General features: G+C 38.1%; 1 protein-coding gene across 1 annotated transcript; it reads right to left on the bottom strand.

The window, feature by feature from the left end:
• Nucleotides 1–21,950: 21,950 nt before the first annotated feature.
• On the bottom strand, nucleotides 21,951–70,222 carry LOC113171818 (cadherin-12-like). The gene is made up of 12 exons (XM_026374545.1): nucleotides 69,917–70,222; nucleotides 53,952–54,076; nucleotides 51,991–52,160; nucleotides 49,567–49,686; nucleotides 47,492–47,659; nucleotides 47,145–47,332; nucleotides 39,240–39,493; nucleotides 38,592–38,728; nucleotides 35,352–35,473; nucleotides 34,939–35,053; nucleotides 31,175–31,420; nucleotides 21,951–22,566 (listed from the first exon to the last, which is right to left on the bottom strand). Exons 1-12 carry the CDS (start codon nucleotides 70,220–70,222, stop codon nucleotides 21,953–21,955), a joined length of 2,565 nt encoding a protein of 854 aa, XP_026230330.1. The 3' UTR covers nucleotides 21,951–21,952.
• Nucleotides 70,223–72,089: the final 1,867 nt, after the last annotated feature.

The raw sequence follows: 72,089 nt of genomic DNA, 5'->3' as shown, positions 1-72,089 counted from the left end.
CTGCTCATTTAAAAATCAAGCTTTCAATTTTTAGCACAGAATTAAGCTGAGTTTTTGTGTGATGGATGGAAAAATAAACAAAATAGTGTGATCGCAGGCTTTGTCTATAAAGTCCATGAAACAAAATTACATTTTACAGCAGAAAAAAAAAATGTCACCACCTTAATTTAACTATGCAAACGGATAAGAGTCTCCCATTGGATAATTACTACATTGGATAATTTTTTTCAGCTGGCAACAAGTTAATTAATCCTAACTGATGCAGTTAGTAGCTTCTCATTTCTTAAACAATGTCTGAACTCACATCCTGTGGTCATGGAAAAGATGTTTCAAAAGGGTGAAGTTATTGGCATCTAGCTAGTATCTATCTGGACTCCACATTAACTTAAAGACATTAACTGTTATACTGGACTGCTGCCTACATAGCATGTAATCACCCATATGAGGATGGGTTCCCTGTTGAGTCTGGTTCCTCGCAAGGTTTCTTCCTGTTGCCTTCTCAGGGAGTTTTTCCTTGCCACTGTCGCCCTCGGCTTGCTCAACAGGGACAATCTCATTTCATGATTCATACACATTCACTGTTCATGTACTGTTCTTTGGTTGTGTAAAGCTGCTTTGTGACAATGTCAATTGTAAATTGAATTGAATTGAATTGAATCTAGTAAAGAAAACATCTATGAACATTGCTGAACTAAAACTGGGTTAAGAACTGTCCAATGGAAGAAGAAGTGGAGAGGCGGGTGAAGTGATGCACCCATCATGCCTAGTGCCTACTGTACAAGCCAATGGGGGCAGTGCTTTGATCTTAGGTTGCTATAGTTGGTCAGGTCAAGGTTTAAAAGGCGGTCCAACAAAATATTCGAGTGTGTGTTACTTTTTATTGGACAGGCAGTGTATGTTTAATAGACCACACTAACTTTGTCATTACTCCTTTGGTCATTGGTCAGAACATTTTTCTGGATGTTCAATGTGTGTACAAGACTTCTACATTACACATTGATCTAGCTTTTTACACAAACTTGCATCTTCCCTACATTTCATTTTATGTCACTTATTTTCTGTGATAATAGCTGCAAATGTAGGGAAAAATAAAGAAAAGTCTGAATGACGTGTTGTATACATGATATATATATATATATATATATATATATATATATATATATATATATATATTTTATTTTTTTTTTTTATATATAATCATGAACATGTCAGCCTGTATGCATAATTTATTGTAAGAATAAACATGAGTGGCATGAATATGTTTAGAAGGAGAGAAGGCCCCAGGTGCATAGGTTCACAATGTATTCTTTCCACAGAGAATTGACTGACAGCTCTCCGAGGGTGGCAACACAGTGGAAATATGACAGCCTTCCTCTCAGTGCTCTGGTTTCACTTTCATCCCCATATTATGATGACAGATGCATTAGGGAATGATGGATGGAACCTTCCATGGACCTGATAGTCACCCTATTCTATTCCCATTCTCTGACTTTGTATCCTTGTCATTCCAAATCCAGCATTGTTGCAGTCATGATCAGATATTCTGGGACAATACTGACATTTGTTATAGCTTCTTCAAAATCATCAACACATATTTACAGTCACAAACTTTACATAACTTGTACTTCTTTGCTTATTACCGGCTTGGTTATTTAATTTATTTAGTATTTTTAGTAATTTATATTTTTATCAAAAAACACTCCCATCTTATGAGGCATGAGGCCTAAGGCAATAATGTGTTCTTTCTCTGTATCTTTCAATATTTCCTTTACCTTATCTCTTTTCATATCTTCTCATTGTCTTTAGTACTCAATCCCCATTGGCTCCAACTCATACATTCAAGAAGCAAATCTTGATATCAGGAAAGAAAGTGGGGTTCTAAAAGACTGAGAACAATGTATGTAGAACATTAGAAGATTTAGATGTGCAAGAAGGTATAATATGCAAAAAGCAAAGGAATAAGACTCTACACTGTTTTGATACCTAAATGAAATCTGTCAGAATGTAAAGGCAACCCTGTAGCATTAAGCCACCTGCTAGTGCAGTCTTGCCAATGGTACAATATTTATCATATTTGTTTAAATAAGGTCAACACTTATATAGTGCTTTTCTACCTTGCAGTTTCTGAAAATGCTTCACACTACTTCTCATTCATGGACACTGACAGGAGGAGCCAGGAATCAAACCACCAATCCTATAAAGTGCAGGCAACCACTCTCCTCTGAGCCATATATCTGCACTAAATTGGAATAATGTGCTTTACCTAGATAGGACCAATGCCCATATGGTTATAATAGTATAACAATTATGGTTGTTTGGTGTGTAATTAACTAATTAATTTAATTGTCTTGTAATTTATTTTAAATTAAAAAAAATAACAATACAGTACATTCAAACCAACAAAAAATTGTAAGCACCCCAGTCAAATGCTTTAGAAAAGGCAATGCCTGCTTTATGTATTGGCAATAATCACAAAGCTTAACAACTGAACCTGAAAGCAAAGAGTTACCCTGCAGAAAAATTAATAACCGCTTCTCCATAAAAGTGGGAGGTGGAAGGCAACACCTGACATTGACATGACGAGAATTCAACTTGGGGAAAAACAGGTCTGCAGTTGATACATCAGTGAAGTCCAGTGGTGTCTCTCCAGGGCTCCAGGGTGAGAAAAAAACACTCATTAAAAATGTTTATGTTGTTGCTAAGCTCAGGAAGCTTAGAAAGGATTTTTATGGTTTTAATAATTAGCTTTCTAATTTGTCGTCACAGCAAACCCTGATCCCAGATGACTCACCTAAACATCATCAGAGTTTATCAAAGTGCAGGTTGGCATCTTTCTAAGTTTAAGCAGAATAACAGTATAACACTTTTACATTATGATGATGTGACAATAATGTGCTTTGGTCATGCAGGTTCCCTGTCTGTGTGGACTCTGAAATAAAATCAGTTGGATACCACTGGGTAGCACATCTCAGATGGGAGAGTTTGCCTTCATAAATTCTAATCTTATCCACAATCTATTATGCCTTAAAGTTACATTAAAACTGGACTTTTAATAAATTAATTAGACAAGAACAAAAAAATTACCACACTATAGTTACCCTGTCATACCTTACAAATACATTGTTGTATTTAATCTTCTTTGAGTAAAGTCACACTTTACTTTTGTGTTTTTATCTTCAACAATGTAGTCGTAAGGTACATGTGACTCTACTTGCCTTTTTTTTGTTTTTACATCGGGCAAACGTTTCAGATCATACCTTGAGCCTGGTACTTTTCTTTTGGTATCACCTCTGTTTAGGTTCAAAGTGAGCTCAAAAGATATGAAAAGGTGACGCACAAATATTGCAGACTGCAATTAGTTTTGGAGCTTCTTCAGTCAGACAAACTTAAATTTTCTAAGACCTTGATGAATATCTATCTAATCTCAACTGCCACTTACTTTAGACCACTAATGGGTCAAACAGTGTTACTACAGCAACCACTCATCTCATCATCTGGATTATTTCCCAATTTCTCCTGCGGCCATATTCACAAAAGATTCTTAGAGACCTCCTAAGTTAGCCTTAAACGTCCTAGTTGGGAGTCCTAGCCTAAGAGATATTTAGCAAACTACTTAGAGGGACTTTGAGCTAGGAAAGGACAAAATCTTTTATATGAGGAGTTGTGGTTGACCCCATTGCTAGATATGACTACTGTTAGACACTGACACTGTTGTGAAGATTGGGGAAGTTGTTTTGCAAGGTTTGAATAACCAGTGGAAATATATGAGATACATAATAGACACAATATGAAGCTATGGAAGTGCTGTAATAGTTTTTTTTGTGATCCCTCTGCTGACTGAAGGTTGTAAGAGAAACATCATAATTCTAAGAATTTTCTTGGAACTTTTTCTTTCAACTTTTAGATTTAGGAAGCTTTGTGAATACAGCCCCTGATTTTTTACTACTACCTTCGAAGCAAAGGTTGTCTCCTTGCTGCTACATACTGGTTGATATTCTCCATTAGTGTTTGTAGAAACTGCTAAGGATAATTTTCTGTTCATTGTTTCAAGTGATCCATAGGGACGCTTCACGCTTCTTTTGCCAGAAAGAAGGTGGTGCTAATTTATGTACCATAGCAAAAAAAAAAACATAAAGCCCATCAACAAAAATGCTGTTTGTTGTTGACTGTAGTGCTTTCCAGAGCTACCATGACATCAACTCTGATGAATCAAATGATGGGAATGCACTTTGTTTTATCACAAAGAATGATGACAGTAATGATTGATAGGAAATTATATTGGGTTGCTGATGCTAATGGAACCAAAAGTAGCATGTATTTTATAAGTAATGACTTCTGCAATCTACTTACAAAATTAAAGACCTTAACACCAAAAAGATACAAAGTTGACTATATTTTAAGAATTTCTTTACCAAAAGCTTAAAACTCCTATCATTCTGCTGTTGCTTGAGACATCCTGAGTAATTGTTTCAGTGAATTCAGTGCCTACACTCCAGGAAGCTATAGTGAGATGTCAAGCTGCAGACTTAGGATGTAGAATGTGGTGGCTGTGTATAAGCATATTTCTCCTATTCTTGTTGTGTTTGTGCAAATAACGAGAACTTAAAATTGATTCAATGTACCAATTAAATGCACTGCAAATTGTCCTTTACTCTGTGTATTCAATTCAATTCAATTTTATTTGTATAGCGTCAATTCACAACAGAAGTTATCTCAAGGCACTTTACAGTGTAAGGTTTAAGACCTTACAGAAAATATTTATACAAAAAATTATAGAGAAAACCCAACAATCCCATTTGAGCAAGCTTTAGGCAACAGTGGAGAGGAAAAACTCCCTTTAGAGGAAAAAACCTCCAGCACAACCAGGCTCAAAGTGGGCGGCCATCTGCGTCGACCGGTTGGGGTGAGTGGAAAGAGAAGAGAGAAAAGAACAGCAGGCAATAAAGACAACAACAAGCATCAAGAACATTGGGCAGATGAACTGGATTCTGGAGATGTACAGCTCCAGGCCAAGGATAGCTGCAGAAAAGTACAGAGAGAGGGAGACAGAGAGGAGGAAACACAACTAAAAGAGAGAGAAGACACAAAGTTAATGACATGCAATGGTGGCATTTGCATTGATACAGGAGAGGAGCTCAGTTTATCAGTAGAGGTGTTACAATCTGGACTGACAGGACTGACTGGGACCAAACAGGTAAGAACAAAAGGATATTTATTAACAACAGGGTCAGGGGACACAGGGAACCAACACAAACTAACAAAGTATCAAATTAAAGAGACCCAAAAACTCTGTGGCAAAAACTACTAACAAACCATAACCCGACATACAAAGTAACAACTGAAATCACTGCGGATGGCAGGCAAACAGGAACAAACATACAAAGCTAACTAGACAAAGTAACAACGAAAAACTAATTACTAACTGTGGGCAAAACGGACAAAATAGATGAACAAAGTAAAAAATAAAAATCACTGCAGAAGGCAGGCAACTCACAAACAAACTCACAATAGAAACCAGGGTCAAACAAACGAAGTGCAGTCCAGGTTGAAACAAACAGAGAGTCCAGGGTTATCCAAAATGACTAAATGACTGAATGACTAACTTGATAAACTGACGAACCAACAAACTAACGAAACAGTGGCGTGGATTCCATGAACAGGGTGCAGCATGAACGACATGAGTGAGCATGAAAGACATCAATGACAAACCAGCGACGAACTGAGGACTGACGGGTGCTTTTAAAACAGAGGGATGACCAGGTAAACTGAATGAGTCAATTAGTATGGTGAGTGAGAGTGGAGAGTAGAGGAAGTCCATATATGGGCGTGTGGCAGGAGAGTGAGACAGAACAAAAACAAAACAAAACCCACAGACAAGGGCAGAGGGAGGAACTGGAACAAGAGGTCCCCCAGTAGACTAACCTATAGCAGCAGAACTAAGAGATGGTTCAGAGTCCCCTGATCCATCTCTAACTATAAGCTTTATAAAAAAGGAAAGTTTTAAGTCTAGTCTTAAATGTAGAGACGGTGTCTGCCTCCCGAACCTGAACTGGGAGCTGGTTCCACAGGAGAGGGGCTTGGTAGCTAAAGGCTCTGCCTCCCATTCTACATTTGGAAACTCTCACAAGTAAACCTGCAGTCTGAGAACGGAGAGTTCTGCTTGGAAGATAAGGAACTATGAGGTCTTTAAGATAAGATGGAGCCTGATTATTATATATAATAATATATATTATATATAATAATATATATTATATTATAAGTGAGGAGAAGAATTTTAAATTCAATTCTGGATTTTACAGGGAGCCAATGGAGAGAAGCTAACGTAGGAGAAATATGATCTCTCTTGCTAATTCCAGTCAGAACTCTGGCTGCAAACTATCTTTCCAGGCTAGGCAATATTCATCTAAATTGGTGGAACGCCACCTCCTTTCCAACTTACGTGATTTCTGCTTTAAGCTACGGATTTGTGAATTGTACCATGGAGCTAACTTCGTCTGACTCAATAGCTTCTTTTTCAGAGGAGCAACAGTATCAAGTATTGTTCCAAGTGAAGCACCAGCACTATTAACAAGATAGTCCACTTGTGCTGGAGTAACATTGAAATAACTGCCTTCCTCTGTGTCGGTACATGGCTCTGAAATAAAAGATGGAATCAGTTCCTTAAATTTGTCAACAGCATTTTCACATAAACATCTACTGTAGTGAATCTTATCTCTAGGTTTAGTAAAGTCTGGTACTGTAAATTCAAATGTAATTAAGAAATGGTCAGATAAAAGAGGGTTTTTGTGAAAAACTATTAACTGATCAACTTCCACACTGTATGTTAGAATAAGATCAAGGGTGTGATTAAAACAGTGAGTGGGTTTATTTACATTTTGGGTAAAACCAATGGAGTCTAATAGTGAATTAAAGTCAGTGTTATCATCAACATCTACATGGATATTAAAGTCACCCACTATAATGACTTTATCTGCACTAAGAACTAAATCAGATAGAAAGTCTGAGAATTCAGTTAAAAACTCAGAGTAAGCTGGCTCCACACCGGCTACCGGGACCTGACTAGCTGGCTTGTTTTCCACGGTGCGGAGCCGAGTATCCAAATCAGTCAGCCTCGCCTCCAATGCTGCAAATAAACTGCATTTATTACAAATTCCCTTCTCACTAAAGGAGGCAGAGGAAAAACTATACATGTGACAAACCGAGCAAGAGAGAGCAGGAGGAGAAGAAGAGGGAGAAGCAGCCATGGCTAACAGAGTTTAGCTAGCAGACCTCACAACACAAGAAAACAAGAGTATTAAGTGTTATGAATGGTCCTTAAGCAACACAGGTGTATGTTATAACTCTTACGCCAGTAGTGCTTTTCACTAACACTTATGAATTTAGCTTAAAGTTTGTTAAATTTAGCAAAACAAACAGAGCAACTGAAAAGCGAGTCAGCGTCCACAACAGGAAGAGATACGATACGCCTACCGTAGGAGGAGCAGCCAATCAGGAGCCTTGGTGTATGTCCTTGGTTGATTGTCTTCATTAGGCAGACGCCCTTCAGTTCAATTTCAATTCAATTGAAATCACAACAAAAGTCATGGAAGGTTTTTAAAAAATATAACCATGCACAGAATATTATAGAACACACAACAATCTCACTTAAGCAAGTGCTAGGTGACACTGGAGAGGAAAAACTCCCTTTAATTAAAGAAATCCTTCACCATCAGCCATGACCATTTGGTGTAAGAGGAAAGAGAACAGAAGAGCAGGCAACAAAAAACAACAAGTAGCAAAAACACTGGACAGGTCAGGAGGGCCAGTAAGTGCATTCAGAAAAGTACAGAGAGAGGGCGACAGAGAGGAGGAAACACAACAAAAGAAGACACAAAGTAAACAGCATGCAATGGTGGCATATAAGTAGAGAGAGGAGAGAAGAGGAGTGGAGCGATAAGGTGAGCTCAGTTTATCAGTAGAGGTTCCCCAGCAAACTAGTCTATGCTGTAGCAGCATAACTAAGTGACGGTTCAGAGTCACATATAAAATTTATCAAAAAGGAAAGTTTTAAGTCTAGTCTTAAATGTAAAGAGGGTGTCTGCCTCCCAAACTGGAACTTGGAAATGATTACACAGGAGAGAAGCTTGATGGCTAAAGGCTCTGAAGTAGGAGGTAATGTAGGAGAAATATGAACTCTCTTGCTTCCTATTAATAGTGAATTACAATAATCCGGCCTATGAGTAACAACTGCATGGACGAGTTTGTCAGCATCACTTTGAGACAGGATGCTCCTAATTTTAGTAATATTCCTCAGGTGGAAGAAGGCAATATTGTGCACTTGTGCACAGACTCTCCACCATTAGTATCAAATTAGAAGAGTGCTGAGGATCAATTACCTTCCATACTGCAGTTACCATCAACCTGAATATTTTTCTAATATTATGCCATGTTTCTGAAGTAGCAAGACAGTGTATGTGTGCACAAAATTCACTCTGTGGATACACTGCTCTGTGGATTCAAATTTTATGCTGAGTGCACTGTCACAGTAATTGGCTGAGAGGCTCTTGAGACGGAAAGAAAAAAATTATAAATAAATAAACAAACCAATAAATAAATAAATGCCAACAGCAGTGCCAAGGCATGCTCTGAGGGCAGAGACAGTGCTGCAAAGGACAGAAGCAGCTCTGAATACACACCACAGTATCATAGCATTGTTTCCATTGTCTAAAGACACAGATTACAATGTGTGGACACTGTGTAAATACTGCATTTACTCAGTGTATAACTGGTCAGTTTCACAACACTATACACTTCAATTACACCTGTATTTGTTTGTTTTGCTGCATCTCTATATACTGCACTTTATTTGTTGGGTGACTGAAATCAGTTTTAGACCCAGCCCTGCCTGAGCTGCATGTCTCCACCTGCATGCCCTTGTCTCCTACTGTATCTGCTGAACACACCACCTACTTCTTTGTTGAACTTAGCCTTGTGGCTCTCAGTGGTCTTCTTCTGACTGCCTATTTAATACGCGCTTGTTTGTTTTAGACATGGACTTTGTCTGCCCTTTTTCTTTGAACTTGTTAAGAACTCTTGTGCATGAAATGTGGATCACTAGACCTGTCCTTGGTCTCAGCTTGTCTGCCTCCCTGGTAACAAACTCTTTTAGGAACCTAGGCTATGTAAACACTGTGGCTAGAAATAACTTAAATAGAAGCTGTCTGACAAAGACATTCAAGACATTCAAGAACAGATGAGAAACTAGACTACAAGGAAGACTAGGGAGGAGATCATAAATTAACCCAGAACAACATCTAAAGAACTGCAGACCTCACTTACATTTAGTAGATGCTATCCCAAGCAGCTTACAAAGTACCATGCAAAAGCAGGACAAGACTAGCCAAAAGTGGCACCCATGGAAGAGTTCCAAGACAAAAGCCATAGCTAATCAAAAGAACACAAAGACTCTAAAAATGCTTCATAGGAGTTGTTGCTGCCAAGGTGGAACCACCAGTTATTATGTTTACTTTTTTACATAAAACCAGACATCTCTGGACAGCTGCTGGGAGACACAGCAGAGCTTCTGGCAATGGCATGTATTGATGTGCCATCTTAGAGGAGTTGGACTGCGTGTGCAACGTTATGTAATGCTAGAACCACATATTATTCCTCAGTAATAGTGGCAAATAAGAACAACCCTAGGATGTCCTCTAATTTTCTACTCCTAAATTCAGAAAAAGTTTTGGTCCTAAAAACTTCCGAGACATGATATTTATCTTTGACCATGATATCTCCTTTACTTCATACATTAAAGAAATTTCTAGACCTGTTTTTTTTCCACCTGAGGAATATTGCAAAAATTAGGAGCATCTGTCTCAAAGTAATGGTGAAAAACTAGTCCATGCATTCATTACTTACAGACTGGACTATTGCAATTCACTATTAAGTAAAACTATAAAAATTATATTCATAAAGTGAACTTAGGATGTGAAAATTTAAAATTTCTGCAGAGACTATATTTATGAGGCACATGTGAAATATATCTGAACTAGACTTGTACATTCAAGTTATAGTTATCATAGTATAGTCAAGTTTTGTTCTGTTTACAGTTATATTTTCTAAGGTCTTAAAGCTTACACTGTAAAGTGCTTTGAGATGACTTCTCTTGTGATTTCGCATTTGAGTAAGCATTAGGCAACAGTGGAGAGGAGAAAGCACAACTATGGGAGAGAAAAGGGTTATCAAAGATAACTTTGAGATTTCTCACAGTGTTACTTGAGGCCAATGCTAAGTCATCTAGGGTAAGAATGTGATTAGACATAGTGTAGTGTTTCTCTGTCTTAAGCATATTCAAATTTTGAATAATTGATTAGTTTATTCTGCTTTCAAAGATAAATACAGCTGAGTATCATCTGCATAGCAATACAAGTTTATAGTGTTTCCTAATCATATTGCCTAATGGGAACATATATAGATTAAAAACAATTGACCCAAGCATAGAACCCTGCAGAACTCCATAACTAGCTTTTGTGTGCATGGAAGACTTGTCATTAACATGCACAAACTGAAAACTATCTGATAGACACGATTTAGACACAAATAATACGAATGGTAACCAAAACAACTTCCAAAGACATTAAAAGATGAAATCCAAGTTTAAGGTACATCAGCATCCGATCACACCATTAATCAAAGTTTTTTGCCAAAGTGGACTCCACTGTTGAAAACAAATAATAATAAAAAACATTTTAAATGCATATTAGCAAACCACAAAGGTTCTGGGGGAATGTCCTTTAGACAAATGAGACAAAACTTGAAAATTTTTGGCAAGTCACATCATCTCTATGCACCTACTGTCACAAAAAAAGTAAGGTTCCAGGCAGGGGTGAAAGCAAAAACAGGTTTATTAACAAATAGACTCCAAAACTGGAAACTAAGGGGAGGTGTCAAAGGACACAACACACAACTGGCAAAGTACAAAAACAAAGGTACAACATAAAACTACCAGAATATGGCGGGAGATAAAGTAACAAACAAGAAAAGTAACAACGAAAAACTAGTGGTACAAGAACAACAAAGAATCACTGCACAGGGGCAGGCAAGCAAGTCACGGGAACAGGAGTCCATAATTCAGAGGGGCAAAGTCCAGGGTATCCAAGGGTAGGGAACAGGGCAGAGGAGGATGGCTGGAAGTGGGGCTGGAAGCAGGGCTGAAGGAGGGCCCGGAAGCGCCAGACCAGCAGCAGCTGCAACAGTAACAGGAGCAGCAAGTGCAGCAGCCACGAAAGGAACAGGAGTCTGGGGAGGCGGTGGCAATGATGTCGGCGGCGACCTGCATGTCACAATGAAATCTCAATATTCAATTCAATTTTATTTGTAGAGCGCTTTTTACAATTGACATTGTCACAAAGCAGCTTTACACAACCAAAGAACAGTACATGAACAGTGAATGTGTATGAATCATGAAATGAGATTGTCCCTGATGAGCAAGCCGAGGGCGACGGTGGCAAGGAAAAACTCCCTGAGAAGGCAACAGGAAGAAACCTTGAGAGGAACCAGACTCAACAGGGAACCCATCCTCATATGGGTGATTACATGCTATGTAGGCAGCAGTTCAGTATAACAGTTGATGTCTTTAAGTTAATGTGGAGTCCAGTTAGTTAATTGCAGGCAGACTTATTCCATTCCTGGACTATCGAGCGTTGAGTCGAGACCTCCGAGAAACAGCTGCCGACGTCCGCCGAGGCCAAGACCGACTTCATAGTTGAGTGTGACCAACTCCAGTCTCCAAACGCATCCCATAGGGCAGACGGTGGATCCAGGCGACGAGATCTCCAGCCAGAAGTTGGGCATCAGGACGAGTCAGACAGGTCCAGAGGACAGAGGGTGGAATGACGTGTAGCTCGACAGAGAGACAGGAAGAGGGAAATAGACAGGGAGAGAAAGAGAGAGATGGCAGTTAGTTGTATTCACAGTCGGGTAAAGTTTGAGGTGAATGTATATGTAGAATAGTGCAGCAGGGACTCCGGCAGGACTAATTATGACAGCCTAACTAAAAGGGTGGGTTCAGAAGGAAACACAGACAATGAGGGCTCCCTGGGATGTAGAGCAACCGAACACTTCACCATCAACAAACCTGAGTGATCAGTGAGAGTTGGGAAGACAGCATCTAAACATACCAGTTCACCATAATGCTCTACGTCCATGAGTCCTTCCCAAATCTATTTACAAAATGCTTGACTAAATAAATAGGTTTTCAGCCTAGACTTAAACACTGAGATTGTGTCTGAGTCCCGAAATACTATCAAGATATTCTTAAGAAAGCTTGGTCTTTGTCACCGTCATGGTCCAACAGGATAATAACCCAAAACACCCAAAATATGACTAAGAACGAATCACTGGACCATTCTGAAGTTGCCTTCTACGAGTTCTAATCTAAATCATATTAAACATCTGTGGAACGAGCTGAAACATGCACTCTGAAAAAAGTACTCTTCAAACCCGAGACAGCTGGCTCAGTTTCTTCATGAAAGGACCAAAATACCTTTCAATAGGTGCAGAAGTCTTATGAACCCCAACCCTTATTGAGAGTTACAGAAATAGCTTGCTCTCAGTGATTGCCTCAAAAGGTTTTATTTTGTCTGTAATGTCTGTTTCTAATGAGTTCATTTTTAATAAATTCTCATTTATTATTACTTTTGTCAGTTTCAAGTTATTTCAGTGACTTTTGTGGGTTTTTTTTTTCTTTAAGAAAAGGGTGCCAATAATTCTTTGCCAATGTGAGGAAGAGAGACATCCAGGACCAAGTAAAAACATTGCTGCACAATACAGTTACTTGCATGGTCCATGCCATACCATATTTGTAGTAATTACAAAGCTGTAGACCACAGGTTTAACAGACTGTTTGTTGTCTATTGTTTATTGAACCCTGTAGTCTGAGTTAATTAACCCTGACGTAGGGAGCTCAGTGTTTGGTTGTTTACCTGCAGTCATTGTCATTAGAGCGATGGCAAAAGGTAAATAAGACTAGAGCTGCAATTTTAATAAAGGTTAGCTCCAAATATTAATGTGTAACATTAATGCACATTTACTGCATTCCACTGCAGCCCCATTTTCTAATTTAAATTTAAATTCAAATTCAATTTAATTTAATTTAATTCAAATCACATTCAAGTAGTTTCAAATCACACTAGAAGTAATCTCAAGTCACTTTACAGTGTAAGGTTTAAGACCTTACAAAATATAACTGTATATAGAGTTATATATAAAACCAATTAAATTACATTGAGAAACATGGGTCAAGAGCATTGTGAGGTGTCAATGGCCTTGAGCTTTGAGCATCAAAATCAGCTCATATTTGAGTCCAACTGGATGTTTGCACCAAATTTGAAGAATTTTCCTCAGTGTTTCTATTGAAAATATGTTATCTGGGTACATTTTATTGCTGTGTATAAGCATTGTTTCTGTTGATTGGTAACATGTAATCAGTATCTTAATAGAAAGCATAATTGTATTGCAATTGAATCAGTTACAATAAATGTACATTCCTCACAGAAACCTATGTTTCATTGAGGGGATGTATTTCATTATAATTTCAGAGGTATGGTCTGCATTTATGTTTTGACTTAAATCTTAAAAAGGGTGAATGGCAATCAAGTGCTAAGGTTTAATTTCAACAAGATTCTTTTCTGGTCAAAAGGTATTCCATAAAATTGCTGAGAGAGATATTCAACAGATATTTACTGTCAAGAAAAATGTTAAGATGACTTCACAACAAAATGCTACCTCTGAATATGTAGGTGTGACATTTATAAGGAACTGTGCATCTGAGCTTAGTAAGGTTTGATCTTAGTTCAGATATGTTTAAGAAAGAAGAAGTAGGTGCATAAAAAATGGGGATGGGTGAGCAGAGCGAGTCACAGGAGAGTAATGATCAAAAAAGAAAAAGGATTAGAGAGAGAAATGCCCCACTGAGAAAGAGCTGGGAGGCTAGGAAATGAGTAAATGAGTAAGATGTGAGTGATGAGGAGCAGAATAGGAGAGATGAAATGCAAATCTAGGAAGATGGAGGCAGAGAGAATAAGTGTGCTGCTTTATTATTAATAGCCTAAACATGTTGAAATGAATTAAAACTGGTCATTTTTATTTTTATTTTTATTTTATTGATCAAAGTGCCGGTAACTGACAGTACACAAAATGAAAATTTTCGGTATTAGCATTAGGAAATATCTAGGCAACATGAATATTAATGCTGAATATTAATACTATGTGATCTGTATCACATGTGTTGCTAATGCCATTTTACATTTACACAATGGAGAGCAAAGGATAAATGTAGCCAAATACAAAGAGGTTCTTAAAAGGCGGCAGCTCACAGACACTTCTCATTCCAATGATTATGACTGATGGATTGAGAGTATGTATAAGGATGATAAACTGCCTAACTCCAGGTGTGCAAAGCTTGTAGAGACTTACCCAAAGAGAATTTAATCAATTCAGTTAGCCACATGTGAACTCCAACCAAGTTATAGAAACTGCAAGAACAATAGGATATATTTTTATAGTTCAGTATTTGATTTTTAAGAAATTTGAAAAAGAAAAAATAGAAATATGTTACAATGCTGCTCCTCTTGGTTTGTTTTCCTGTCTGTGCACTCTTTGTCTGTTTCTCACTCATGCTCACCTGGCCTCACTCCTGTCTCTCCGTTTCCTAGCCACTTCCTGCCATGCCCTTATTTGGTTAATTTACTCCTACTCTCCAGCTCTCAACTTGTTAGTTTGTTCCCTGTTTGTTACCTTGTACTTTTGACTTGTTTCATGTTTCTTGTTTTATTGGACCTAGTACTTCCTCCTTTGTGATGTTTTGCATCAGTGTTTTTGCTTGCTTTTTTTGGTAGTGTTTTCTCTTGTTTTTTTTTTTATTATTATTTTGCGCTCCACCACATTTCTAGTTTAGTTGTTACTTTGTATGTTTAGTGTCTGTTTGATTCCAGCTGTGTTCTTTTGTTACTTTATGTCTTTGTTCCCTGCCACAAGACAGTCCCTGTTTTCCCTAAAGTTCATGTACAACTACATGATAATTTTTTTTCAGTAAACGCAGTAAATTGTTTTTCATTTGTGACTGGCCTTTTTGGGTCTTCCTTAAAAAACATTAATTTATTTATATCTATAATTTTTTTTTATCGCTCATTACATGGGTTGCTTGGCTCATTATTATAGGACTCTAAGAATTTTCATCCAGAACTCAATGGGAAAGTGGAAAACAACCCTAGAGGCCAACTTCAAGCCAATTGCCAAAGTCAACATCAAGTGCGGCATATACCAAGGACATGCTCTGTCCCCACTGCTGTTCTGCATAGACCTGAACCCCCTCAGGCAGATTATCACCAAGACTGGTTATGTATACCGACTATGGAATGCCAAAACTATCAACCAACTCCTCTACATGGATGACATCAAGCTGTATGCCAAGAGTGAACGAGACATCAACTCGCTGATAAATACCACCAGGATTTACAGCCAAGACATCGGAATGTCATTCGGACCGGATAAGTGTGGTCGGATGGTAGCAAGGAGAGGGAAGGTAGTCAGAACTGAGGGGATAGAACTACCAGTAGGCAAGATAGCAGATTGAGGATAGCTACAAATACCTTGGAATTCCACATTCCTTTTTAGTGATTATTATTATTTTCCAGTTTCCCCATAACTTACCTTTCTTTCTACCTTCCTCAACCTAGAACCATTTTGGCACAGACTCTCCGTCCTGCACAGGTGTAATATGAGTATCAGCAGTGTTCATTGTACAGTCTGACTGCAGCAGGGAGAAAAGATCTGCGTAATCTCTCTTTCGCACAGCGAGGGTGGATCAGTCTGTCACTGAAGCTGCTCCCCAGAGCAGACAGGGCGTCCTGGAGTGGGTGAGACTCGTGGTCCAGCATGGATTTCAGTTTTGCCAGGACCCTTCTCTCACCCACCTCTCGCACTGGGTCCAAGGGACAGCCCAGGACAGAGCTGGACTTCTTGATTACTTTGTCCAGCCTCTTCCTCTCTCTCTCTGTGATGCTGCTGCTCCAGCAGACCACACCGTACAGGAGGGCTGATGCCACTACAGAGTCATTGAAGGTCTTCAGGAGTGCTCCCTTCATTTCAAAAGACCTCCAACCTGCTGTGATCCTTCCTGAACAGTGCATCCATGTTATGAGTCCAGTCTAGTTTATTGTTTAGGTGAACACCCAGATACTTATAAGAGTCCACTCTCTTAATATCTGTTCCCTCTATGTTCACCGGTGAGGGGACATCAATGGGTCTACTGCAAAAAGATTTGCAACCAAATATTAGCTATCTTCTAAGTTGTTTGTTGGATCCACTAGCTGAAAGCTGAAATGTTGATCTTTTGTCAAACCCAAATGTTTTCAATCTACAGCAAAAATAATGATAATAAAAAATAATAATAATAAAAAGGAACTGGCCTCACCAATACTCTGTCCAACAACAGTTTCTCATTGATAATCAATACGTTTACAAGGTGTAAGGCAAAGGCAGGGTAAGTATTAGGATTCGAATCCTTGTCTCCCACATGGAGGGCAGTGATCTTACAACTACACTATTCAGCCAGAGTGAAAGTGTGGGAGAGAAAGTAATAGCACAACCAATCAAAACGTAGGGAGACTTACGCAAGGTAAGGCAAGGTAGAATCAAACGGGCCAAAGGGCCACTGCTTTGTTATTTTAATAAACTGCAAATATATTATATAATTTTCATATTTTTTTTTCCTTCTGTTAAATATACTGTACATGTAGGTACAAATTTACAATCTTTGATGATTACAGTTAATCCCAAAGTGACTGATGCTCAGTAAAGCTATATAAGCATAGAATGTCGTTATATTCTCAATTTCTCCTTCCATATTTGCATGTAAGTGCAATTTTTTTATTCATACATTGTATGTATTCTGTAATTCCTAATGAACAAAGAAAGTTCAGGCTCTCCATTACCTTTCTGGAGGGTAACACTTCATCAAACCCTATCCTTACATATACTACTGTATACTAGGAAACCACATACATACTGAAGAGAGAATAAAGATAGATGAAAAATGGAGGTTTAGTTTAAGAATAGCAGAGAAAATAAAAGATGATGCAGTGAGGCAGCAGCTGGATAGTCAGTCATGCTTCTCCGGTGAAGAATGTTTATCCAGAAATGGCAGCAGTGTTAGTCATTCAGCAGGCCTGGGAAGTGGGACATCCTTATTTAAACAGACAAGAACAGCTGCAAGGCGACTCTGTCTACTAAAAGTTAAATTTCCCTGCAACTACAACATCAACAAATAAGCTTTTGTGTAAAAGATGGTGTACTTGCAACATAGATGGTAAGTTGGAGCAATGTTGATAAAACAACATATTTAGTTTCCATCAAAATTATGCAGTACAACATTCAGCACTTGATTGTGATGGTGATCAGGATCAAGTACTGCTTAGATTCATGGTCTATCTCTAACCTTAACCAAAGTGCTTTTTTTGTGCTTAAACCTTACCACCCATTGGGCTCTAGATTCAAGCATTTTTAGAGCCGTCCATAAAATGCTGAGTCAGTGGTTTATTCAGTTCCTGCTGGCCACTTGATGAGATTACAAGATACCCTGTAGAAGTGGCATCTTATATGTCCAGCTGTCCCACAAAGATTTTAACATTTTAAGAAATCAAAATCAAACTTGACACTATAGTTAGTGACATTAATTGATGTGCCAATGTTTTAATTGAAATTTTTAAACCCTTATATTGTGTTCATCATGCAAGTTGCATGTTGAAAAAGGGGCTGAAAAGACATGGATCCTTAAAGGAGCATATGCTGTCATATGCTGTGTTGTGCAGTGCCATCTAAGGTGCTGATGTTCTCTTGTTCTCTTGACAGGTCACAATTTATAAAGCGAATCATATCATATTATTACTTTGGAAATGAAAAACAAATCATGTATTTTATTCCCACACAAGAAACCATTTTGCTCTTTTATTTCACTACAATGTCAGAAATTACATCTGTTGATTTAGAATTTCAGGGCCCAACCATGAAAATAAAGTGCCCTGAAAGATCTCTGTGTACTGTGTACATTTGAAGTATTTAATTTACAAAGAGCACAAAGAACACCTTGAAAAGGAGAAAACTATTGTATGGACAGTGTAAAGCACCACTAGAGTGCGAGCTTTTGTAATTGTAGATGCAAGACATTATCGTACAGTGCTCTGGCTCTGGACCTCTGTTTCTGCTCCTGGACCTCTGACTCTGCCTCTGTCAGACTGCTTTTCTGGCTCTGGACCTAGACTGTGTTTTTCTGTTTTTGGATTGCTAGTGGATATTGGATCAAGAACTCTCTTTGCTCTGCTTCTGGCCTGTACCTTTCCGAAGAGGATAATGCCTTGGATTCTGGGTATTATATTGTAGAACATTCCCTTTCACACTGTGAAGAGAATTGGACTGCTTGGTGTGTAATGTCAAACTCATTGATTATGGTGATGGAGGGAACTAGCTAATCCAGAGGGAAGTCACTAATTATTCTTACAGACAGATCTCAGTTTAGTCATGAATAAACTTTTGTGTTGCTCTAATTACAGAGCTACAGGTTACTGCAGGATGGAATTTTGTCAGTGATGCATATTCTTTATGTTTAAACACACCATATCTACTGCAACAGTTTTTTTTTTACAAAAAAGCATCATCCAGTAGCAGCAGCAGTAGCAGTAGTGCGACTCCTCAGAGGTTTTAGACATCTTATGAATGTTGCTGTTTATGCTGCCTGTATTTTGTAAGACTGGCAATTTACATAACGCTGAGGTTATTTCTGGATATGGTGAATCGCAGCAGCGGCATCTTACTTCATAAGACATTGCTTAATAAGCAGAATACCAAATGATTGGGAGCTCTGATACACTGTATCAGCCAATAAACCTGAATGCTACCCTGCCCCCATGTATTGACAAGACTGCAGTAGCTTTGTTTCACCCTACACATTTTGTGCAGCAGAACGCCCTGTGCTTCATCAACTCCTCAAATAAGTCAACTAGGAAATAGATTTTCCAATTTTTCATTTTAAATCAAAACACATTTCTCATCTCATAAATCAATCTTTTTCCCATCCTGGCATGTCCTGATTGGTACAATCATACAGTGACAATAATTTACCTTCTAAATCAAAATGAACTCAGAAGTGAATTGACCCTATGCTGCCAAGCTGAATGATATCCATTCTCACAGCTGAGATCAAGGCTTGATGTAGTGAAGGTCATCCCCACTGTCTGAGACTATCTGTTATGCTGTAGCAATCAACAAAATCTATTCTTCATCACAGTAGCTGTAGAGGAGAAGATGAATTCAATGTCTATAGACAGGTATTGATTTGGCAATTTCCAAAGGACAAACAAAATGGCCTTCTAACTGTTTAACTGTTTTTATTTGTCTCCATGTAGTTTCTTCTCCTGGTTAGATAAATTACAGTATCTGTGAGCTGCAGTATTAGTGCAATAAAGTAGAAAAAAATGTTTTCCAGAAAAAAACAGTTTAAATCCTTTGAATTAATAACTGCAAGCCAGCTACTCAGAGCAGCTCAACACTATGGCGTATAGGCATATACTGTGAATTCCATTCATTCAGCAGTTTTACTCACTCATCATTCTATATGCCTTTCAAAATCCAGAAATACATATTTGAGCAGGAATCAGATCTGGCAGACAATGTTCATTCACCTAATCTCTGTGCTTAGGAAACAGAGGTCCCTTTATGGATTTACAGGGGAGCTTTATGTCTTCTAACAAGGAAGCAAGGTGAAAAAATAAAGTTATGAGAAAGCCTTGCAATAATGTATATAGAGCAGGCAGATTGAGGTGCGAGATTTGTTTTTTTAAGGAATTTCTCCCGCACATGTTCAGCTTGGTTAACATGTCTGTGAAGATTCTCAGTTACCCAGGTCATGGTTATGCTAAACCATGCTGTTCAGTATCAACTGAACTTGTTTTAGGTTTTCTTCTATCAAGAAGGCTTAATCAGTTCCTGAAGAGGAACTGCATTACATGTTCAAGTACAAGTGTTACTCAAACAATTAACACAGGTCATATTATGCTATTGGGTAATTTAAATTGTAATTTCACTATTGTAGTGTTGGGAAACCATTTTAAACAAGACTTGTTTTAAGAAAATAGGTTTAACTTAGAAAATCGATTTCCTTTAAGTGCCAGACAATTGAACAGGTCAAGTGTTAAAGATACAGTACCTGGGTCCCCTCTTTATAGTTGGTTGACTTCCACTAATACTTTAACTGCACTCAGTCAGCTTCTTCATAATAACATGTTGGGTAATCTCACTACAGGGGACACTTGCATTGGCCTGATCTGTCAAATAGCTTTACATACTAAATTATGCTGTTACATAGCTAGCTTATTTAATGTCAGCTACAATATTTATGTTATGTAATATTTATTTTTAGCACATGTTTTGAATGTGTTTTATTTATATGTTATGAAATTAAATAAGTTTAATATTTTGGGTGTATACTAAGTATATATTGCCTCTATCTGCTCTCTTCATTTGCAATTAAATGTAAAGTGATGCTCTGTGCTCCTATCAAGATACATACTAGACTCACTCACATAAAGTGAAAAAGCTGGGGGAAAGATTATGACAAATGAAATCAATGTAAAGGAAACTACTGCGGGGACTAGAGAAGCAAAAGAATGGAGGCATACCACTGTGTGGTGCTCATGGCTTTCTACTCAGTGAATGTTATTTAAAACAAAGATGAAGGAAAAAAGGCTTTGTACACCTCTTACCTATGCTAATTAGAATCAGCTGGGTTATTGCATGTGACCATGTGATATTTACACAACATCCTTGCAGGTCACTACTGAGCTTCTCATAGGGTCAGACTACAGAGTCTGACCGCTTGTTTTGTTAGATCTTAGTGCTGCATTCAACACTATAGATCACATCATTTTATTACACAGACTGGAACATGTCATTGGTGTTAAAGAAAAAGCACTAGGCTGGTTTAAATCACATCTATCAGATAGATTCCAGTTCCAGTGCATGTTAATGATGAGTCTTCCATGGACACAAATATTAGTTATAGAGTTCACCAGGGTTCTGTGCTTGAACCTCAAGTAATACTGTGAGGAATCTTAGGGTTCCTTTACATTATACATAAAATAAATCTTTAGAACTGCCTTCTTCCACCTGAGGAATATTGCTAAAATTAGTAGCATCCTGTCTCAAAGTGATTCTGAAAATCTAGTCCAATTATTAGTTCCAAAAAGGACTATTATAATTAACTATTAGTAGGATGTCACAGGAACTCCAATGAAAACCCTCCAGTTAATCTAAAATGCTGCAGCCAGAGTTCTGACTGGAATTAGCAAGAGAGATCATATTTCTCCTATGTTAGCTTCTCTCCATTGGCTCCCTGTAAAATCCAGAATAGAGGTTAAAACACTTGTCCTCACATATAAAGCACTTAATAATCAGGCTACTTCTTATCTTAAAAACCTCTTATTTTCATATTTTCCCAGCAGAACTCTTCTTTCTCAGAATGCCGGATTATTTGTGGTTCCTAGAGTTTCCAAATGAGCTTGTTGTTGAGATATCTGAGAGATGCTCTAGACTCATGCTGGACTGCCTGAATCATTGTTATGAAATGATTTGAAACTTAAGGATTGAAGCAAAACATCAGTTGAATACTTTTTTATTAAAACATGAGTTAAAAGACATGTAAACATATAGTACCTCAGGCACTTAGAGGAGCTATCAACTTTTCACAAACCTGCAGATAGGTTCTCTCCTCTCTCGCTAACCATTTTACCTCACATGGGCAGCTTTCTACAATGTCCTCACGTCATACTAGCTAGTGCCTGTCACAGTAAAAAAGAAAGCCTAGAAAAGTAAACTAATATCCACATGGCTGCCCAAAGTCTGTCTGCTGTCCAACTTGCTCTCAGCTCTTCTCAGACAGAGTAGGTGGCTGTCTGTCCAGTATACTAGCCAGTGTTTTGAAGGGCAATCCCCAATCACCAAGGGAGCTGAAATCCCCTGAGTCATCAATTACCCATGGCTCCTCTATGGAGCTCAGTGAGCCAGCCACCGAGCCATCACCCTCGTAGGCGTATGTTGCCAGAGAATCATAGGGTGGAGCAGCATAACCCTGCTGGCTCTCCTCCAGCTGGTGTTCGATAAACTCCCTGATCATTGCAGCATTACCCTCAATCAGCTTGCCATTGGAAGAGAGGGGGGTCTTACTGTTCACAGCTGTAATGGTGCTGGCTGTTTGGCGATGGATGTCAGGTGATCTGACATCATTACAGCGACTGGTGAGATGCAGCAGGATCCCATCACCATAGCCATTTTTCTCCCTCTTGGAGATGATGCTGTGAGCGTTGGTGCGCTGTGAATGTGTGTTACGCAGAGTGCCCATGTCAAAGGCATGAGTGTCCGCCTCACCCCCGCCCTCATCGTCGTAGTGAATGACGTTATCACGAATGTCTTCTTTTGATGTCATCAGAGTCTCTTTCTCTTTGTGGCGCCTCTGACTCATGTACAATGCTGCCATAACTGCAAGGCAAAAAGAGAATGAAGTGATAGGTTAGTTGAAAAATAATAATATATGTATGATAATACAGGCTAAATCTCTTTCTAGTCCCCATTTGATATTAAATTCTGAAGTCAATACATCTTTGAAACTAGGGTGAGATATTCTTTTTTTAGCTCTTCCACTCTAGTTTACAGGCTGACAAAGCACTAGTGCAGGTAAGATGTGAACCAAGTCATAAAATGTGCTCCCTTTATCTAGACAACAATAAAAAACACGTACTGAAATTTGTACACAACGTTTGTTTTTTGGAACAAAATGTAACATTCACAGTGCAGGGTGGAAAAAGTTGTGAGCAGCTATGCTTCTCAAGAGCTATGCTAGACCCATCTGACGGAGTACACACCAACTATTGTAACAGCGTTGATCTCCGCTGATACTGCAATCACTATCGATGGGTTACGATCCGACCAACCCTCGATGATCAAACAGCAATATCAACAAAAATGTCACACCGTCTACTGAACTTAATAGTAACACAAACATTATCTGTTTTCCATGTTTGTTATGGACCATGATCAAATGTGGAAACATTCACAGTGCTGGGTTCTGGAAAAAGTATGTGCAACCCCTCGCCTAATGTACTTCGTCCAATGAGTAATTGGAGCCAGGAGTGAGCCAACCTTGAGTCCAATCAGTGTGATGATATTGGATGTGTTGCTGAAAGCTGTCCTGCCCTTTAAAAACACACACCAGTTTTGGGTTTACTGTTGCAGCACTGTTGCTACTCTCCCTAGGTGTGGTTGTCCTGTAGAGATGACTGCAAGAGCACAGCACAGAATGCTGAACGAGGTAAAGAAGTGTCAGCTAAAGATTTACAGAAATCTCTGGCACATGCTAACATTTTTGTTAACACATCTACAATAAGGAAAACATGCATGTTTGAAGTTTGCAAAAGAGCACCTGGATGTTCCACAGCACTACTGGTAAAATATTCCATATGTTTGGTTGAAATGCATAATAAAAAAAAATCTTACAACTTTATAAACTTGTATTGTAAGTATTTATAATAATAATAGTTATATAGTTATAGCACTGGCTTTCAGTGGCAGTCTACATCACATTCAAAGCTTTGACACTCACTTAGAGAGTGGTCAACTCAACTACACCTTCCTAGCTGAGCACCACCATCCATGTCTACAACCCCCTGCTCACCGACTGGGCCTAGCAGGGGAACATCTTTTCCTGTCTGGTGGTGTCTACACTACTTTCTGCTAGCAGGGTCATCCTGACTTAGCCTTCCTGCTTGCTTTGTGCCTTACTTGTAAGTTTCTTTGTATAATAAACTTTTGCCAAATGACCAAGTATACGTCAACATATTGTAGTGGGACTCTGTGAAACAGAGAGGTCTACTACATATAATCCTGCAGTGTCCTAAGCGGGAGAGTTAAGGTGAAGATAGAGGTGGCTGAGCCCAAACAAAGGGCATATGAGGACTTGTATGCTAGGTTGGACAGTAAAGAGGGAGAGGTGGATTTGTACAGGTTGGCGTGGGAAAGAGATAGGGATGGGAAGGACGAGCAGCAGGTTAAGGTATTTAAAAAAAGGGATGGAAATGTATTGACAGGTGCCAGGAATGTGATGGGAAGATGAAAGCAGTACAGTAGTTGATGAATAAGGAAAGTGAAAGAGAACAAAGAGTAGAAGAGGTGACTGTTGTGAAGCAGGAAAGATTAGCAAGAGTGAAGTTAGGAGGGCATTAAAGTGGATGAAGAGTGGAAAGGCAGTTGGTTCTGATGACATGTTGCAAGAGCAGGAGGTGTGCTCTGGAAAGCGGAGAATGAAGGTTAGCTGCAGCAAGACAGAATACACGTGTGTGAATATGGATTCAACCATATGGAACGGGTGAGGTTACAGGAGGTAAGAAAGGTGCAGGAGTACTTAGTGTCATCAGTTTAGCACAATGGACAGTGTGGAAAAGAGGTGAAGAGCAGTGTGCAAGCAGGATGGAGCAGGTGGAGGAAAGTGTCAGGTAAATGATAAAACAGTATTAGCAAGAATGAAGAGAAAGGTGTTCAAGACAGTGCCGAGATCAGTGATGCTGTATGGCTTAGAGTCAGTGGCACTAAATAAAAGACAGGCAGAGGCAGAGCTGAAGATGTAGTTTCTGATGTAGCTTAAAGAAGATTTTTACATCAGAGAGACAGCCCATGTCAGATGTTTTGGAGATTGTCCTTTTGGAGAGAGGCCAGACTGAGGTACCTTTTTTTCAACTTTTAATTTTATTTAATGTTTTTATTATTGTTTTTAAATGACCGTCCACTTTTTGCCAGCTTTCTCTTATATAGCACTATTCTACCTAACTGGCCCTCAAAGCACTTTTACACTTCTTCTCATTTACCAACTCACGCACACTCTCACACAGAGCTGAGCTGACTCACCGGGGGCTACTTGGGGTTCAGTATCTTTCCCAAGGACACTTCGACATGTGACAGGAGGAGCTGGGAATCGAACCAGCAATCCCACAATTGGTAGATGACTATGCTATCTTCTGAACCTTTCTGTATCATTGTAATCCAGACAATTTCTGGATGCCTTGTGGTGCTGGACGGTTTTGCTTTTTCAAGTGGAGGATGTGTTTTTATCCAGGTATAATTAGGGGGTAGTTTATTCCTATTGATTGGTGAAGAGTAAACTCACCAGTCTTTTGGTATTTATTTTTATATGGTCCAGTATCTATGTATTATTTTAATATGGTACAGTATGCATATAGTTATAACCAGCCTCAGGATCAGGACAAGTGAAAATGGGACTAAGAGAGAGAGAGAGAGTAGGGAGAGAGGGGGGAGACAAAGGGGAGAAAGAGAAAGAGACAAACATCTAGCTAAACAGAATACAACCAGCAGCAATACATACATTAATGAAATAATAATAAAAACTCAATACATAAGCATCATAAAACAATCAATAATGAAATTAATAATGATACTAATAATATTAACAGTAGCAACAGTGATCATAACATTAATAATAGTAATACATTTACATTTAGTAATTTGGTAGACTATAATAATAATAAATCCAGTGCAAACATACAATGCATATCAATCATTACCAAATACAGCACATCCCACTAACACAACAGTAGCCACCATAATGTTGATGTGTGTGTGCGGGCACTCAAACATGCGTCAGAAGGTCGGAGGCCGTCTAGAGATAAACACACCTGACCCCCCCAGGAGAAGCAGGAGTAGCCACAGAGAGAAACCCCTGGGGCCAGGTCATGCCACCAGCTGGCAAGAGCCGGCACACCCCTGGGAAAGCAGGAGCAAACACTTCCCCCAAGGATCCTAGCCTGTGCACCCGCAACCTATGAGGAGCCCATGACACGGGCATCACAGCAACTATAAATCATACACATCCACATACATGCTCATACTCGCCCCCATGCAGTCAACACATTAATCCACAAAGCACTTGCAGACACACTTACCCTCTCGTCAAAGGCACTTCGGTGCAGGCACACGAAAGGTCTAACCCTGGCACAAAGCCCAACAACCACTACAGCCAGGATAGTCACCCCCACAACCTTACCATGCCAAGGGGGTCCGCCCTCCCCGCTCAGTGCAGGCAGGCACCCATTGAGGTGGAAACTTTTAGGAACCAAACCAGTCCCCAAACGAATGGGATTCCTTGGTGCACCAAAGGAAAGAAATATAGCAAACTTTCCTTCTAAAGTTTCCCCACTATTTAAGGTGTCGGCCCACACCATGTACCCCATACGTGACAACAGTAAATTAAGGATACCCATTTGCTCAGCAGCTCGTGGGTTGTGATGAGGGGATGGAGGTTCTGCATGGGTGCATAGCAAAAGGGAAAAAATACCATTTAACATACCATGTTCTACATACTGCTTTTGCAGTATGTAGAACATACTGAAGTGCAGAACTGTGTGCTCTTTCAATAATAATTGAATGTCCCCACATGAGAAAACACCATGCCATTATGAGTGCCTTTCAATCAACAACTACAAAACATACAATGGAAGTGCATTCTATGGAAATAAAAGAGCTCTCCAGTAAAGAACATAAAGGAAAACATTATGCCCTGATGATGGATTAAAGCTGCTTTCAGACAGACATTTGTCCTACATTAAAACAAATCAGGGAACTGCATTGGTTGGGGTGTGTTGTTTCACATAAACAGTGAGACAATAAAATAAGAATGGATGAACAAATGTATGTGTTTAACGCTTATTAGACTCTAAAACACGGCTCGCTCCTTGCCAAATGATTACACAATGCTGCTTTATATATGTTGTTAATGTTTATTATTAATTTTGTATTAAAATTCCAATGGAACTTGGTCCATTTAAGACTGATATTTCTTAATTGTTCCGTTTTGCTATTTCAACTATAATGGTCTTTTGAACACACTAGAAGTTGATATTATTTTTTTTTACTACTTATGTGTAACATTTTCTTCTCCCTCATCTGTCATGGAAACCCTAAATGCTGATATAGAGTTCCAGCCACCTTTACAAAACCAATAGTCTTATTTGAGATGTAGATCAGTGCACAGAGAAGAAAAGAGAGTGCGTTATAGAGAAAATAAACAAGGTCATGGTAAACACTCCCATGACCTTAGTAGTATAGGGGCTAACTCCCCTATACTGGGGTATATTGCTGTTTCAGCTTGTTTAACTCTTTGGGAAACTTAATAGAAATCTGACTGGAGGGCAGAGCACAGTTCTAGAAATAACAATGCAGACAATACGGTGGGTCAGAGGGTATTTGCATGAGAGGACACAGTCTGCAAATCTGTGTAAAATCTATTCACTGACAATGACCCCGTTTACACTGGTATTATTATGCATCTTGGATGACTAGTGGGCAGTGCTAATTAGAACTGTAAACCGCAGGCTGTGATAAGCTCTCTAAGACATCTTGCAGAGTTGCACTATACCACATAACTACAGTATAGCATGAATGTTAATGTGTCCTTATGCATTTGGGTGCAAAGCCAAAGTTTCAAACTAGAGAATTTAAAAACATTTGTGTTTAACAGACTACTGAATTAAAAACCTCATGTACCGTATCAAAGAAATCCTCTTTAATAAGGTTCATTACGTCATGGAAAAAAACACAAAGCTAGGTAATCTTAATCTATGCATATCCTTACACAATTAATAGTGTGGCTGTATTAACATGACCATCACTTTTCAACATTTCTCTCAGTAAAATTAAGATTATAGGGTCAATTGCCGTGCATTGCTGTGTTCAGAAAACAAAATTGTAAATTAAGTAGAAAGAGTCATAAAACACTAGCAGCTGGGCAACCAGACAAGTTGTTAACAAACCCCTTAGGTACATACTGTATTTTACTGTACATCCAGTTTCTTTCTTTGCCTATGCTGCATTGGAGTCTTAATTTTGGGCACTGTGGTGAACGAAACTGAAGTTTATCCAGGAAATCTCTTTTTTGAATTTGTGCAGTACTTAGTCCTTTGGGGTCAATCAAGTTATGCCCCCAACATGGAGACAGTCAGATTTTGAAAGAACAACTTTCACATGATCCTGACAGAAAACCAAAGGTGAGTTAATCGGCTTTTGCGCTCAGAGCTGCTGTGCTTGCCTGTCTCAAGAGTCAGTCATATATTTTTTTAATTCCCTGCTTAAAATATTATTATCAGTTCATTTTTGTATAAATGTAATATATTTTATCCTACCTTTCTTGACTTTTATATTCGACTTTTTTCTGTTCTGTTTTATAATATTTACCTGTGTACAGTAAATTATCAAATCAAAATAGATTTGACATTAATAGTTACCTTATCTCTTACTAACAGATACCTTTTAGTTGTGTTTCCTCCTCTCTCTCCCTCTCTCTGTACTTTTCTGCAGGTATCCAAGGTCTTTGAGCTGTATATCTCCAGAATCCAGTTGACCTGCCCAATGTTCTTGCTCCTTGTTGTTGTTCTTGTTGCCTGCTGTTCTTTTCTCTCTCCTCTTTTCACTCACCCCAACCGGTCGAGGCAGATGGCCACCCATCATGAGCCTTGTTCTGCTGGAGGTTTCTTCCTCTAAAGAGGAGTTTTTCCTCTCCACTGTTGCCTAAAGCTTTCTCAAATGGGGTTGTTGGATTCTCTATGTAATTTTCTATACAATTATACTCTGTAAGGTCTTAAACCTTACATTGAATTGAATTGAATTGAATTGAATTGAATTGAATTGAATTGAATTGAATTGAATTGAATTGAACTGATAATCACATGCAGCCCTTAGATGGACGACCCTTTAAAGGTGTACCTTGTCTCTCACTCATAACAAACACTATTGCACAAAAATTATAAAGTTAATGGATAAATGGATGGATGGATGGATGGATAGATGGATGATCATGGCAAAATCTGATGACAAAGAGTACCTGAAATGTTTGTTTTTTTGGGTTTGTATTGGATTTGGGGGTGGCTGTGGCTCAATAGGTAGAGCAGTTGTCTGCCAGTCATAGGATTGGTGATTCAATTCCCGGCTTCCATGTCACATGCCAAAGTATCCTTGGGCAAGATACTGAACCCCAAGTTGTCCCCGGTGAGTCAGATGATTCGGTGTGCGAATGGGTGAATGAGAAGCAGTGTTTTTTTTTTAAACAGTTAGTTTGGGCTCTGAGAATTTTCAGTCCGGTCTTGATGGCCTTCAATAGTCTGTTTAGTTCTTTCAAGTTTCCCTATATTGGTTGAATTTTTTTGTCCTAGTTTGTCTTGCCCATAGGTTGCTGTTGTATTTTTGTCCTGAAGGTAACACAAGCTAAGATTTATTGAATAAAACAATAGAGGAAATACCAATTTCAAAGGATGACACAGAGTTGTCTGAAATTCCTCATATTGTTCTGTTTACCAGCTCACACGGTGGCACCTTGGCTTTATCTCTTGTCAGGGACACATTAAAACTTAAAATAAATTTTAAACCATCAAATGTTATTTAATTAAATACATTACATGTTATGTGTTAGAATAGTAAACATATTATTTAACACCATGCCAGGATTAATTCCTTCCCGCATTACTTCAAAGTGCTATATTGCCACTAAGACATCTATGAGAAAATGTCTCTTTCTGTCAGGTTTGAGAGCAAAGCGGATGTTTTGTGTTAGCAGCTATTAGCCCATCCTCCCTTCTCTTCCTTTATGTCCTTTTTCAGTTTTCCTCCCTCTCAATAGAGGACACCAATAAAGAAAGTACAATGCCCTCAGGAGGCTACAATTCTTCCCTGGCATGCTATCAGACCATCCGCAAACCCATTTGCACTCACACAAACAGACTCTCACACACACACACACACACACAGTCTCACACACTCACACACACACACACACACACACACACACACACACACACACACACACAGTCTCACACACTCACAAACACACACACACACACACACACACACACACACACGTGTATAGCTATTTTTGCGAGGACATGCATTGACATAATGCATTCCCTGATCTGATCCCTTAGCATCACCTGAACTATCACAATTAAATGCCAAACCACAACACTTATAACCTAAAGCTGATTCTTAACTGAACCTCCAAACAGCCCAAGGTACAAAGTCAGGACTGGCAAAAATGTTTTTACAGTGATGATATTGTATATATAGAACTGCTTCCACACTGCCCCTATTTAATTTAATGTGCACACACACACACACACACACACACACACACACACACACACACATTTGGACACACAATAAGAGCTGTTTACTCATGGCCCACTGTGTTTAGATGGGTGATTATATAACAATAATTCTCTGAAGTAGAAGCTAAAGTAAAATGAGATGATAAGAGTGAAAAAAAAAGTAATTAAGTCAGTGAACACTTCTCCACCTCCCTTTGTTAATTACATATATGTCATGGGTTGATGGTGCCCTCTAGTGTTACCTTTAAAAGTAAAAGACTGTACCAATGTGAAAAAGAGACAGTTGGACAGTTACTGGGAACCATGTGACCAGACTGAGACACACACTCAAACAGAGCTGGCACATTTGGAAATGTTACACAGAAATGTTGCTGTATACTATTAATAAAGTTTTTATGTATGATTGGTGATGTATGGTTTGGTGTAAGAAATAATTGTGTATTCTACCCATTTTTAAATAGTGATAAACAACTAATAAACAATTAAGGAGCAGTAAAAATTAATTTCTGGAATAATTTGAATTGTTGCAAATACAATAACCCGATTTGAATCCACCGGTCAGCTGGATGCCTTTCTGTGTTTACATGCCCCCCCATGTCTTTGTTCAGTACCTACTGTACGTACATACCTACCTAAGTACCTTTGGGGTTGGTTTTTCATGTCCTGTTAATTTCAGAACGTACACACACTCCTTCACATCCAGGATCAGATTTTGTGTTTCCCTATATACTGTCTTACCCTATGACTCCAGCTGCCACCATTACTTAAAGGTATGACATGGAGAAGATAATACGTATTATTCATTAGTTAGTATTGTGACAGGCTTTTGGTGAAGCATTAACAATACATATTTTATGTGCACAGCTTTGAAAACAGTTGCTGGATGACAGAGGAGACTCAAGGTTGTTGTTTGGAAAGGTGAAGCTTACCTATCAGCAGGGCTACACACAGCACAATAGCCATCAAAGCTCCAGTGCTGAGGCCCACAGGCAGGAAGATGGCCTCGGCAGAGCAGGTTAGCAGTGAGCCTCCTGCTTCACAGGAACACACGCGGATAGTGAGGGAGGAGGTGCTGCTCTGAGCAGGGTAACCACTGTCTTCAACCACAACAGGAAGAATGTAGACATCCTGCAGCTGGAAGCCTGAGTGTCGAGTCACAATGCCTGCTGTGTTGTCTGGAAACCAACATCACATCAGAGATTACAGATACAGATGACACACAGTGGACGATGACTGTCTAAGTATAAGCATAAGCGGATATGTTTTCTCTACCTCTGATGTAGACCAACCGTGTGTCATTGAAAATTACATTCATTAGTTGTAGCAGCTTTTGTGGAAATACATTATGGCTTTAGACACTGGCAACACTTGGGTGTTCTCCCTTAAATTAACCAAATTGTTTTTGTGGTATAATCTTACACTGTCTGTGGTTTTATAGATAATGATCAGTGTTTTAGATCACTACATAATTGTGAAATCAGTTTAGAAATATATAATATTGGTCGTTGGCCAATGTCAGGCTGTTGTCAAATGTCGAGCAGCCTAGTTGTTGGCACCAGTTTGTTGGCAAATTTTCAGCAGATTCAGCGGCGGTGAGTGAGAGTGGTGTGACAATAGTAAGTAAAGTAAAGTATTGTGTATCTGCAGGTCTTCTTCTGCTTTCCCTTATTAAATTCAATAAATACTACTAACACCTGCTGCTATAGAGAGTTTCTTTTCTATTTTTCTTTCTTCTTCTTTTTGGCCATATGAAGGTGATGTAAAGCCATACAATAGTCTCTGTTGCTACTATGGGTTTGATGTTGTCTTGTTACGACCCTTCTGGGAGACACGGTCGTCAGTTGGACTGCCTTTTTGGTATAAAAGTTCTTGTGATTAAAAGTTGGCTGTCAGAGCTGAAGGTCAACACATTCGTTATACCTCACATGCTTCTTCTTCTCTGTGCTATTTCAATGTCAGACTACTCCCTGTTCTGTATCTGTATCTATCTATCAAACTAATGCCTTCCCTGTAGGAAACACAGCCTCATTTATTGGACTGAAGCAACGTACTTGGATTTCATGACATGCACTGACTATAACTTCAGTCAGTCAAGTGATAACACAGCATATATAACGAAAAAGACAATGTGATGAGGTTTATAAAGAGAGCAACAATGTTCAAAAACATGTTTTTTTTTCCTTCCATAATACATATTTTGGCACTTTTTCAATTTGAAGTGTGTGTTTGTGTCAGAAAAGATCTATTCTACCCTCACTGGATGGAGATGCAGCTTGACAAGGCAGAGACCATTAAGGCACCTTGTTCATATACACACAGACACACACGCTCCAATTCCTCTTGGTGGCTGCAGGCCTGTGTGTCTGACTATCAGATGTGATGCTGACTATATAGGCACAAACATACAAAAATATCACAATGGTTGTTGATGGAGTGTTGCAGGGGAAAACAGGAGATTTACTAAAGATGAACATTCAACACAAGCAGCAAACCTTTTTTTTTTTATTTAGCAGTCAACAGTTTTGCTTGTTTGTTGTTCTTTTCATAAAATGATTAAACCCTAGCAAAGCCTGGCAAAGATTGTATCATCATCATCAAACTAGTACCTCCTACTGGTTAGTTGTTACTCGGACACTTTAATATGAGGAATGGGTTTGCCAGTCAGTGTGTTTACATGCACATAAGTAACCTAGTTAATATGTTGGTAGTGTAGTGACCTGGGCTTTCTTGCTGTTGTTGCTGCTGCTGTTCATGTGAAACAGGTGGAGTTGTTCATTAAAGGCCAGAAGTTGAATTAAGTACTTCATACAGTGTAATATTAGATGAAGCTATGATAAATGAAAAAAACTTCTGAAGACGTGAGTGATGCTGATGTGAAATAAAAGAGAAAAACGAGTAATGTTCCACTGTTCTTGCTGCCAGAGCAGAGAGGAGTGAACGGAGAGCAAACCACTGGTCCTCTATACTGTGACCAGTACAGAGGACTATCCCAGATGTTACTGGGTGAGAGGCAGAGTACACTCTGGACAGGTTGCCAGTCTATAACAGAGCTGACATACAGAGACAGACAACCATTCGCACCCATGGACAATTTAGAGTCAACAATTAACCTAAAATGAATGTTTGAATAGTGGGAGGAAGCCAGAGTACCCAGAGAGAACCCGCACAGAGAGAATTTCAACTCAACATAGAAAAGCACCTGGCTGACCCGTGGATTCGAACTAAGAGGCGACAGTTCTAACCACCACACCACTGTGCAGTCCCTTGGAATATAATTATCTCAATTCAATTACAGCTTTAACTATCATTCTGTAGATATTTATTTTTTATTGATTGATTTTTTATTGATTGATTCTTCCTCAGTTTGTTTTAAAAGCAAAGTTTAGTAAGCTAGCGATAGCACAAGACCCGAAAATCTGTCCACTCTTCTCCCTCTCTTTGCTCTGCTGCACTTTGATATGATCTGCCATGTTCTCCCATACTCTGGTAAGTGCTTCATGTAGATAACATTATAAAATTACCATTAATAAGAAGCTCCCAGGAGCGAGTGTGAACAGCACTTTTCAAGTCTATTCACAAATTATCTCTTGGATTGAGGTCTGGGCTTTGACTCTGCGGCTCCACAACATTCACCTTGTTGTCGGTAAACCATTTATGTGTAGCTTCGGGTCATTGTATTTCTGGAAAACAAATCTTCTCCCAAGCCATAGTTGTCTTGCCGACTGAATAAGATTGTCCTCCAGGATTGTCCTATATTTATATACAGTATCTCTCTCTATATCAGACCAAAGGACCCTCTTCCACTTGACCATGGAGTCTTTCACATGCCTATTGGCGATCTCAAGTTATGATTTACTGTTTCATTTAATGTGTTTTCTACAAGAGCGGCTTTCTCCTTGGTAAGAACCCAGGCAACAGTTGTTGTATGTGCAGTCTCTTCTATCTCAGTTGCTGAAGCTTGTAACTTCCTCATACTCAGTGTGTTAGTGGCCTCTCTCACTAGTCTCCTTCTTGCATGGTCATAGTTGACTTATGCTTTTCAATGACCTGTTCTCAGAGTTGCTGGGAGTGTTCTTTTGTCTACTCACTGTGATTCCCATTTCACTAATTGTGGGATTGCTAGCACCAAATATCTGGACCTCTGTTGGATTAGGTCAGTCATTTTAAAGGGGGTGAATATTATTGCAAACACTGATTTCAACCTAAATAATTTTATTTAATAGACATTACTTTGTAAAAAACATTGTTTTTAACATATTTTTTTGAAATTATTTGAAAACCTTTATTGATCATGACTGATTTATAATGTCAATAAAAGGATAAAACATCCAAGGAGGTGAGCTTATTTTATAGGCACTGTATTTAGCGAAAAAATGAAGCATTGTCTATTTTTTAATCCATGATCATTTCACAGTTTGATTAACCCTAACCCTTATTACAACCATGTAGGGTTTGTGCCTAGACCTAACCAAATTGTGAAGGTTCCATAATCATAACCAGATTGTTACTGTTTTATGATGACAAAAGCTATAGTATGCATCATTAGGGCGATTTAGGTTAGCAACAGCTGCCACATAATGATTTGATATTTATTAATAAAAACATATTATTTATACACACAAGTGTGTTTTCCAAAGAATTGACTTCTTTGTAAGTACTGTCTTTGTTGTATTTAATCCCCACATTTACTTACTGCCAAAATCTCGAACAGTAAAGTTTCTGTTGCGGAGCTCCTTTGGAGACTTGAAGAAGAACCTCTGGCCGACAGGAGGAAGGTCCTTGTCCACAGCACTGATCGTCTGGATCACCTGTTCAGGGGAAAGAACAGAGTGAGAAGCTACTCAAATCAAACAACGCTAGAAGGGAAAAGGCATTCTGAGAATGAAAAATTGCTGATTAAAATCTGTTGGCTGGGAGAGGAAGGGTCTGACACCTTCAGGTGCAACATGTTGATCTGCATCACAGTTATGACATGACACAACCCACATCCCAAAGTAATGTAACTTTGTAATAATGGTATTGTACAGTATGTGTTTCACACTGTTTTGATCATTATGGACATTCAGCAGGTTTTTTTAATGCAGATACCGTAACGGCTCAATTTACCTGTCCAGCTCTGGAGTTCTCACAGACGAAGGTGTCTGAAGGAACGGCCAGCTCAGGAGGGAACTCATTCACATCCAGGACGTTGACTGTCACTGACACTTTGGCAGACAGCAGAGGGTTGTCTGTGCGGGTCAAAATAAAGTCATATGTGATTACACACTCAGTAATGTGTCCTAATGTGGTCTAATGTTTTCATCCAATATATTGACAGACTACTGGACTTCTGCAGAAATAATGGCTACACTGACCATCATTTTTGACATGTTGGTAGGTAACAAAATAAACAGAATATAAAACAGTAACAAGGGATCATTTTTGGTAGAAGGTGGGAAATTGCATAAACTACTGTTTTTGCTGTCTATAATTTATTGTTAAAAAAACTGAAACACTAGCATTGAATCTTCCACCTGTCTTTGATATGAACCATGCACATTGTTTAAGTTAGCTAAATGTTGTAGTATAGTTCATTTGGCAAAATGTTTCAGCTCAAATTCAAGCTGTACATTTTGTGCTTCTAGATTTCTAGTTCACAGTCATTTGAGATTTTGTTTGTATTTATTTTGCAGCTGAAGCTCCAGTTTTAGGATTACCATTTTTTACATATTATTATATGTATGTGTTATAAAATACAACATAGTAGCTACCCTTTAGTAATGTAGTGTTTTAGTAAGTGTTACATTACATCTTTTTCATCTCTGCTAGGTTTTGGTAAGTTCAATTTAAGCAATGTGGGAACACAAATTCCCCAGTGTTTATTCTTTCAAGGTTATTAATATTTATCAATATTTTATTTTAAACTTGTTGCTATTAGTTAATCTAAACTGAGTTTATTAATTTCAGAAATTCTGTTAATGACTTCAGTTAACAGAATTTCCTATGGATTGTCTAGTTAATTTAACAACATCATTAGCTTATTTGCATATATGTAAGGATAAAATATGGAAAAAATAAACAAATAACATTTTCAGAATTGTCTTGTTACAATATTATGTCAGTGTTTTATTATACATCTTTCTCTAATGTCATAATTATTTCTTAGATGAAATAGATCTGGAGCTCAGACACTTTTACGTTTAAAGAGTTCATGTTGAGAACCAATGATCCTGAGGTGTAAACCTCTAGTAAACCTTGATGGTTAATGAGGTTGTAAAATGTATTAAGAATATAAAAAATAATAAATATATTTAAATCCAGTATCACTTGGTATTAGTTAACAGAAGGGAAAAGTTAAATAATTCAAAACTTTGCTGAATTTTGTTGCCTTGAATTTGAACTCATGTTTTCCTTTTAAACAGTGTATCTGTGTTTGATCGATAGCAGCCTGCAGGCTGCCACGGCAGAGGAACAAGACGCAAAGAGAATGAGTTCAGTGATATTGGCATGTACTCTGCAGCCACCACGATTTATTTGGTGGCTGCTCAAAAAGCAGCAGGACAAGTCATGTTTGTAATGTTGCATTGTTTTATTTTATAGGTCACAGGTCACTGTTCCTGAGTGACCTAGTAAATGAGATGGCTAAAAATTCATATTGAAGGATGTGTAGACGTGTGGACTACTGTCTCTGCCTCTAATGTTACTACTTTATGCAAGATCTGATTGGCTGCATGGAAATATGGTCTCCATGTGTATAGACAAAGAGCAGAGCAATACCTGTGAAATTCTGAGACAGCATATAGTTAAAGATTCTATAGCTTGAAAGTACTAAATTTTACCGGTACATGTTTCAGATCCATCCATAGCAAGTTTTATTAGCTCTTAACCTTAACCATTGTTCCTAAAGTGGCCCAAAATGCTGTCATCTTGATCCCAGCCAGTTTCAGCCACTAGATGGAGCCACACACTCATAATTTGTTTATATGATTTACAGCTCAGTATCTTTCAAACTCATTACAAACACCTCATGGACAGTCCTTTTGAACAGTCGTACTATTCAACCCACAGATTTGTTTTTTACTTTCACTGTGATGAAGTCTGAAGGTTTATTTTGTTTTAGCTAATGAGGAGGGTTGGCACATTTGTGACTCAGCAGCTCTTTTACTCCTCAAGTAGCTTCCAGGAGGAAATGATATAGTGTGCACACAGTCTGGATGGGATGCTTGCACATATTTACTAAATTTAGTTTCCACCACAGTTACTACAGCTGCAGCTGCACTCCAACCAAGCACACAGAGGAGTGAGGGGAGAGAGGGGACCAGGAATATGCAACTGGAGTTTGAAAGAAACAAATTGAGCTTTGCTCAAGATGTTTACTTGTTACAGTAGTATATATTTATATGTTGTAATGATGCATCCCAGAACCCTAATTTTATTCAAAGTGGTACACTGCAATGCATAGACTGTAAGTTTGTGTTTGCAACTGATATTAAATGACCATTACAGTGGGTCTCAGTAATTCTTCCTCATCTGGTGATAAAGGTCATTTTGTATGATCAAAAAGCACCAGAAAAGCTTTTAAATGGATCACGTGATGATTAGCATGCAGACATGTGTGTAGCAAGTATGTGAATTTTATAAACTGCCTGCCACAGGTCCTTCCACATGATTTGTACATTTTTAAGATCAGGACTTTAACTAAGCCATTTAAAGACATTGCATTTCTTCTGCTTTAACCATTCTCTGGTAGAACAACTGGTGCATTTAGGCTCAATGTCCTGCTGCATGATTCATTTTCTGTTGAACAGTTAGATAATTCGACATTTTCTGGTACGTACTACCCAGAATTCATAGCTCCATCAGTGATGACGGCATACGTTTCTTCTACATGTGCCAGGATGCAGAGTTTGGTCATTGCCAAACATAATCTTCCCACCCCCAATACCAAAAAGTTCTACCCAGTCCCATTCTTTCATTAATCTTCTTACTTATCCACATGGCCTTGAACAAACAGTAGATAAGCATATTCACAGCCTCTTTGTTAGGCATGGAAGTAACAAGTTTAACAAACTCAAGCTTAAAGCTCAGTATCAATTTTCAATAATTTCTGGATCTGATCTATTAATGTGGACACCTGATCTAAAATAGGCTCAGAACTGCCTGAACTACATGTTTACAGGTTAGTCTTCCTGCTGGTTTGATTGTATTTGCATAAATTGTAAAATGCAATAGGTATGCATGAAAGAGTGGCTGACTCAGTTAGTATAATGAAAAAAAAAAACGTATGGAACAAATTATATGGTTAATTTCAAAAAGATTTTGACTGTGTTCTTTGGGTGAATGTTGTTGTTGTTGTGGAATACTTACTGACTTTGGTTGCCACCACAGTGATATTGTGCCAAACAGCTGTCTCTCTGTCCAGGTATTCATTAGTGGAAATGGTTCCCTCAACAGTGTCAATGTCAAAATAGCTGTCAGACTCTGTGTGCCATTCCAGTGAATATCTACAGAGATGAGAGCAGTCGACATGAAGAATAAACATGTTACAGTGGCAGTGGGGCAAAATACATATAACACAAGACAGTCCTTTACAAACAAAAGCTTCCTTTATTTAAGCAAGAAAGAAGGGAAGAAATTCTGTTGACTGAGGTCCAGTTCAGTACAGCTGTAAAAATCCAAATCATTGTATTTGTGTTAATTATTAAACCATCTGAAATAATCAGCATGGTAACTGAAAGACAATGTAATATAGTATTTTTATGGTATATAACCTTTTACTAAACATAAATAGAGAGGATTTTATAGGCATTACCCACCCCCCAAGATTGTCCAGGGAATTTTGGAAGTTAAAAGCTGTCTGTCTTGACTATAATCACCATTACAATTTTATGAATTCGGGAAAAAACATTGTTAAATATTAATGCCAAATCTTGAGTCCTCTTGTGTACTCTAATAGTGGCTACAAACACAACAGGCTGCTCTTAACATTGTTCTCACAAATAAAGAGCTTGTTACCTGACAGCACTGCTGCTGGCATCCAGGTCATGAGCCGTCACTGAGCCAATGATAGTTCCTGGAGGAGTGTCCTCGTACACGTCCATAGAGTAATCGTGTGTAGTGAAGACAGGAGGCTCCTCCATGTCCAGGACGTTCACCTTGACTGTTGCTGAGTCCTTGAAGGGTCCCATGTGGAGGAAACGGGGGTCCAGTTGTGTGTTGGATGCCTCAACCTTGAAAGTGTATGACTTTTTGGTTTCATAGTCAAGAGTCTGCAAAAACATGAAAGCAAAAGGCATGAATGGATGAAATAAGATAATAATGAAACTGGTACCATGGTAACTACAGTGTACAGTAAAGATTGAGAAGTAGCATACACAAAGTCAATACAAAGTAATACCGAGTCCTACACTAACAAAGATTTCTCTGACTTCAACACTTTATTGAAAGAGCTAAGGTATTATTAAAAAGATTTGCTACTTCGCAATTTATAGTAAAAGAACTAAAGAGTATTTTTTAATTAGAATTACTGAAGCATTAATGTGTAAACTTCAATAACTTTGGAGCTGATTAACCACTTGAACAATGATCAATGACAGCTACTTCATTCATCTGCAAAGATTTACATCTGAATTGTGTAGTAGGATTAAACAACTCAAATTAAAACAATTAGTACTCATGTGGTATTTAAATAAATGGATTTAGTTAAGTTTCACCTCTACACTAACTTACAGATAGATGATGTATTTTCATTATTAGACTATCTGTGTCCTTTTCTTTAACACTCGAACTTCCTAGATTAGGTAAGATTCATGCTTGTTGTTGAACATACTATTAAAGTAGCAAAACCTTTGTAGTAGACCAATCAACAACCCGTCTCCCTCTAACAAAAGATTTCCCCCAAAAAATACCATTTGGAGCTGAAAATTCAAAATTTAGCCATGTCTTTGATGAAGCTTACAGTTGGGTGCCCTGTGGGTGTCAGGACTACAATTTGACTACAACTGCAACTTTTTTTATTGTCAAACAAACTTTTCCTACAAAGTCAAGAGTAAAAAAATTTCAACTAATACAATCAGTAGAAAACCATAAGAATGTCTTGACTGTGCTGGAATAAAACCAATTTCAACAGCTGACTTGAAATTGAATCGTCGGATTGCAACAAATGTCACAGAGGCTTTTCAAAGCTGACAGAAAAGCATCAATACACATGCACTCAAAAACAAGCTCACATAATCACCAGTCTACAGCTGCTTTTGTGGGTTTTCTAAAATGACTGTATACATTTCTTCTTCTTAAATTACACATTACATATTGATGAAATAATTATTTAATTTAAAAATCTTTCCTGAGATACGCTGTATAATTTCAATGGACACCAAAATCATTCAAACTTAAATCACAAAGAGATTTTGAAATCACAGGCTCATCCAAGTTGCATGAATCCATAAGTAATATCACACACCTTATTATATTACACTTCAGTATTGGTCCACCACCCACCAAGTGTTTGGACAATAACACAATTTTCATAATGGTTCTTTAAGCAAACATACATAAATTGAGTGTACTGCTCTATTGTAAAAATACAAATCCATGTGTAATTTGAGACAAGTTCTTTGACCATGAGTAGCATATTATAATTAGGCACCTCTAGAAGTCACATTAATTGTGACACAAGCAAAAAGAAATAAGAAAAAAAAAGAACCTGTAATACAATTTAGAAGTCTGAGAAGGTTTGCATTGTAGTTTTGTGCCTAAATACAACCAGTTGTCTTTTCACCTAAACCCACTTCTGTGTAACCAAACCATGAAGGTTCCACAATTACTAACTAGGTGTTAATGATTGTTTAAATAACAAAACATGTCTGGTATACTTCAGATTTGCCCTGGAATACTATTTGGGTCAATACTATTTGGGAAGTCCTTCAGAATGACTTTGAAACAGGATGCTTATGATTTTAGCAATACTCCTCAGGTGGAAAAAAGTCAGTTCTAGAGATTTCTTTCATGTATGAAAATGTATGGTGTGAACTGTGTTGAAATTACAACCCCTGCTCAGCTGTTCCACAGCTAGTTGAGTGTTATTCTGTCTTTAGTTAATTTATATGTAAGCAAAAAAAGGTGTAGAGTGAAGAATTTGCTTACGGAATTTCAAGTCCAGTCACTATCATTGAAGCAAGCATCACTAGACTGAAAATAATATGCCAAATCAACTACAGTACTTGGTTCAAGAGCTCAGGAACACTAAAATGTCATCGTAGGTCATGTGGTGAATTCACAAAAAAAGCATTTCTGGTGAAGAAAAATCTTTTAACAATAGTTTGCTAGATTAAGAACAACTCCAGAAGGTAGACATGGTATATCTGTGTCAAAGTTAACAATTCTATTCAATTTTATTTATGTAGCGCCAATCCACAACAAAAGTGATCTCAAGGCATTTTACAATGTTTAAGACCTTACAGAAAAGACCTCACAAGACCATCAAGATAAGTCTTGTGAGTAACAAAGTATACCACCAGATGAATATCGCCAGTAAATTCCCAAAAAGAAGAAGATCATTAGAATATTCCAAAAAAAAAAGACAGTCTGAAACAAGCCTGTATACTTCTGGAACAATATCTTAACATCTAAGAGTTTTGAGAACTAAGAGAACCATTCATGCTGAAAAAAGCAGCAGGATGAATTTGGATGTGTTTAGGACTATATTATCTGCTGTGATTTAGCCAAATGTTTCAAAAATTATTGGCCAACTTGGTTTAAAACAAAGCAGTGAAATATTCTGGCCTGGTTTTTACCTGGCCTGAATCCAGCTGAGCACTGATTTTACTTCCTGAGGCTAAACATCCTCAAAACAGGAACTGAGCACAGTAGAGGTAAAAGCCTAGCAGAGCATCGGGGAGGAAGCATGACGAGGTATCAGGCTATATACAGTAATAAAAACAAATTTTTACAGTGGTATTACTATTAGTTTGTCAAATGCTTTTGAACCTGAGAAATTGGGTTATTTAATCAATATAGCTCTAAGTCCAATATTTCCAAACAAACCTTTAAATGAAGGCTGACAGGCATTTCAGCACATGTTGATCTGTCATATCAGCTACATTATGATTGTGTCTGATATGTAGTTCAAGTTATTTGCTTTATATACTGCTGACCAGAACAATGTACACTACAAGAAAAAAAGGAACATTTGAGCACATCATATCTCAATAGGGAAATAAATCATGTTGAATGTTTTATATTGACTTTATATAACTTGGTGATCTGTCATTTGACAGAAATAAAAATTGTCAATCTACAGAGGGCTGAATTCAAAGACATCCTGAATCTAAGAGAAAAAAATGATGCAGCAGGTTAGCAGTTATCTTGTTCCTCCTTGCACACGACCAGACACAGGACCTTCTACAGTCTAGCTCTCCAAGAGTAACTGTCTGTCCCCTGGAATTTGCTGGGAGACACAGCAAAACCTTCTGGCAATGGAATGTATTGGCGTGACATCCTGGAGAAGTTGGACTGTTGCAATTGTTGCCTTGTGCTACCAGTAGTGCCACTGACCCTAAACAAATGTAAAACTAGTGAAAAAACTGACAGAAAAGAAGAGGAGAGAAAAAATGTTAATGGCCTCAACCTACAAAAGCATTCCTGTTTTGGGGGTCGTCTCAGTGTTGTCCCTCTAGTTCACCTGTTCATTTTACTAACACCAAAGCAGCTGAAACTGATTAACAACCCTCTCTGCTACTTAACTGATCAGAATAATATTCCAAAAGTTTAACTGACTAGATGCTAAACTCTGATTAAAAAGAGATTATTTAACAGTGTAATTTATTTGCTCATCATTTCTTTTTTTGCATAATCTGAATATACCAGGTATATTCAGCAATCAGCAACACTACATGTCAGAGAATTTGCTGAAGAGCAACAGGTCACCCTGACCAAGATGTACAATCCAATCTCATTCTTATTGATTGTGTGTGGGAGGTGGGGACAGGCTGATAGATAGTGTTGGTATTTATGTTTTTAGCATTCATCCTTATCACCACTCTTACCAACATTGGTTGGAGTGAAGAAAAAACATTACCAACATATTAATCGAACTAGCACAAAAATGCCAAACTTCTTTGTTCTGGAATTTGTTATTTCTAAGCACTTAATGTTACAAAGCCTTTAGTTGTTTCTCATTTCTAATCTGTCCTTGTGTCCAGTGTTTATCCCTCTGAACTCATTACAGTAATCCCTGGGAATGGTGGGCAAACAACAAAACACTATGACAAAATGGTGAAAGGTCTGCAGTAGAAGGAGGATAGACAAGAGAGAATATGGCAAAATAAGATCTCACTCTGGTGGAGTTTCAAATAGTGAAGCTACAGAGGAATAGAGCATCACCTCACTAACCTGAAATTTATCTAGTGTCAGCCAGTGACATAAAAAAAAAGCCCACAGTTTAAACCTGTCCTGGATCAATAAAATTCACTCAGTGTTTCACTTGGCTGGCACACACACTTGTAGGGTTAAGTGAGAAGAAAGGCTGGAGGGCTGATTGGCAGCCAGGGAGCTGTGGAGGATATAACTGTTTGGCATCATGCAATAGAGAGGAACAGAAAGACTGAAGAGGAAAGGTGAGGGGAGAGGACAGTAGCTGGCCAGAGATTAGTCGAGCTGCAGTGCTACTTTGCTGTGCTCACATTATAATAATTAAAAGTTCTATATTGCATTAGTCTGTTTTTGCAACCTGTGTTTTTTTCTAGTTACCTGGACCTGTCTTTCTGTGCATGGTGTTGCCATGTGGAGCAATCATATGTAGTGGCTTTGTGAGACTAGCATCCAGCTAGACATCTAAACAACAATGAATAATGAATATCTACCTGTGATGGCTTTATGGATTCTGGCTACTGTAGTTCAGTTCTTGGCTATAGGTAGAAAAAGTTCACAATTATTCAGTAGGTCCCAACATGCTGTAACCATCCATCTTGTTAATAAAGGCTTTTAAATAATACCTTTAATAGAGGGTCCAAAACCCACAGCTCTCCATCTGTGTAAAGCTGTATTGAACATTTAGTCACAGTATATCTTCCAGAGTTGCAGCTTTGTAGTACAACATTTCCTCTTTTTGTCACTTCCCTTTCACTGCAGGGAAACACTGTCCGAATAAACTCGAAGAAGGAAATTCATGTGTTGGACCTGTTGTCATGGCAGTGGGCATAAATGCTGGGCAACAATCACAGATTAACTTTTATTGAAATAAAAATACACAGCGCACAGTTGCACACAGTATGAAGCTACAGAGGCATTTTCACTGTATGTTCCCTAATTTGTGTGAAAAAAACATGAAATGACAACTGTTGTTTGGCTGGTCAAGATGCGTTTTGAAAAGCAAAAATGTCAGAAAGCAATGTGGTGTTCTGTGCAGCAGAGACTGGAATAGCAGTTATAGAGCTGCAATTGGGTATTGTACTTGCAAGGCTGTATACGGGAGAACAATTACGGTAACTTAATAGTGTAATGTGTAATTATAACTTCCTCCCTGAGGTATGGAAACTAGATATGAGGCATGATTATTTAATAATTGTTCATTAACTGTGTGGCAACATCAACAATATATGTTAGGTTCCAAATAAACATCATCCTGTCACTGATTTCTGAAAACTAAAAAGGTTTATTAACTTATTAAAGTTGACCTGAAAAGCAATTTCATCCTGCTGCCACGTGTGGTGTTCTTTTCATGAATTAATGATAAACAAGGAACAAGTTTTTAAACCAAGACTCAACCAAACATGCAAGATTTGCAAACATTACAGCATCCCATATAGAGTGGAACTTTTGTACTGTGAATCATAAACCTAACACGTCAATCTCAGCAGCCTCAGCACTCACTGAACATTTTACATTCTGAACAGTGAATCAACACACACAAGAAGCTCCTCGGGAAGTCAGTGCACATGAAAAAGCTTAATGTCATCATTCTCAATTTAACTCAATTTTAAATTGTCTTCAGAAGTTTCAAATGATGGCTTAAGGTGCACATTTTGTGTTTATCTGTGCACCTAAAGGATGCAGGAATTTACATGTGGAATTATATGTCCATGTGACACAAAAACACGTGCATGTGTATGTAAAATAATAGGCAAAAAACTGGCCAAACAAGATTTAATAAGATTATAATCAGCATTAATCTCAATTATGCTTAATGGTCTTTAATCCCAACAATTTATTTCAAACAATAAATGAGTAGTAAAACTATGTGGAATAAAAAAAATAATTATAGTCAGTTTACGTTTATGTAGCCTACGTAGGAAAAATTGAAGAAACTCCCTCAGCACATTCCTGACATAACAGTTTGCAAGAAATGGATGAAGATGTGGTCACTTTGACCTTTAGCCACCAAAATGTTCATCCATCCAGTTCATGAATCAAAGATCATCGTTGTGACAATTAGATAGAACTGCCTTGAAACATTCCTTAGATATCGAGTTCACAAGACTTGCTTGATGGACAACTCAAAAACATAATGCCTGCATATCGCTGTGGTGGAGCCATAAAAAATGTACAGTTGTTTTTAGGTGTTAAACATCAAAAACTATTTCAGATGAGCCCTAGAATAAAAATGTATTGACATGGACCTGCAATTTAGCATAATATTGCAAAAGTATTGCATAACAAATTGAACTATTGTCCTGTGCCCATGAACAGCCATGAACAGGTTCATCTGTCAGCTCCATCATGTCGCTCTCCTCTCATCAGTCCGTAAAACCTTTGAGAGTGAGTCTTAAGATATTTTTTTGGCATATTCTTGACATTTCAATTTATGTGTCTCACTTAAAGGAACTGTGATTCAACTTTCTCTCACCTTGCCTGTAGCTCAGAGAACTTTGCATTATGTACTTCTGCACGTTCCAGAAAGATTGCAATTCTGAGAAATGATGGCACTTGAGGCTAAAACTTTGCTGAAACTTTCATGCATATTTTTTGTAATTTTGTCTGAACTAATACTAAGCTACACCTCACTCTTTTAAAACAACAACAGGGCACAAACTGTCAGCAGTGAGAGTCATGGATTTATCTCATTTCTAAAATAAGAGACATAGCTGGCAAAGTTTCGTGCTCAGACAGTAGCTGTCATGTCTGTTCTAATTTAGAGGATAGTCAGAAATAAAAGCCTCTGCAGCCCTCTGATGTTAAACTGCTTGATGTAATGTGACATGTGTGTTTCTGTGAGTGTGTGTGTATGTGAATGTGATATGAGATGATATCATTGTAGATGGAGGATTTAACAAGTATTTCTGAGTCCTCACGTGGCCCTTTTTTGAAGTGTGTTGGAACCATGTTCAAACTGGATACTGTTGCCGATTGGCACCAAAATACAATAAAACTATGCATCTTAACATAAACAATTCACCCCCAGTTCTCTGTTTTGCTCCTCCTTCTATTACAACATATGCCACAGATTTCACCAGGGGAATCTAGTGGCTGATACAGCAAAAATAAGACTGTTTTGTGTGGACGAGAGTTTCTGCTTAAGCATTTTCTGGCCTAATAGCTTGGTTCAAATGAAGGTTAAGAGGCAGAGATCGGAGCCAGATCAGCACATTCTCCCCACTCACAGCACATCAAAAGCGAAAGCATTAATAGTGAATCAGTAGTGAAATACTGGTGTTTGCAAATGTTTCTTTTACTCCTAACGTATTTAGAATTTCATCAAGTTAGGTTAAGTGGGTATTATAATTAATGCTTATTTCTTCACATACATTTTCTATTCCTCATATTCACAATTTCCCTGGGTTGCCCTGCTATTTAGCATGGTAATGAGATAAAGACCATTTCAAACAGGGCTGCTACGATTCGTTGATTGTATTTAGATACAAATTAACTATAAAATCATTTAGGTTGGACACTTGTTGAATGTACGCCTGATAATTAGTGTACCTTTTTCAAGATAACAACTCCCTCCTGACTTTGGCCATCACAGATGATGTCAAACATGTTGCCCTCATCTCCTGGAACAATAATGTAATCCACCTCTGCATTGCTTCCAGCATCCAGATCGTGGGCTCGAATCCGGCCCACTGCAGAGCCAACAGATGCTGACTCAGGCACCCGCAAATGAAAAATACCTGAGGTAGTGACAGAGGAAAGAGGAAAGAGACAGAAATGCAGATAAGTACAATTAAATACAGAATTATTTATCATTTAAAAAAAAAGCTAATCAGCAATTTATTTATCTATTCAAAATATTGTCCAGACATCAGACATCATTGTTGAAACGTCCTTACTCTTAGCAAAGCGTGGTGGGTTGTCATTGACATCACTGAGGGTGATGTTGATGGTGGTGGTGGAGGCCAGCCCCCCCAGTTGACCTCCCATGTCCTTGGCCTGGAGAAGAATCTGGTACTCCTCTTTCACCTCACGGTCCATGTTAGCCAGCGCTGTCCTGATGACTCCTGGAAGATGTGAGTAAAGGATGTATAAGAGTGGTTCATTATGATACAGTGTGACAAATATGCACTTCATTTAATCTTAGTCTATTCTAAGTAACAAGTATAGACGAAAACAGTGTGCCTAAGCTAATAACACACTGAATAAATATTCAAAGTGCTGGTAGAATAATTAAGCAGGCTACTGATTTCAATGAAAGCTAATTCTGAAGAGTTGGAGTCAAATCAATGAGATTGGAGGTTTAGAAACTGTAGCCAGGCACCAGTGTTGTTTTTGAAGAGTAGTGGTTTCCCCCTTGTAGCTCTGCCACACCATTGTTATTCAGTGTTTTCCTGATGGTGAATTCATGAGCACTGATATTAACCACTGTACATGATATCTAATCATATTGTTACCTTAGATAACTTAACATTGGTCTCAAGTAATACTGTGAGGAATCTCAAATCTTTGACAAAGAAATCTCCTTTACATCATCCATAAAAGAAATCTCTAGAACTGCCTTTCCTCCACCTGAAAAATATTGCTAAGAGGGCAGACACCCTCTCTACATTTAAGACTAGACTTCTCTTAGTTATGCTGTTATAGGTTAGTCTGCTGGGGGACTTCTACTGACACATTGAGCTCCTCTCCTGTCCTTTATCGATTCAAATGCTACCGTTGCATGTCATTAACTTTGTGTTTTCTCTCTATCTTAGTTGTGCTTCCTCCCCTCTGTCTCTCTCTCTGTACTTTTCTGCTGGTATCCTCGGCCTTGGAGCTGTACATCTCCAGAGTGCAGTTACTGGCCCTACTAACTAAAGGGAGTTTTTCCTCTCCACTGTCGCCTAGTGCTCAAGTGGGATTGTTGGGTGCCTTCAGATGATATCTGTTGTGATTTGGTGCTATACAAATAAAACGGAATTGAATTGCAAGAGATACCTTTAGTTTTCTTGTGACCTCCTGAAGCACCTTGTTCTCTGTGTGGTCTTTGTTCATCTGCCACTCCAGTGGAAGGTAACAATGATGTGTAATGTCAACTGGTCCAAACTCTACATATATTGTCTTGATAAACCAAGTCTCTCCTGTTTAAATGGGGCCAGAACAAAGCCTTATTGTCATCTCATTGACTGAAACAACTGACTCAAATTTTTTCTTCAAATTAACTCATAATCCTAGAGGTACACTTACTTAAGCACACACAAATATGTAAGATTGGATCATTTTCCAAAGTAAATTAATGAACAAAAGTGTTGGATTATTTTCTAATCACACAAATAAATGTTTTATTTTTGGTGAGTTGTTATGTGCTGAACTGGGGGGAGGAAGAAACTGAATGGCAGTATGTCAAAGCCCCCTCCTGTTAGATACATATGTTTTGGACAAAAAAGGAAAACATGATATGGTTGCAATAAAACTTTCTGCATTACTTTGCATTTGTGAAAAAAATAATGGTAATGAAATTCTTAAAAAAATCACTTCTGAATCTTCACAATCTGAACTAGAAAAGAAAACTGATCACAGGTGCTGATTTCTTCCAGCACTCTTCTGCCAGTTTGAAAATATCACCACTAAAACCCCTTTGTTTCAACACTTAATCTTTGATGCAATCTGTGCTTGTGAAGAGGCTGCACGACGAGGCACGATGCTCCTCAGGGTGAAAATGGAACACAACACTCCACGTTCAGAGTAATTACCACTCAGTTGAGATGTCTGTTAAAAGACTAAAAAATCGTTACAACCCTTCAGTGCATCAGGTGCAGCACTGAAGAAAAGCTCACTCACATAACCACTCACTGTGTCATGACCAGTTGAATTTCAAGCTGTCGAGGAGGGAGTGAATACAGCTGGGAGTGTGAGCTGTGGGTTCATGCAAAAGTCACAGATCTGTTTGGGTAACTCTTAGTTTTATTGTAGAACAGTGCTGTCATCTCACCTGTCTTGGGGTCCACAGAGAAGTAGGGCTGGCCGTGAAGGATGCTGTAGACAATGCGTGCACTGTTACCGTATGTGGGGTCATCTGCATCTGTGGCAGTCACCTGTGTCACATAGGTTCCTAAAGACACACACATATACAACCATGCTTTTAACATTTCAGATGACATTAAATTGAGTAGTCATTTCCCAGAAATTTACCAAAACTATCATTTCTTCTTATTTAACTTTTACCTTTACTTTATATTCAACCTGACATTATTCTAGCTTTATTCTTCTTTTTACCTACAGAAGATGCTTTCCCACTTTGTGAGAGTGTTATCTAATTATGTGTTTTCTTCAAAATGAACAATTGTAATAATACAGTATTTGGTCTAGTATCATTTGCATAGTCTAGTAGAGACAGAGTGAGAGGTCTGAGAAACTCCTTCAGAAACTCCTCTCAATCCTGGACAATCTCTCCCACCCACTACACAGTGTGTTGCTAGACAGAGGAGCATATTCAGCCAGAGACTGATTAACATTGAGTGCTCCACAGAGAACCACAGGAGATCTTTTCTGCCACTGGCCATCAAACTGTACAACTCCTCCCCCCTTTGTTATTATATATATGCTATTATAATTGACCATAATTGACCAATATTAACATAATCTGTATATTATTATGTATTATTATTTTTCCTTTTCTTTCTGTTTAAATGGAGATCAACTGTAACAAGGCAAAACAATTTTCCTATGGGATAAATAAAGTTCTTTTGAATCTTGAATTCAGCATAGAGACTCTGGGGAAAAGTTTGTCCTTTCAGATTTGAAGCCTCAGCTGAAGCATTAACAGCTTAAGGCCTCAAGACCTTGGCTGTTAAATTACCTCACAGTAATGGTATTTAGCAGACAGATGGGCCACAAAATCTGGCTTAGTGGTGTGTGTGTGTGTGTGTGTGTGTGTGTGTGTGTGTGTGTGTGTGTGTGTGTGTGTGTGTGTGTGTGTGTGTGTGTGTGTGTGTTTGTGTGTGTGTGTGTGTGTGGGGTACTACAAATCATTGTAGTACCTCATTTTTAAACACCTACTTACTAAAAATATTTTGCCTACTACACATTATGACTGATATCATAATCTGAGACATCTCTCCATAATCATCCAACATGTGCCAAATCAGGATATCAACAAACAACAGCCAGACATGGTTACATTCATTGGATTGTGGTTCCATAAGGATAAATCCTAATGCTTTTGGTGACACACCAACCTTTGCTCTAATGCTGCCATTGTACAAAATACGGATAAAAAATGTCAGACTGCCACGAGGGCACAATTTCTTGGAAGTAATGCTCAGGTGAGATATTATACTTGTATAAAGTTAGTGTTGTTTAAGTGGACCTAGATCCTCACTGAGCATATGCTTTCATCACCCAGCTGGTGCATTCAGATGTGTGTGGGACTCTGAGGGATCAAGACTCTGCCCTGTTCACAAATTAATTAAAGATGCTCTTCTCAGCATTAATTAACCCTTTGGGGTCTTAACCCTTTGTTTTCCTATTGCTGATGTCTCAATTCTCTTGGTATATAAAGGTACAATCATATAATTGATTGTTTTTTTCAGCACAACATAAGTTATTGGAATACTTGTTCTGCAGGTAACTCACATTGCATTGAAAATAAAGTAAAGAAGATCAAAAATACAAAGAAAAGTTAACCAGAATTAGGAATCTTTCAATGGTATAATCCATTTCCCGCAACAAATAACGATTTGCAAATATTTCCTGTCATATGTGAACCCAGGTGAACAGATATGGAAAGTTAAAGCTGTAGGTGGCTGTGGCTCAATAGGTAGAGCAGTTGACTGCCAATCACAGGATTGGTGGTTCGAAGATACTGAACCCCTAGTTGCCCCCGGTGAGTCAGGTCAGCTGCATAGCAGCTCTGCCATCGGTGTGTGAATGTGTGTGTGAATGGGTGAACGAGACGCAGTGTAAAACGCTTTGAGTACCAACTAGGTATAAAAAGCGCTATATAAGTGCAGACCATTTACCATGTAGTAAGTTGTAATTATTTCTATCAGGACAACAATAAAATTTGCTTATGTCAGTACACTGACAACATTACTTACTTACATTGACAATTGGGAATGTAAAACACAACATCTGCTAACAGCACCCTTAAGGAAGATAATTATAGGATATTTGTATTTATCATTAATGATTTTAATATTGGGGAAAAACTGTTAAATGAGCCCTGTTCTGTTCAAAGAAAGAGTACAGAAATATGCCTTGTTAATGGTGAATTTAAGCTTTAAACCGTAACATCCACAAAATGAATGGTGGGCCAAAACCTCATTTTACTAATATATTGATATTTTTGAGTGCATTAGGACATTAGGTAAGTTAAGGATACAGGCTTTATATAAGCTCTGTAAACAAGTCTCACCTGTTGGGGACATCTCAGGAACACTGGCGCAGTAGGGTCCATATGGGAATCGTGGCTCATTGTCGTTGATGTCCTGCACCTTGATAATGAACTCAGACTCTGGCTCCAGAGGGAGACCTGTGTCGATGTCCACAGCCTGGGCCTTCAGCGTGTAGTAAGACTTTTCCTCCCTGCAAAACATTAAGGAGAACATACACTGCGACACTTCCAAGCAACAAAAACAACCCAGTGAACAATGCAGGCAGCTTTACACTATACCAGCGAAGTTTTGATATCAGCTGAAGTTAATGTCAATCCAGTGGGCTTTTTACAGCTACTTTTATTATTTCACATATGTGTTGCAGATGAGACAATATTAATATTACTTATTATTATCATATCTGAGACTTGGTTTCAGTGGGCTGAGGTCAAAAGTTAGCTAATAGGACACTGGTGGAAGTGAAGATTATTACTGTGTATCCTATATAGGATTCTCATATGTTTACCCAAAATGTATGCTGTATTTCACAGTCACATATTATAAATACCTGAACACACTACTTATTATCTGTAACATATGTAATTTGTTTCTAGTAAGTATTAAATGCTTTTAAAAAAAGTCTTAATGAAGCTGCTTAATGAAGCTTATGTACCAAAAGTTTTCTGCCTCTGTTGCTCACTTGTGACAAAACATGCCATCACCTGTTCCCTCATTGTTTTACCTCATTAACTTGATAATGTCCAAATTATGCAGCATCTGACTAGAGAGAATCACATCAAATCACACTTGATTAACATGCTCAGATAACTTCAATTTGCAAGCCAGCAAAGAAAAGCTGTTATTAAGACGTGAGGTACCTTTGCTACAAAAAAGGCACAATGTGGTCAGTCACAACCCATCTTTGCTTGCCAACAGTGAGCCTTTATAGCATGCTCCACTTATACCCAATCATCATATACTCGCCTGTTATCAGTTAACCGCCGGTGGTGCTTATGTTTACACAATACAACCAAATTAACTAAATTATAGATTTTAGTTTCATTGCTTTTTAGAAAAAGATCCAACTTTACCAGAAATGGGGTTTGTACAATTCACCTCAAAATAGTCTTAATACTTAAAGACATTCCAATTAAATGTTATTTAACGTGTGTGGTAAAGGCTCTAAGCATTCTGCTACAGAAAGAAAAAATTATAATTCCTGCTTCAAATATAGAATGTGGGCAGTTGCTTTGTGAGACTGGTGAGACTGAAATATAATTCAGGAAATAACAGTGTGAAGCAAGCAAACACAGTTATGCAATTATTCAAGGTACGAGGCAGCATGGGTCAACTTTTTTCTACCTTGATGATACATAGGGTTGCATTAGCATAAATAAAAGGTGTGCTTTATCACACACGGCTATTATTAATCAGAAAACAAGTTGCTGTTTTTTTTTATCCTTATTGATTTAAATCCTACAGTTGTGAGCCTAAGTTCTCTTGAACAGTGAATTTAGTATGTCTTCATCACATTTTTTCCTCACTCATCATTGTTCTAAATTAATTGTCATAGCTAGAAGGTTGCTGGCAGCAGCTGCTTGCACTCTACACATTCTGTACTGCTCTAGTTGTTAGAGCAGGAACAGAGCATTATATAAATATATATACAATCAAGGCATATATATAGCCTCAAACATTTGTATAAATAGTAAATGTATAATTTTTAAGCAGTCATTGTAAGTGGAATAATTCCCACAAAAATATCCAATTTCAAGGGATATTTACTTTTGCCATAACTATTATTTAACAACAATAATAATAATAAATATAGCAGATTATTATTAGTTTTTTTTCCACTGAATTTAAAAATAATTATGTAATCAACCATATCTCTGTAATGTAGTTTGTCTGTTTGTTGCTGTAGATACCAATACATTCTTAATTATAACTTCTAAACTGCACTTCAGACAGTATTACTGTATTGTTATTGATGAATACTGACCTGTCAAGTCCCACCAGTGCATGGATGTCTCCTGTTATTTGGTCAATAGTGAAGATGGACCCAGCTCCCTCTCCCGACAGAGTGTACTTCACTGCATTGTCTCCATGGTCCATATCTGTGTGGAGCTGCAGGAGGAAGGAAATATGCAATGTTTGAACCTCAGCAACATTCAGCCATAATAAAACCTACAGTAGCAAGAAAAAGTGAGTGGTAAGAAAATGTAGGGTTCACATCAACTGGTGCTGCTTGTGAATAGCACAGTGAAACTGTTTGGTTGTTTTTTTAGTTCAAGTTAGCTCCAAATCACCTTTATATTGATCGGACCCCAGGTTTGCAAACACTTGTCCAGTTGCCATTCAGTGATATTAGAAACCCAGTGTTCACTTTATTTAATGAGTGTGACTCAATAAAAAGATGAAATATCATGACTGTAAATAATTGTCAATGCAAATACCATTAGCCATTTAACAGAAGATAAGCTGCTTAATAAAAGCAGTTCAATTTTCACTAATAAAATATTTACACTTTTCGATTATGGTGGTCTTGTGATAAATAAAAAACAAAACTGTACTGTTTTAACCATGAGTATGATAAATATATCAAAGATATATACAGATTTACACAGAAAAATATTGATATACAAACAGACAAACAAATATCATCCGTCTATCTTTCAAGCCAATTATCGCTCCAGGGTTGCTGGTGCTCAGCTGGCGCTCAGCTGTCACAAGTTGAGAGGTAGGGTACACCCTAGACAGGTCCGCAGGTTATCACAGGGCCACACAAAGACCCTAAATGGTAAATGGTCTGCACTTATTAGTGTTATTTTAGCGCTGCGTCTCATTTACCCATTCGCATACACAAGCAGTTCACCATCAGTTCTTCAGTATTTGCAATTGAAATGAGTGGACAAAACAAATCACCTAGAACCATGGTGAAGCAGGAAAGCTCAATATTGTGTCTATCTATCTATCTATCTATCTATCTATCTATCTATCTATCTATCTATCTATCTATCTATCTATCTATCTATCTCTCTATCTATCCATCTATCTATCCATGTATCTATCTATCTATCTATCTATCTATCTATCTATCTATCTATCTATCTATCTATCTATCTATCTATCTATCTATCTATCTATCCATCAATCTATCTATCTGTCTATCCATCAATCTATCTATCTATCTGTCTATCTATCTATCTATCTATCTATCTATCTGTCTATCTATCTATCTATCTATCTATCTATCTATCTATCTATCTATCTATCTATCTATCTATCTATCCATCAATCTATCTATCTATCTATCTATCTATCTCTATCTATCTATCTATCTATCTATCTATCTATCTATCTATCTATCTATCTATCTATCTATCTATCTATCTATCTATCTATCTATCCAGCTTCTCTCTCCCTTATAAAACAAACAAGTATGAGCATGCAAGAAAAACAAGCACCCTTACTTAGAGTAGAACAAGCTAAAGCCTGGTTGTGTTGGGAAGTATTTCTTCCATCTTCCAAAAAAGGAACCAGTACATTTACTTAAGTAAAATTGTGAGGTACTTCAGTTTATTTTCCTTTTATATTACTGTACTGTAATTGTACTGTTAGTCCACTTAATTTTTCCAGTTTTAGTTACTAGTTACATTTAGCAAATTCTTAAAGACAAAACTAAAAATAAAGATGTATTAATTATGGATGAAACTGCTGTCAGTACATATAAAATCATAAATCATTAAAATCAGGTGCACCATTAGCAGACACCGTTTTTGTTCCACAACATCATCTCTATGGCAACACAACTTTGTTCATACTTCAATGTTGATTATTAGCACTTTACTGGAACTTTAACAATTTTGAGTATGTACTTAATATTTTAACTTAAATAAAGAATTTGAAGTGGTACATCTAATTGTACTTTTACTAGAATATTGAGCTTGTGTGAATTCCAGTTACATGATTTATTGATGCAGTGTTTCAGCAGACACCTTTACTCAGTAATCATTTAATCAATCAATCATTGAAGAGAAAAGAAAAACACACATATCTCAGTGTTATCTACTATGTATGACATGCATTTAGCTTTTTCCTTGAGATGTATGTATAATTGTTGTCTCTGTGAGTAGCGAACCTTGTGTCTGCTGAACACCAACATATAATCACATTAAATTACAATCAAATATATTGACCACACAACATAATTATCATATAATAACCAAGGTTATTTCTAAAAGGAACAAAACAACTAAACACAACTTCTAGGCCAAACCAAACGTTCCTTACGAAGCAACATCACAGGTGAACCTTTATGATATAAATAATTGAATATATTTGTGATCTCACTGTTTTTACCACAAAAAACTAGTTTCAGAAGCAGTAATTTGATCAAATCGCATTAACTTTCAATGATGCACCCCGACAGTGAATTCATTCTGTTTCTCTAAAAGGGGTCCAGACATCGATGTGAACATTAGAAACTAGCTGAACAAGGTCCAGAGGGCTCCAGACACTGATGTGAACACAGCACCTGAATATTGATGTAGTTTAATGAAGATCCAGTTGAGCTGAAATGTTGATCAGAAAGTTAATAAGGGCCGAGAGAAGACTAGGTTCAAACCAAACATGCAATTAACTCAACATAATACTGTCCTCTATATGAGGACAGGACACAGAAGAACATCTTATATCACATTGCACACAGTATAACATTAGGTTATATCTTGAAATGGGAGCGCGTATGAGTTTGACATGTAGAGAATGGATTTTACTGCAGTCAGGTCATGACATTTGACCTGTTCCCACTTTTCTACAGCAGAGTTGGATTCTACAGAGAAATCAGCAGAAGGCAGGAGCTCTGTCAACAGTAGAAATACGGTGTAATAAATATTACAAAGTGAACATATTTGATTGGCCATATGCAACACAGTGTCCTAAAACAAAAACTGATGCAAAAACATTTTCAAACTAAAGTAATATAATCTACCTGCAAAATAAAACAAATTCTTCATTTAAAGTAAAGTTGTGCATGTGATGATAAAGATCATTTGAAACAGCTCCAGAACAAGCATACATTGACTTTGAATGCTTATGTTTCCTCTGTAATTTCTAATATGTTTGCTGCAGCAACCGGTCTACAGCACACTCTAGGTGGCAGAAAGAAATGCAGCTTTAAAACAAATCATAACAAATTTACAGTGCCAATGTTTATCCACTTTAAAAAACTGCAGACAATTAGCATAATGTTCAGTATTTGACTTCAAATTGAATGAATCATTGCATTAATAAATCATAACATCATCTCTATGCATCAGCAAAAACAGCAGCTCTGCCACTTTAGAAGAGTTAGAGTCTCACAGCAGCAGTATCCTTACACCAACTTTCATCACTTCATCTTGATCTTTAATCACTCTCTTGTATTTTATTTCATAATGTTCAGTCATAATAGAACAGGACACCACTTATTAGGAGGCCTATGTTTGAAATGATTTCAGAGGTAATGTTCTGACCAGTCTTTAATTGGGCTGGCATAAAGACCATTTGATTGTAAATGAATCAAGTAAAACTGATCACATTTATTCTCATTCAAATGTCTCTCCATAATTCTCTCTTACCATAGATGTTGCTGTTGTTGATTCTGAAACTCAGTTTTGCAAACTTGAGTTATGCCTGACCTGCTAATGATGAATGCTGATGAGCAGTTGCGCTTGTGTGATCAATTTGTTTAGCAGTCATGCTATACAGTGACTAATGAAAGTGTATGTGCAATGTGTAATGAGGGCAACCAGGTGATATATCTCTGCCCAAAAGGCCACAAAATCTGCACATACATCATGCTGGAAGACAAACAAACACACGAGTTCTAAGACACCATGACTACAGCAACCAACTCTGCAGTGGTACAAACACGTCATGGTGTGACTACCTACAGTATCTGGATAGCTTATATATTTCTATGTTGACAATTTTCTGTGCCTGATTTCTTACAAAACATATTTATGATTGTAGTTGGGTTGTACAGAAAAACATTTTTTTAGAAATTGGTTTTGACTATAAAGATCCCTCTGTATGCTTCGAATATGGTATCGTACTGTATACTGTACACTGCAGTAGTAGTCATATGAGAAGTATGTGTCAAAGAATAGTGGACATTAGAATGAATTAATAACAGCCCTGATTTTCTGTCATATCAGTAGACCAATGAGTGCTTTAAAATCTGTGGACCATTAGTCCTGGTTCAAATCAAAAAGACTTGTACATTGATATGCTTTTTCCTTTGGTTTTTCTTTGAATCATATTCTTAAATGTTTCTGAAATAGGAGATAGCAAGCATGGGAACCAGGTCTTTTAAAAATAGTAACTGCACAAGTATCAAGTAGACAATATATTTTGGTGCTAGTCCACATTAAAGCTTAATTCAGCCTCGGACTGTAAGTAGCTATTGCTCTTGCTCATTTACAGTATCAAAGCATGCAAAGCAGACCTGAACAAGGAAGGAACAATTTAGCTCAAACTTGCAGAGTGTGCAAGTGAGTTTGAACAGGCTAACAAAAATAGACAGATATACTGTACTGTATTTACTGTATTTAATGTAAACCATTCTCATAAACCATTGGCTGCAGCAGGAAGAATATGTCAGTCTGCACAAGTCGAACCCTCCAAGTCATATCAACTATCATGTTCATAGAAGCACGGGTGGAGGAGTAGCAGCAGTCTTCAAACTCTTGTAAACCAAGCTTATTCTTCATTCTTAGCCTCTCTGACCAAAACTGAAAGAGTCCTCTGGCCCCTCAGTTTTTAACTGAATTCTCAGACTTTCTATCTGATTTAGTTCTTAGTGCAGATAAAGTCATTATAGTGGGTGACTTCAATATCCATGTAGATGTTGATAATAACTGCCACAATACTGCATTTATTTCACTATTAGATTCCATTGGTTTTACCCAAAATGTAAATAAACCCACTTACAGTTTTAATCACACCCTTGATCTTGTTCTGACATACGTGTTGAAAATCATTTTATAGTTTTTCCCCAAAACCCTCTTTTATCTGACCATTTTTAAAAAACATTTGAATTTACTATATTGAACTATACTTCACCTAAGATGTAAAATGTTTATCTGAAAACGCTTTTGACAAAATTTTAATTGAATCTTTTATTTCAGAGCCATGTACCAACACAGAGGAGAGTAGTCAACTTAACGTTACTCCAGCACAAGTCGACTATCTTGGTGATAATACTGCAGCCTCCCCTCAAACAATATTTGATACCGTTGACCCTCTGAAAAAGGAGGTAGTAAATCAGAGGAAGCTAGCTCCATGGTACAATTCAAATCTGTAGCTTAAAGCAGACATGACGTACACTGGAAAGGAGGTGGCCATATTAGATTCGTCAATCTATCCTTACTAACAGGCTACGTACCACAGGCTTTTAAGTTTGCTGTAGACAAACCTCTTCTCTGGACTCAGGGGTTTTAGTAAATTATAGATAAATATCCAATCTCCCCTTTCTCTCTAAAACCCTTGAAAAAGTAGTTTCAAAGCAATAACGTGACCACCTATGTAGGAATAAGCTGTATAAAGATTTCCAGTCAGGATTTAGAGTACATCATAGTACAGAAACAGCAATGTTACAGGTCAACGAATGGCTAAAATGTAAATATAATGTGCCTAAAATATTACCACTAAGAAATTCTGATCTTTTATGTCTTTATTAAGAACAAACATTAAAAGTTCCTTAATTACTGCCACCCCCATAAGAATCTCTCTTATATAAATATAAATATAAATATAAATATAAATATAAATATAAATATAAATATAAATATAAATATAAATATAAATATAAATATAAATATGAACCAGCAGTCCCTTGAAAAGACTGCATCAACTTTATTATGCTGCTTTACCCTAAAATGTAGCCTGATGCACACAGTGTTAGGGGGCATTATGTTAGGAAAAGCAGTGCAGCAGAAGTCTCAGTAATACTTTAAATCTCCTTTATTCCTGTGTCCTGTTTGCCTGTTAGAGGTAAACAGTAATTGATAAGTCATGCATGAATTTAGTTGGAATTTAATCCTAGCATGGCTTTTGGTCTGCCTTAAGCCTCTAAACCTGTCTTCCTCCACAGATCCAGTCAGACATTTTAGCATTAAAAGCTTTGGCTGAAGCTCCAAGTGGCATAAGGTCATCTGATTCCCTCTGCCCCCCTCCTTCCACACTGGCCCTGCCTTCTCTAGTACTAATAAAGCTGTGACCCTTTTATTAGGACCAACAGCAGATTAATCAGTAGCCTGTGGGTGCATGTTGAACCAGGCCCACTAAGTTTGACTGCCTCTTCAGCCCTTGCATATGCTCTCCCTGCTGCATCTAGTTGGGCCAACAAAGGCAGTTTGTAGTATTCTCTCCATCACTAAATACTCTTTAGACTCTAGTATCTTTGGACACAATAATCTTGTTAAAATAATGTACTCTCATCAGAGGTCCCATATTGTATATTGCATATATTGCATATTTGTATGCTTCCTAAGAAGTCATATTTTGAGTCTGGTCTGCAGACCCAAAATATCTGTAAAAATTTCTCATTAAAGAAAACCTGAGATCTACCTCAGAAAAACTGAGGTAGATCAACAGGTACAATGGCAAGAATAAGTGAGCCATGCCTCGTCAAAAGGAGCTTACAGAGGATCTACAATCAATAGTTGTTGATTTACTAATAGCTTGCAAAGACAAATACAAATGGAGACACTTTGGGACTGTGGCTTCAGACTGAATGTCTGTATGTCATCTGAAACAGAAAAACTTCAGAAAAAATCCATGATAACTGGGAGGGGTCAACCAATTATTAATTCCATTGGTTCACATACTTTTTCCACTAGCACTATGAGGTTTTTATGGTTGTTCTCAATAGGGACATGAAAGATCAGAATTCATTTGGTGTTATTATTTTAGGCACATTATATTTGTTAATACTCTTGACTTAGATTAAGATCAGATCACATTTTATGACAAATTAATGCAAGAATTCCAAAATTCCAACATATTTCACATACTTTTTCTTGCCACTGTTACAGACAGTGTAGTAATTTACTTGTTTGCCATTGTTTTGTGTTCAAAATATGTTCTTTTTCTCTTGGGCCTAAACTCATTGACATTAAAAACAGAAGGCATCAATATAGCCAGGTGGTGGAACCTTAAGATGCATGAGGTCTCAATACATAAATACACACATGTGCATAAATGTATACATGTATATGGACCGGTGTGAGTAGTGTGATATGTCTCGGCTGTCCACTTGAGTTGGGATCACTGAAAATTATCTTTAAACAAAGTGAACAAGATCAAAGTGCTAGTAAGCATTAAAAGAACATAAATTCATTGATTGTGACAGTATGAGCCAAGAGTGAGCCATCCATATAATAGCCTATTACACAGAGGATAGGACAGATAAACATTACTCACATTTATTGTGCATTAACCAAATATGACACAGGAAAAACAGATACTGATGTTTAAAAGCAGCTGCATAACATCATGAATGAACACTGGGCTCAGCCATCATGTCACCACAAAGTCGATATTGTTGTCAGATGAGGGGATTATACATTGATTGATTATTGAAGTAAGTTATCAGATCTTCACAGGATATATAATAGATAAAAATGGAAAACTGGAAAAAACACAGACTGCCACCGGGCTGACAACCGATAAAGTCTTTTTCAGACTTTCAGACATTGTTTTTGGATAAAGTCATTATGTACCAGATGGATCATCTGAGGTTCTACTTTTGAGCAATAAGTCAATACGAGTGAGCAGCATTTGGCCTGACCTGCACCCATAGCCTACACTAACTTTAGTTTAACACATACACCCCAAGCTACTCCTACAGCAGGACATTTGCTAACTGCACTCATGTCTGAATAAGCTCACTGCAGTGATCTTAGTTTAAGCTGGATATAGAGGCTTAAACTGGACATAGTCATAGAAGGTCGTTCTAGAGATCCAAATTGAATCACATGAATGCAGCAGCTGCAGTGCAGTAGATGTATAATTAAAACTAACAAATCACAACAATCATCCATCTCCTCATCCAGCATCTGAAATAGCTTTCCATGCTAAAAGTTGCAGGGTTGCTGGATGAGATATCAGTATTGTCATGATTGTCACGGATCAATTATCATCCGTAACACTCTGGTGACATCTGTCAAGTCTTTCTGGTTCCTGGGGACCACCATCACCCAGGAGCTCAAGTGGGAGTAGAACATCAGCTCCCTCATCAAGAAGGCTCAGCAGAGGCTATACTTCTTGCGATAGCTCCAGAAGTTCCACCTTTCTGTGAGGATGCTGCTCCTACACTGCCATCATCTTATTGATTCTCAGTTCCTCCATCACAGTGTGGGTTGCTTCGGCTACAGTCAGGGACAAGGCCAAGCTGCAGTGCGTCATTCACTCCACTGGTGATCGGCTGTAACAAACCATCCAAGACATCACTGGACCCCTGCTGGACCCCCTGCAGTTCGCCTATAGAGCAAACAGGTCAGCGGACGACGCAGTCAACATGGGACTACACCTCATCCTACAACATCTTGACTCCCCAGGCACCTATGCCCGGATCCTGTATGTGGACTACAGCTCGGCCTTCAATACCATCATCCCTGAAATCCTCAACCAGAAGCTCACCCAGCTCACAGTGCCTGACTGTACCTGTCAGTGGATTAACAGCTTCTTGACAGACAGGACTCAGCAGGTGAGGCTGGGAAGCATCACATCTGGCATCAGAACCATCAGCACCGGCGCCCCCCAGGGGTGCGTACTCTCCCCACTACTCTTCTCCCTCTACACCAACGACTGCACCTCAGGAGACCCATCTGTGAGGATCCTCAAGTACGCGGATGACACCACGGTCATCGGAATGATCCAGAACAACGATGAGTCTGCATACAGACAGGAAGTAGAGCAGCTGGCTCACTGGTGCAGGCAGAACCATCTGGAGCTGAACCCGCTCAAAACTGTGGAGATGATAGTGGACTTCAGGAAGTCCCCCCCTACTCTGCCCCCTATCTCCATTCTCAACACCACAGTACCTACAGTGGAGACTGTCAAATTTCTGGGCTCCACAATCTCCCGGGACCTGAAATGGTCCTCACACATAGACTCCATCAGGAAGAAGGCCCAGCAGAGGCTGTACTTCCTGAGGCAGCTCAGGAAGTTTAACCTGCCACAGGAACTGCTGGTCACCTTCTACACAGGCATCATACAGTCTGTTCTCTGTTCCTCCATCACTGTCTGGTTTGGATCAGCCACCAAACTGGACAAAAGCAGACTGCAACGGACAATTCAGTCTGCAGAGGGGATCATAGGAGCAGATCTTCCCTCTATCCTGGACCTGTACAGGTCCAGAGTCAGGAAACGAGGAAAAAACATCTCTGCAGACCCCACACACCCCGGTAATGGACTGTTCAGACTCCTCCCCTCAGGAAAACGGTACAGAGCACTGTACACAAAAACAACACGTCACAAAGACAGTTTTTTCCCTCAGGCTGTAGCTCTGCCGAACACTGAGTGACAACAGGTCCTCACCAATAACTGTGTCAACAACAATATGGACTGAGGGTATAATGTTTACAAGAAGATCTATATATGCGTATATGCACACGAGTAATTTTGCACATCTGCACATGCACAACAAAGACACACTCAGTACAGCACACTACATGTTGTAAATAATCACACAGTTTTTCATATTATGTTCCCCTTTCCTGAAAAACACTGTACCTGAGAACGAAGTAAACCAGAGTCAAATTCCTTGTTGAAAAACTTGGCAATAAAGCTGATTCTGATTCTGATTCTGAGACATGCAGTCAGGATTGCAGCCAACCTCTCTCACCCCTGACAAGTGCTCTTCCAGTCCCTCCATTTTGGCTAGAGGCTCAGCTCTATCAGGACCAGGACCTCACGCCATAGGAACACTTTCTTCCCTGCTGCAGTCAGCCTGCTGAACAGTTCCCCAATTCCCCTCAGGTGATTCCTTCACTTGTTCTGTACATAACCTTAGCTATTTTTAGTGTAATTTATTCTATTTTGTCTTCTGTTTACATATTTCATATTTATATATTGCATGTTCATCTTGCACCATGGTCTCTTGCACTACATGATTTGTTTGTACCTTGTTATTATGTCACATTGTTGTTTTCAGTATCCCAATTGACTTCATATCTTTGATTCTGTGTCTGCACCTAACATCAAGACAAATTCCTAGCACTGTAAAGTGACCATTACTGTAACTGGCAATAAACTGTTGTCTGATAAGACCAGCATTCAGTGTTTTACAGCTAGACACAGCACATCACAGCTTAATGTCTTGCCATGCTATGTCACATATAAGAAAAGAGGCAGTGGAATAAATAATGGAAGTGAGATATTTTCATAGATGAGTCACTGAGAGAAGCAGGGTGACCATTAATTACAGATTCAACTACAAAATAAATGTGAAAAATAATTAGAGCAAGTAGAGAAAACATGTCTCTACTCTTGATTTAGAATTCTTACAAAGGAGTGTATCAGATTTTCATTTATTGTTCAGTGTCAATGTATTAGTTAAGGATTGAGGCTGTATAATCCCAGGTGTTTACACCCCTACATTTAATGTGTGATCCAGAGGTATGGTGTTGCATGCACTGTCAGAATAATGTCAATTTTACTATTTAGTGCGAAGATTGGGACAGTTGTGCCATGTCAAAATAAAGCTATATGTACCAGATGGATCAGATGCACATTCTGCAATAATATAAATAAATTATGAAGTTGTTTGTTGGAGAATAGGGTCATTCATCAAGAGGGAGACACCAGCACTTTTTCAGTATTGATCTTCTAATCTGTAGCACAGCCCTACATGGCACCTGCCCCACACTTGCAAGACTCAGTCCAAGAAGCACAAGTATCTTTAAATCACAGTAGGATCCCTCTGTTGAAAGTTTTAGAGCACATGACTTGCCTGATTGCATAATGGCCGGTCTGCTGATTTGTACATAATTCACAACAAATTTAAGCAGAAAAGCAGAAATCTGAAAATGTTGCCACTGTATAAAGCCTATTAAAGCAATGCAATTATTATTATTATTATTATTATTATTATTAAGATAAGATAAGATAAGATAAGATAAGAAAACCTTTATTAGTCCCACAATGGGATAAGATAAGATATTATTATTATTATTATTATTATTATTATTATTATTATTATTATTATTATTATTATTATTATTAATAATAATAATAATAATAATAAAGCTAATTAATCTGACATGCCTTAAATGTTAAAAAATTATAAGTTGCTTTACACTTTTTCCTTGCTAAGATCATGTTTTACAAACAATTAGCACTATTGCCTACTTAAATAGCTTAGATTATAAAAAAAACACAACCAAATGCAGTGCCGTGATACACATTGTTAAAGCAATAATTTGGTGCATGGCCAAATTTTACCTATTGGTTGTTTTAAATATACAAGAACCCCCAGTGGTTTAAGTATTACCTCCATAAACAGTCACAAACTGTCATATGTGGGCATATTAATGAGAATTTCTTTTAGTGAATTTTAGTTCTCTGTGTGTTGATTGTATGTTTATTTACAATCACCAATCCAAGTACCCCCTACTTTTTGTCTCTGTGCTATTCACTATTGAAAAGCAAAATAACACAAAACAAAAACAAACAAACAAACAAAATAATGATGCTGATTTAAATGTTTAATGAAAGCTTGCCTTCATTTTCATTTCTTAGATTTCCACTGCCTGTCTGTCTAATGAAATAAAAAACATTTTTTGACTGTTGGTTGTGGGCTGGGTCATTATGTTGTGTTTGCTCTATTGACTGACTGTGATTATGAGAGCTTCAGCTAAAACTGACTTCTAGCTACCATGCGACATCGGATCACAGAATCTACAGGATGGCATTGTCAGCAAGTTAATCTGTACGCCTCTGAATTACTCCTACCCTTCTGTGGCACCTCCACTTTGTAATAACCTTAGAGTTAATACTGAATCATTATCATTAACTGAATCAACATTTGAGAAGCAACATGTGTACTAATGAAGCTGGGTACATGCTCAGAAGATTTTCCATAAGAACATATATCATTAGAAAAGCTAGAAATTATCCCTCTTCAGCTCTTGAGATGGACAGAAGAAGGATGGCTCTGAAAAGGAATCTTTGAGGCTACACTGTTATCAAATAAGCACTAAGTACTAATCCATGCAAATACATGTGGGAAATGCAGCTTTATTACTGTAAGATTTGTGGTCCAAATGTGTAGGAAGCTCTATTGATACTGTACAAATATGGCGATGGCAGTGCCATCTAAGCCAATGTTACACTAAAGAACATCCCTCATCATACTCACCTTCTTCCTTATCATCATATTGTATTTGTAGAGACAGAACCATTGATAAACATCTTCAGACGCCATTAACATTTGTGCAGCTCAAAGGGTGACTTTCTCAGTTTTGTTTGGAAAATAATGTGCATATGAATGGCATAAAACATCTGCTTTTCTTATATTCAAATATTTTTATGCTTCTAAGTAAGGAGATTTCATCTGGAGGAGTTCTAGAAGAGCAGGTTGATCAAGACTACAATCCAATTAGTATGAACATGACAATCTAAAGTGAAAAACTTCCTAAGATGATGGAGTTTCGAAATACAGCACTTAAGACCGTTTGTTAGAGAAACACCTCACGAAAAACAGAAAACAGAATGAGGTGGAGTTAGATTTGAGTAGGGTCAGATGTCAAACTCTAACCAAATGAGTCAAGAACACACTCTGCAACACTTGTGGGCGCTGTGTTTTTTGGTTGGTATAAATTGCTGGGTGTAGAAGAAGATCCACCACAGCAAGATGGAAATTAGCTAGGTAGCAAGCTCGCACATATCCATACGTTCGAATGTCTTTTGTATTTATATCCACATCACTAAGACAAAATGCAGTGAAGCAAAGTCAAGCTGCCTTTGTTGCCTTTTTTCCAAAAAAAACTTTACTGACAATAAAGTGTATGCCATAAATTAGAACAAACTGTCTGAAATCTGACCCCACCCAATTCCAACCCTATCCCATTCCATAGTCTGCAGCCAGGGATACTTGGTGTGATGTTTAAACACTTTAAGGGAAATTTCAATCTTTCCAAGTCTTCAATAGCCAAGTGCTCCTGTGAACAATGATGTAATTATTGATCCTGTTCATATTACTATAAAGAGCTCCCTAGCTAAAGAACTCTGAGTGAAATGATACATCTGGAAATTTCTACAGCCCATGCTCTGTGCAAAAATATGATGAAGAACTAGTGTGCAGGTTTCTAAGCATCGCAGTATTACTTTATTGCATTTTTCATTTTTTTTGCTTTGTTTTGAGCCACATCTCATGCTGACATGTTTTGACACTAATTCAGGTTATTTAATTTACTAACAAAAATCCTGTTTTTTTATGCTTCTGACTTTCTCTTCACCTCTCTCGCTCTCTCTCTCTCTCTGTCTGTCTGTCTGCCAGCTGGAGCTCTCAGTGACACCTGCAGAGAAAAAGCGGCTGCCAGTCTACCGTGGTAGGCTGGCTGGTAGAGAGCTGCTGGCAAGTCAGTCTGCCAAAGCGATCACATCCACAGTTTCCTGAGCTCGTCTTTCAGGAATGTCATTCGGGTTGTCAATTTTTACACCTCAGTTCTATGTGGTTCGATGTTAATGATCTGATCAAGACCTAACATTGTACTATAATGTTAATATGTATTTCAGGAAATAGCTATTTACATACATTACTCTTTCAGTATATTACTCCTATCCTATTATGCATGACCATGCTGTAACACAAAATTCAGAAGTATTAATATATATATATTCACAAGTGAAGGCTGTGACTGCTCCCCTCGGAGCAATTGTATGAGCCACATTAGTGCACACTGCTCTGATTTTCAAAGAGTGACTTTGCCTATTTAAACAGTTAATTCAAGTTTAAGCTACTTATCAACTGAGACACTGATTCTGGATCCAGGATTCTGTTGAGAGAACTCATCCACACCTCCACCTAGCAACAACATTTTCATCAACATTAAATCTCCACCTTTACCCAGGTTCACCCTCATCTGGAAGCACTTATCAATTAAATTAACATTAGAACTTCTTTGAGCTTCTGTTGTAAGTTGCAAAACTTGTCACTGCTGTTTCTCCTAAGTCTACTGTCTTAGCACCCTGTCCATCCAGTCATGTCCTTTACCATTTAACAGGTACAGTAGACAGTGATGTGGTAGGGTGGAGTCAGTCACAGCTATCACTGGGTTAGAAGTGGGATGAAGGTTTTAGTTGTTGTGTTTTGTTGCCTGCTGTTCTTTTCTCTCTTCTCTTTCCACTCACCTCAACCAGTCGAGGCAGCTGGCCGCCCACCCTGAGCCTGGTTCTGCTGGAGGTTTCCTCTCCACTGTTGTCAAATGGAATCAAATGGCATTGTTGGGTTTTCTATATATTTTTTATACCATTATACTTTGTAAGTTCTTAAACCTTACTATGTAGAGTGCCTTGAGATGACCTCTGGTGTGATTTGGTGCTATATAAATAAAATTGAATTGAATTGAATTGAATTGAATTGAATTGAATTGAATTGAATTGAATTGAATTGAATTGAATTGAATTGAATTGAATTGAACTGAATTGAATTGAATTGAATTGAAATGTGCCGCTTTTAGATGAAAAAGACAATGTTACATTTACATTTTATATTTACATTTAGTCATTTTTGTTTTTTGTTTTTTTTTTTGTGCAGAGGAAGATGCGGAAGAGTTCTGTTTTCAGCAGTTTTTTAAATATTAAAGTGAGGTGGCTGAGCATGCAGAGATAGGCAGCTCATTCCACCATCGGGGGATCCCTGAGCTGAAGAGTTTTCCTTGGTGTCGACTGTGTAGTGCTGTTACCACCAGACGTTGTTCACTGGTCAAGCGCAGTGGACGGGAGGGGATGTAGACCTGAATGTGTTCACTCAAAAACTACTTAACTTTATAATCTCCTCATTCACCTCAGTTTCTTTTGGCACTCTGAATCAGGAGTTTCCAAAGTGGCTAGGTGGTGGGCCTTGAGGACCAGGTTTAGGTGCCTCTGCTCCGAGCCAAATAGACAACAACTGCATAGTCAGAGATCAGATTTGAATCACATCTGGGAACACAAATGAAATTCTCCCAGAGCTGATTTAATTTGTTTACATGTCAGTGGAAAAAAACAAAACATCAAATTTGGGCTACTGCACTGTGTTTGTAGATGAAACCCAATTGACCTGCAAGTGCTTGGGTTGTGGAGGACACTAGAGTAACCAGACAAAACTCGCAGCAGGCATGGGGAGAACATGCAAACCAGCTAGCAGGTCTTTAATTTTAATTTAAGTACAATATTTTGATAGAATTATGCACTCCCCCCAGCTCCTCCTCTATGTGTAATATGATGAGCTAACATGACTTCTCTCACTTTCTGGCCTCACTACAGCATGTCACAGCATGGTGTAATACAGTATATAGTATAATGTAATATAATAACATGGGCACATATGGTGTCATTCTAAACAGGACAGGCTAATGTTCACAGAAACAGCACCACAATCTTGAAATAGAACGACACCCACGTCAATTGATTTTATTACCAACAGAGTTTTACACTATATAGCTATGTTTTGCCTTAATATGGCCCCATAAACATGTAGTTTTTTCAATTTTCAATTTTAATTTTTAATTTTTATGTATCTTTGAGTGTGTGTTATGATTTTAAAAAGTGCACTAAAAAAAACTATTTCTACTCAAAGTAGAAATTCTATTTTATAAATGTCCCTTTAACACTGACATTTTCTGTGTTAAAGTAGCAGCTCAAACTGAGTGAAAACCTGGAACATTTTATACATGTAGAACTTTTCATTTTCAGATATAATAAGCATTTACTTACTTTTCCAACATACTGTGGTTCAGACCCCATGTACTCCTCGAGGACAAAGAACTGGTTCCACACCCATCCTCTTTTAATACGATGGGCCCTCAGCCTCCCATGTCTCCGTAGCCTTGTGCTGTGCTCTAGTGATGTCACTTCCCCAATTGAGGACTTCACACTTTTATTTCCAGTGTCTCCTCTGGCTGACATCATTGCACTCTTAATTCTGCTCTGAAGCTGAGCCTTCAAGGGAATTTGAGAGCTGCACTCCAACAGTAAACAGGACCCCACCAGAAATAGAGTGACATATTCCCTTGTGATCATCGAGGAGAGGTGGTGTAGTTAAAGAAAAGAAAAGGCAGAGAAAAGGTTGGAAAGCTGGGTAATTCCAGGTTTGACATATATCTGAAGATGGATCTGTCCTGCAGGTTAGCATCAGGACAGGTACTCCAATATAGATGATGAAAGATCTCTTAAAGTACTGTCCTTGCTGAAGTGTGTGAGTTACTAGAGATCATTCCGTTGGGTGAGGAAGGTCCCTCAAAGGTTGGAGGTTTTCTTAGAGTCTGGCTGTGTGATATGCAGGTGACTATGTAGGAACCAAGCTGGACACCTGGTCTCTTCTGCAGTTGCTTTTTGTCAGTCCTCAGCTATGACACCTGGGGGAAAAAACAATTATGACAATAATGTGTGTTAGTGTAAAACTTCAGTGTGATGACAAAAATATGTTTGACACTCTTTCCCTACTAATACTGTATATGCAGTACAGAAAGGTTTGGGAAATCTTGATGCAACAACCACTTCCTACATTATCATAATGGCTGCAAGGCAACAATGAGGTGAAGTGTTTACCCAATCCAACTGATTGCTATCACCTCTGCAGTTATCGTCACAGGCGCATCAGGCCAAGCACCAAGGCTCTCAAATCAGATCAGAAACCTCTAATTAGAAAAAGACTTTAGCATGCAAGGTTGCCAGCTTTGCTGGATTAATCTGACAGCTGATGTGTGGCACTCGCACGTGCAGAAGGGACTGTGTGTTTGTACAGGGGCTTTTTGAAAGCCTCATTATCTGTGTAATTTTCAATTGAATAAGACTGTCTTTAATTATATTGCATTAAAGCAGAGGTTCTCAAAAACCGCCTAAAACAATCTAAAATGGTTTTACATGCTCCCCTCAACTCACATGTTTTAACACAGCTATATGAATGGGTAGAGGGGCATGTCAGTCCCCGTGACAGAAGCAGCATTTACATGGAATATTTTGTCTACGTGGAGTATTGAAGGAAGTGAAACACTGACGTGTCATCTCTGATATTAACAGAATAATTTCTCTCACTTGACAACATACTCTTTAGTACTATATTGAAGGTTTTACTGTTGCTAAAGGACCTAAACCTTAATTTTAGTGCACTTGAAGGGCAGCTGAGGGCAACTTATAGGAACTGCAGTGCAGAAACTCCATGTAGGTCTTATATAAAGGTGCAATATTTTTATTTAAGCGATGTTCTGCCACTGAATCTGTTTTTACGACCAGGAACACCTATGTTAAAGTATGTGCTTCGGTGCAATTTAGTCCCATTACAAAGATCATTTATTCATAACTAATGGCCTGTGTCAATCTATTCTCTTTGCCAGGGAATTAGACAGTGCTGCTTGTTCCGTTCTTATCCATTCCAGGAAGTATTTATGCTATCTTACAGTAAACTGTCATTTTTTATTTGTCTTTGTGCCAAACTACAGTAAATCCAACAAAACCGTCTTACTGTAACTCTCTAAAGGATACACAACATTTTCTACTTTACAATTGTCTACTGGCAAATTAAATACCCACTTTTGAATCTGAAAGTGCTTTCCAATTGAAGTGTTTACAGGCCTTTGAGTTTTTATCTGTAAGAGGCCAGCAGGCCGTAAATATTAATACCCACTCTGCTGCTGTTTAGCCTACACTAACTGCTGCTGCAGGCTGTAGATGTACTCCAATTCTCTAGTTCTAGTCAGACAGTCACTTGCTTCCAGTACAGTAGCTTTGTTCAGCACAACATTTCTGCTGCAGCTGAGAGGAGGTGGGTCTTGCTTTTTTTTTTTCTTTTCAGCTCTTCTAAGCCAGTTCATTTATTGCAGATTGTCAGGTGATGTAAAAACATGAACTTCAACTGAGCCAAATTAAAGGTGAATGTAAAAAAATCTGT

The sequence above is a fragment of the Anabas testudineus genome, chromosome 17, assembly GCF_900324465.2.
Source record: "Anabas testudineus chromosome 17, fAnaTes1.2, whole genome shotgun sequence".
In the NCBI taxonomy this organism is placed as follows: domain Eukaryota; kingdom Metazoa; phylum Chordata; class Actinopteri; order Anabantiformes; family Anabantidae; genus Anabas; species Anabas testudineus.
Note: the sequence above shows the minus strand (reverse complement) of the source record. Positions and strands in the feature narration are given on the sequence as shown.

Coding starts and splice junctions, on each gene's coding strand:
- LOC113171818 (XM_026374545.1), bottom strand. CDS start 70,222: ATGATCACAAGGGAATATGTCACTCTATTTCTGGTGGGGTCCTGTTTA. Junction 54,077..69,916: donor AACCACAGTATGTTGGAAAA/GTAAGTAAATGC, acceptor TTCCTCCTGCAG/CTCCACACAGATATGGACCA. Junction 47,660..49,566: donor CTCTGTGGACCCCAAGACAG/GTGAGATGACAG, acceptor CACATCTTCCAG/GAGTCATCAGGACAGCGCTG.